Source organism: Lycium ferocissimum, unplaced genomic scaffold (assembly GCF_029784015.1).
Source record: "Lycium ferocissimum isolate CSIRO_LF1 unplaced genomic scaffold, AGI_CSIRO_Lferr_CH_V1 ctg8727, whole genome shotgun sequence".
NCBI lineage: Eukaryota > Viridiplantae > Streptophyta > Magnoliopsida > Solanales > Solanaceae > Lycium > Lycium ferocissimum.
Window position 1 is genome coordinate 20206 of NW_026727397.1, and position 72089 is coordinate 92294.

The 72089-nt window shown below is 40.9% G+C and overlaps 1 protein-coding gene across 1 annotated transcript; it reads right to left on the minus strand.

Moving 5' to 3' along the window:
- Positions 1-5074: 5074 nt before the first annotated feature.
- On the minus strand, positions 5075-20777 carry LOC132045950 (costars family protein). The gene is made up of 2 exons (XM_059436515.1): positions 20642-20777; positions 5075-5346 (listed from the first exon to the last, which is right to left on the minus strand). The coding sequence occupies exons 1-2, from the start codon at positions 20774-20776 to the stop codon at positions 5164-5166; spliced, it is 318 nt and encodes a 105-aa protein (XP_059292498.1). The 5' UTR covers position 20777; the 3' UTR covers positions 5075-5163.
- Between the last annotated feature and the right edge of the window lie 51312 nt (positions 20778-72089).

Sequence of the window (72089 nt, forward strand, 5' to 3'; positions counted from 1 at the left end):
TAGAATGATGATAAAAGTACGATATAATTACGCGACCTACCTGATGTGATGCATAAGTATATTAAGTGGTGCCGGGGGGCTAGCACCGGTGCACTCGTACGCGGTCTTGACAAAAATACGGACAATGTACCTGTAACCACATCCGGGGAGGACTCAAGATCCTGTCGTCCGGCCAAAGCATACAAGCGGGGCTGAGTGGTACCTGAAGTAAATACTCCCCCACGGCCTCTACCTCGGCCTGCTGGAATCTGGGGAGTCTGCCCTAGAATCTTTAGGCTTACACTTATCATTTTCATTATCGTACTCATAGCGTATTTCTTATCTCGTATGACCATTCATGAACATAGGCCTTTAGTCTTTCGGAATGTAGGAAATTCACGAAGAAGGGGGAAAATCATGCATAAGATTCATGCCTTAGGAAGAAGGGTTGAACCTCACATACCTTTGTCGTTTAACTTTTCTATTGCTTGCTCGTTCTCCTTTAATGCACTCGTTTATACCTTCAAGGGAATTCGTATCGACGTTAGCTAAGCAATCATAAAAACGTACTTACTAAAGCTAGAGAAAATTGGACAGCATTTCCTTTGTTTATACTACTTTCCGCCATATTCCATATCAACTCCCAACATTCACAACAACAATCGTCATTCATTTACATTATTCGCATTTCACAATTCCACTCCAATTCTCCATAATCATGACCAAAGTCCATTATCGCGTTCTTTCTCATACAACACTTATTCCATGTTCTAAATATCATTTATAACGTATTTATAATCTCAACATATCCATTTTCATGATTCATTCCAACTACTACTCAACAATAGCACTATTCACCCATTTTTATGGCCCATTTTCTATACTCTTCTACAATCCAAGTGTTTCAACTTATTAACACTTCAAACAACATAGAAAGATTATGAAACTCACCTTAGATGATGGAGGAACAAGCCTTGAATGGTAATACACCTTTTTCACCAAAGCCCTATTTCACCTTTCTTGAGATTTCTTGACTTTGATGACTTTAGTGAGGTTTCCTTCACTTGATTCACTTCAATTCTTGTTGTTAATCTTTGATTTCCTTAGTTTTCTTGTGGATGAAATATGTGGAAGGTTCTAGAGGTCTTGAGAGGTGGTGGAAATGAAATAAATGAAGTGGGCATCACATTTAAAGACTTAGAACATTTCAGTCGTCGGGAGTTCCACGGTCCGTGGAACCTAGTGCTGGCCGTGAAACTAGTCGTGGTTCACGACCAGCCAGCCATCTTCTCTGTGGCCGGTTCACGGACCATCCACCGTCCGTGGAATATTTATGGCCGTGGAACTCACGGTTCCCAAGTTGTTCCCGTCGTTTCGTTTGATCTCCAATCCTTATGGAACCTTCTTAACACTTGTTTATCACTTCATTAGCAATCTGCGGGACGTTATAACTCTCCTCCAAAACATCCTTAAGGCATCATTAACTCAATACTCATAATTTTGCCCGACACACTCAACTTATAACTCGCTTCCTTAACTCGAATGTCTTGGAAATCTTAATTAGGACCACTTAAGACTATTTCTTACTTGTCCAAGCCTCGTATACGTCATGTCCTTCGTGAGTCTATTCACTGTACGCTAAGGAGAAATTTCCAAGGTGTAACACGACAGAAGCTTTTTGAGAATTCAAGAGAAGGTCACGGCGAGACGAGCCGTTTATCATTATGATGGGCAATTTCATAATATCCATTATTCATGTTAGCTATGTGCTAATCAATCAACCAATTCAAGAAAGCAACATATCTACCCCAACATGTCTTCTCACTTGATTGATTTTACGTTACATTTTGAAGAGGGAGATCAATGTCCACAACTAGAGTACTTCTTGATTATGACAGAATAATCAAAACAAATGAGAACAAACATACACCAGGAATATTGTTATAAAGAAGTAATACGTGAAATATGCTTGGGATTATATGTGCGTACATCATAAAATTAAAATAAGTGAAAACATCACATGTATCTAGCTTAATGAACATTGGTTATTTTTCTATGTAGGTTTAGACGAAATCCAATCATTTTTACCTCGAGAGACAAATCACCATATGATAATTTACATAAAACTTATATTTTATCCTAGGATACATGACTCGATATACACGTGCAACGCACGTGCCGGGTAACTAGTCACACAAAATGTGGGTCACTTGGGTCATTACAACAACTATTGATTTTCTCTCAGGAAAAAAGAGTTCACGTTAAAAAGAGCAGGGTTAGCGAAAAGAAGAAATTAGGTAACGAGAGATGTGCTTCAGAACCAAATACGATATCTTAGTCGAAACTTTTTTTGATGAATGATGTACAAAACACCATTGGAGACCTTGAAAAAACTTGAAAAGGTTCAAATGGGTCTCTTTGATTTCGGTGACATATAAAAAATAAAAAATAAAAAATAAAAAATAAAAAAAAAATTGGGGCTTGATCCATTACCATAATTAATTCTCACGAAGTATTATTTCAATTTAATCTCGTTGTCGTTTCAGCATATCAAAATTTTCAAATATATATTTTAGATAAGACAAAAGTAGCTTTCTACTTCTATGTAGTCTTAACAAGATTAAATAGTGGTGTGTAAAGTTTCATCAGCAACTATAGCATTTGATTCTCGATATTTGTGTCAATCACTCTTTCAATTTACCGTGTAACAAATATTAGATTGAAGCACTAGAATAGTAGAGAATTAGTCACGTTATCATCTTTTGTTCTACGTTAGAGCTCAAAACGAAGTATGGATAAAATAGATACTCAAAACTCATTGCTGCTATGCTTAGAGAATTGAAGTTATGATTGAAAAATAAGCAGCATGGTAGCAGGCAAGCGAGAAGCGAGAGTTTGAAACTCTCAATGGATGGATCCAGTTGGTCCAGTACCAAACCTTCCTTTGAGCTCTGCACAACAACATACCCAGTTTAATCCCATAAGTGAGGTCTGCGGAAAGAAAATGTCACCTTGGAAATCTTGCCACTCTGTGGGAAGTAGAGAGCTTGTTTATAGACTGACTCAAAGAACTTTCTTTAAGCTCTAGAACCGCAAATACCTTTTCTTATCTTTTTTCACGCTTCACCTTTTTCTTTATCACTAGTAAACTATGCCCGTGCAATGCACGGGGCCTAACATGATTAATTTGGTTACTCACTTTAGTTAAACTTTATGGTTTGTATATTTTGCAAAGGATACTGCGATTCTTCTTAGTGAGTCTCCATATTTTGTTTCTTTTCCTCTTATTTTCCCCCTTAATTTCTCAATTGTTGTTAAAATTTGTCTTATTTTGGCTATGTCCGCCTCTTTTTATATTTAGTAAATTGACAATTCAAATATCTTACATGTCAAATTTATAATCACAAGATTCAAAAGATATTTTATTATATTATACACATTTTTAATTTAGAATCACAAGATTCAAAAGTCTATTTTTATTTCTTAAACCCCGTGTCTAGTCAAACTTAGACACTTAAATTGAGACAGGGGTGTATATTCCAAATGAATGAAATGAAAGGACAATTGCGACACTGTGTTAGATCTAATTAACAAAGAAATTTGTAGAATAAACTCACGAAAATTAATAGCAAAACTCTAATTTAAACAGGAAAAATTAAAAGAAAATCTCAAATTCAGAGTACCAACTATATGAACCACCAAATAGCCTAGAGAAAAATCAGATCGAGCGAGTGAAGACCGGAGAAGTAGAATAAAGGTACAAGATACCACTGGAATAGTGAAGAAGAAAGCCATTACTCACTTTAGTTAGTCTTTATGGTTTGTATATTTTGCAAGAATAATCGCGATTCTCCTTAGTAGTGATCTCCATATTTTGTTTCTTTTCCTCTTATTTTTCCCCTTAATTTCTCAATTGTTGTTAAAATTTATCTTATTTTGGTTATATCCGCCTCTTTTTATATTTAGTAAGTTGACAATTCAAATAACCTACATGTCAAGTTTATAATCACAAGATTCAAAGGATATTTTATACACGTGGGAACTTAAAAAGTAAACACACAAGAGATAGAATTAATGTTAAACTTCTGAAACGTACACATGTTAATCTCTGCTTAGAATACAATTTCATGACAACGTAAAAGTGGAATACACATGTACAGAGAATAGGTGGCAAACCAAGTGTCCCCTCCGTCCCAAAAAAATTGTCTTAGTTTGACTTGGCACAGAGTTTAAGAAATAAAGGAAGACTTTTGAGCCTTAGATATTTGTGTGAGAATCATCTCATAAAGTTAAATTGTTTCTAACTATAACAAGGTGCAAATCATTTTGGGACAGACTAAAAAGGAAAGGAAGACAATCTTTTTGGGACGGGAGTAGTAGTAGTGCTTGTTAAATGAAATGGACCCACAACTAAAAAAAAAAAAGGAAAGAAACGAAGTACAATTAAAATAAGTCCAAATTTAGTGTAAAAAGCAGACAACTTTTTGTATAATTTGTTGTGGCTGTGTTCGTCCCTCTTGGACACTTATATATATTACAAAAGAAAAATATTCAGCAAAAACGTGAAAAATAAAAAATGAACAAGTAAAAGTTCACGGAGGAAATGAATATGTGTCGGAGAATTAAAATTGAAGTGCATACGTTTATACATGAGGAAAATAAATATTCAGCACTATGACAAATGTCCACGTGGGATAAAAAAGTAGTTGGTTAAAGTATACAATTTATATAACTTTTGGTACAAGCATTTATTGTATGTACAATTTATAAAGCTTTTGGTACAAGCATGTCCCTCTCGGACACTTACATATATAAAAAATAAAAAATATAGTACTATTAGATCTTTCTTCATGCAGATATGCTCGTTCTACAGTTATTGGGATGTTGATTGAACCATACTTGTTACACAGCACAAATGGGAGTGTTAGTTGCAAAACTCCCAACTCTACGATTTGATTAATCACGGTAACATCCAACTACAGAAATTGAAAGAAAATCGAATTTTCTAAAGCTGGAGATGTGAATAATATAGAAGTTAACCTGATGAAGTACATCACACACACACACACACACACACACACACACACACGCCCCATCCCGGGTAAAATAATTTGCCATGTCCAGTAACTTGTACACACTCCCAATCAAAAAGTAGAATAATTAAAAAAGGTACAGAGCATTGCCTTATGAAGTGGTAGCAGCAAGTGGTGGCTTGAGAATGATTTCGACGTTGTCATGAACTCCTTGGAGGAGGAGCTCACCATCGTAAGTTAGGAATTTCCTTTTCTTTGCAGCCCTTAATGTTCCAACTAGCGCCTCAAAGATGTTGGCACATCTGTCATCATTAAACAGGACTCCAAATGTTACCTTCACAACACAAAACAACAATAAACCCGTTAACCCACCAAGTGAGTGTGGAAGCTAATAATTAGGTCCAAAAGAGCATTCGCGTGCCATTTATAATTAACTTATATTATTTCTTATTTGTTCTTTATTCTTTTCTTATTCAATTTTTTTGATTTTCTATTCTTCAAACTCTAGATCTTCTGTTGATAAAAGTAAATCCAGTTGAAACCATACCTTAAAATAAGGCAATACCAAAAATAAAATAATCAAAACATAATAGACTCTGTTACAACTCGTGAATAAGTTTTATTAATATCGGTAAACTCAGCTAAAAGATGTAACCCTAGAATAACGATACTGCCAAAGATTAACGTAAAAGAAACAAGTTGAGCATCAAAACATAGGGGGTTTCGATATAAGCATTATAATTTTGACTGGAGGTTAAATGTTATTTGAATCAAACTTTTCCAACACTAATATTCAAAAATTAACCATTAAAACAAAGACAGAGCCAGCTTCCAATCAAGCAAGGCTAGCTCCTCATATGGGAGAGACTGGCACAAACTCAAATCTGTTTACATTACTTGCACTGTCAAATTGTTTAGTTGATATCACAGTCCTATGCTGCTACCGTTTCTCAAATCACTGACTCACTAATGATAATAGAAATAGCAAACAACTACACCAGGGAATGCCATCCAAAGCTAAGTCAACAAGAAAAGGAAAATATAAATGGTTTTTCGCTCCTGAACAACAAAGCTATTAGATTTCAAGAACAATCGATTAAAAAAGTATGAAATAAGCCTTTCAAAGCGTTTGTGATTTCAAACGATCAGATATTCAGATACAAAACCAGCATTAGGCCGCTTCAATCCTCTACCTTAATCCTCATGATTTGTTTCTTGAGACCATACTGAAACAAAGTACCTAGTAATTTCTCTAAATGTACTGATTTCACCTTGCTCTTTTAATAAAAATTCGGAGTTTAAACCAGTTTTATCTAAGAAATGAAAAGAGGCTACTATACTGTACAAGAAGTGAAAGCGGTAAATACGTCTAGAGAAAGAAGCTTCTACTTCTCTCTAGAAGCTAGGAAGCTAGATGGGATACCCTAAAAGGCGGCACTCGCCTGGCCTGCTCTTGAACTTGGGCGAAGATGCCGGAAGATGGAAAGAGGCTATGAAACAAAGTTTGTGCTATTAGATGAACATGCACAGAGAAGGAAGAGCTTTTTGAAAACTTGCTTGGTTGGGTCTTTTTCAAAATGGGTGGGATCTCCAGAGGCGGTAAGAAACTGGGCTGTTGAAGAGTGGGAAGCAGAAGATGGAATGAAAATCTCTCAACTAGGTGACACTCAATTCCTGTTTCGTTTTGATAATGAGGAGCAGGCCGGAAAAGTTCTACTTCAAGGAAGGAGGTGGCTGGGGGGGGCACTTCTTGAAGTTGGAAAAATGAGCAGAATACACAGGGTGTGCTGATTCTCGTTATCCCGGAGACATTGCGGTGGTTAGTCTTGTGGGACTACCGGCACACTTGTGATGCTCTGATTTGTTTAAGAAAATCGGGGAAATTTGTGGTGGTTTCATTGATGTAGCTAGTAGTTTGCATGACTTGACGAGAGTCAGAATCGTAGTAAGGAAGGGGGGAAGGGTTCCCGTTTCGGTGGTGGTAAGTGATGGGGATATGGAGTTTCAGGTTTGGTTGTTCCCAGAATTCGGCCGAAATTCTGGGGAAGGAGGATAGGAGAGAGGAGGAGGGAGAGAGGACGGGGATTAGAAGAGAAAGTGGGAGCAGAAGAGATGTTAAAGGAGATGGGCCATAGGAAATTATGGAGAAATCGCCGATAATGGCTACAACAGAGGTTGTCAGTGACGGGGGTTTTGAATTGGTAAAGAGTTGTAGTTCAAAGAGGGTGGTGAATGGACAAAATTACTCTTGGTTAAGCGAACCGGGTTGGAGGTCAAGACTCGACCGGTTCACTAAATTATGGGTTCAAGCCAAATTTCTATAGAAAAACCGATGGGAAAAAAGGTGAACCAGCCGGCTTGTTCGAATGTTACGTCACTGACGCATAAATAACGCCGGTAATGCGACGAAACTCGGTTCTGAAGCTTTGCCGAGGTCGCGAACCCAAGGTTATGGTCGCACGACCTTGGGAAAGCCCTCAGAAGGGTGAGAAAGCAGACAGACTCCGTCTGGCAGCACTAATCAGTTTTCTGGTGGGTTTGGTGGCTGGAATTCCATCTCCGTTGATCTCGGGAAAACTTAGCCAGAACATCACAGCACTCTCCTGATAGCTCCGGCGACCCTAGTAGACGAGTTTCTAATTCTAATTGACAAATTTTCAGGGGGAAATAAGGGGAAAGAGGCTCAGAATCATCATGATAAAGGTATGGGGGCTGTGCAAGAGGGAATGGGCCTTCAAATACTTCTGTTTCAGTTCCTGGAACTGGTTCTTCTTCTTCTTATTCTTCTGGGGGGGCCGGGTTTTGTTTCCATGGCGCAAGGCCCTAATTCTGGATCGAGTCGCTGGACGATTATGGAAGGAGAGAGACTAACTGGAAAGTCAGGCCCAACACGCAGGTCTAAGCCCTTGTTCTTGTTCCTTGACTTGCCTATGATTGCTGAATTTTGCAATTCATTCAGGGAATTGCAGACCTGGGAACTTGTTTGAGAAAGTTCCAACTCTTTGTAACTTGATAAAATCCAATCTATTTTATTAATAACGTCAACTCTCTTAAATAGAGTAGGTCCTAACCAACTTAGAATAGCAAAGTCCTAACCAACTTAGAATAGCAAAAGTCCTATAAAACTGAAATAACAAGAATCCTAATCCACACAGGGAAGTTTTATTTGACTAACAAAATAATTCAGAAAACATTAATCATTATCTGTCCTATTAATTCTCTCGTCTGGAATATTGTTTCCCCACAAACGCATCAATAACATTACTCCCTTCCTGGAGAAAAAGCTTGTCCTCAAGCTTGAAGTCTGGAAAGGCAGATTTGAAATGATGCACTGTCTCCCAAGTGGAGTCCTCAACAGATAGGCCGCACCACTGAACCAGAATTTCCCAATTACCACGATTCAGACGCGACCGGAGCACAGAGCATGGGGTGGGAACAACACGTCCTTCTTGAACTGGTGGAAGAGTAGGTGGAGTTGCAGGTGCCTCACCCTTGAATGGCTTAAGAAGTGACACATGAAACACATCATGAAGTTTGCAACCTGCAGGTAGATCAAGTTGATAAGCAACAGATCCAATGCGCTTCAAGACCGCAAAAGGACCATAATATTTTGGTGCAAGCTTGTGATGGACATGACTAGCCAAAGTTTTTTGGCGATAGGGATGTAGACGTAACCAGACATAAGATCCTAGAGAAAATTCCACATCACGATGTCCCTTATCATAAACAGTTTTCATCTTGTGTTGCGCCTGTTGGAGTTTAGCTCGAATATCTTGTAAGGCAACATCTCGGTCTATTAATGCTCGGTCTACCGCATCAACTCGAGATGAACCAGCCATATAGGATTGCAACCGGGGAGGCTCGCGTCCATAAACAACTTGAAATGGAGATGCGTGAAGTGCTGAGTGGTAAGAAGTGTTGTAGCAAAATTCAGCCCAGGGAATCCAATCTACCCATTTCGTAGGACGATCACCCACCAAGCATCGCAAATACATCTCGATCGTGCGATTCACAACCTCAGTTTGACCGTCCGATTGTGGATGATAAGCAGATGAAAAGTTTAATTTAGTCCCACTTAAACGAAACAATTCTTTCCAGAACTTACTAGTGAAGAGGGCATCTCGATCACTGACAATTGATTCTGGTATACCATGCAAACGAACAATATTTTCAAAGAAAAGCCTTGCTATGGAAGATGCGTTATATGGATGAGCAAGAGAAATAAAATGTGCGTATTTAGAGAACCTGTCCACAACCACCAATAACACTGTTTTACCTCCTGATTTTGGCAGGCCATCAATAAAATCCATTGAGATATCTGACCAGATTTGATTAGGCAGTTGTAAAGGTTGTAACAGTCCTGCTGGACTCAAATTATCAGCCTTATTACGTTGGCAAACTGAACAAGCAGCAACGTAATCCTTGATAGTTGTCTTCATAGCTGGCCAATAGAAATCCTTGCGAATACGTTGCATGGTCTTTTGCACACCTTCATGTGTGCTATCATGAATCCCGGACAAGACAGAAGTTACCACTGGTGAGTTTGGCAGGAGATAGACCCTGTCTTTAAAGAATAACAACCCATCTCGAAACACCCAATCAGCATCCATCTCTCCCCGTGCAATTTTAGCTTGAAGTTCCTGAAGAATGGGTGACTGCTTGACTTCTTCCCGAACTTCCTCAAATATCAAAACTTCCGGCTGAGAAATAGCAAATAACATATCTTCAGCCTCTTCTCGCCGCGATAATGCATCTGCAGCAGTATTCAATCGCCCAGCCTTGTATTCCACCCGAAAATCAAACCCCATCAACTTGCTAAGCCAATGTTGTTGAGGAGAAGTAGTAAGACGTTGATCTAGCAAGTATTTAAGGCTGTAGTGATCCGTCCGAATTAGAAAGGCTCGACCCCATAGATAAGGCCTCCAATGTTGAACCGCCTTTGTCAAGCCTATCAATTCCCGTTCATAAGCTGGAAGTTTCAAGCCTCCTTTCCTCTCTTTCGGTCAGCTAGCTTACGACTGAAAAAAGCAATTGGATGTCCTTGCTTTTTGTCTGAAGGATTGCTCCTATTCCAACACCCGAAGCATCACACTCAACAACAAATTCTTCTTTAAAGTTTGGCAACTGTAACACCGGGGCAGAAACTAATGCCTTTTTAAGAGCTTCAAAAGAAGCGAGGGCATCATCGTTCCACTTAAAAGAATGCCGCTGAAGCATACTTGTTAATGGGGCAGCAATCAAACCGTAATTCTGGATGAATTTACGGTAATATCCTGTCAATCCTAAGAAACCACGCAACGCTGTTGTTGATTGTGGTTGAGGCCAATCCACCACGGCCTTGATTTTGCTAGCATCAGCTGACACACCTATGTTTGAGACTACGTGGCCCAGATAAGCTACTTGTTTTTCGCCAAAGGAACATTTGGATTTTTTTAAATAAAGGCGATGAGCTTGGAGCAACTCAAAGATGATTCGCATGTGTGACAAATGATCCTTCCAAGTCTTGCTATACACAAGTATGTCATCAAAAAATACAAGCACAAATTGACGTAGGTACTTCCGGAATACCTCATTCATTAAAGCTTGAAAGGTAGAAGGAGCATTCGTCAATCCGAATGGCATGACAAGGAACTCGAAATGACCATGATGTGTTCTGAAAGCGGTCTTCTCAACATCCATAGAATCCATGCGGACTTGATGATAACCAGAGCGAAGATCAAGCTTGGTGAAAAAGTGTGTCCCGTGCAATTCTTCAAGTAACTCCTCCACTACTGGAATAGGGAATTTGTCTTTTACTGTTTTAGCATTTAGCTCCCTATAATCCACGCAAAAGCGCCATGTTCCATCATGTTTCCGGACTAGTAATACAGGTGATGAGAATGGAGAACGACTTGGTCGAATAATGCCTTGCTGAAGCATTTGCTCACATTGTTTCTCAATCTCATCTTTCTGAAAGTGAGGGTAACGATAGGGCCGAACTACCACTGGATTAGTTCCTGGTACTAAACATATGCGATGGTCGCAGGAACGCATAGGAGGCAGACCTACAGGTTCTTGGAAAAGGTCATGGAAATCGGCTAATACCTTCTCGAGCTCACCTTGCTTGGAATCCAGCGAAAGATGTAGGTGTGGCTGAAATAGTTGTTGTTGTCCATGTAAAATAATCTGCTTGTCCTTTACTTGAAATCTCATGGTCAATAAGGCAAAATCCCACAGAATAGGGCCTAGTGTTTGTAGCCATTTGATACCTAGGACAATATCAAAAGCATCCAAAGGAATCACATATAAATCAACACTGAAGGAATGGTTAGTTACACACAATTGCACTGCTGTGCAAATGCCCAAACTGGAAATCTTCTCGCCATTTGCCACTGATACATAGAGATTTCCTCGATGTTGGATAGGCAAATCTAAGCGCTGGGCTGCCGTTGAGCTAATAAAGTTGTGTGTACTGCCCGAATCCACTAAGCTAAGCAACAACTTCTTATCAATTAAAACTTGCAACTGCATAGTATTTGCATGTTGTTTGCCTGTGATAGCATGGAGTGAGATGGCAGGTTCTCCGCTATCCGTTGTTACGTCCTCAGATTCCCCATCCTCTATTTCCAGCCAGAATAACTTTTTGCACTGATGGCCTGTAACATAAAGATCATCACAGTTGTAGCACAACCCCTTTGCACGTCGGGCAGCCATCTCAGCGCGAGTCAACCTTTTAACAAAAGGATTCGAAGCAGTTACTGTAGCACTCGGAGTCGCTGTTGTAGCGGCCGCTTTTACACTAACGTTTGAGGTTGAACCATAGCCCCTTTGTGTGCTAGAAGCAATTTGTATCTTCCTCTCAAATGCTCTCGCGAGACTCATTGCTTGTACTAAGTTAGATGGGTTGTGCAATTCAACATCAAGACGAATCAAATCAACTAAACCAGCTGTAAACATATCCACTTGCTGGTCTATACGTACAGATGATGCACGAGCCAACATTTTTTGGAAGTTCCTTTGATAATTTTCAACAGAACTAGTTTGTTTCAAGTTGATCAATTCCCCTAGTGGATTACTTTTCATTGGTGGACCAAAACGGAGAGTACAATATTCTTTGAAGACACCCCAAGTTAAATTGGGTTCCTCCTGTTCCAGTTGATAAACCCACAATTGCGCCTCCCCTACCATGTGAAAAGCGGCTAAACCTACTTTTTCTTGGTTGATTGTACGCTGGTTAGCGAAGAACTTCTCACAACGGTGAAGCCAAATAAGAGGATCTTCAGTTCCATCATAAGTAGGAAAGTCTAATTTAGTGTATCTGGGAACTATACCTCTTCCTCCGATGTTGTCATCAGTACCAAAGTTACTGTTGTTGTTTCTTCCTCCGAGACGCACATCTAGCTGTTCACCTACATTATTGGTTCGCTGGACAGAAGCAGCACTGTTGTCTCCAACTTCAACTCCCTTTGCACGCGCCGTGGTGCGGATTAAGGCTTCAATCTGTTGCGATAGTTGCTGGAACTTGGCGTCCATCCTTGCTTCTGAAGCTGCCACTTTTGCTTCGGTTTGAGTTTGGGCTTCCTGTAAAAGACTTCGCAGCTTTGCTTCTACAGTATTTTCGTCCATAGTTACAAGCTCTGATACCAAATTGTTAAGGTCCCTAATTCTGGATCGAGTCGCTGGACGACTAACTGGAAAGTCAGGCCCAACACGCAGGTCTAAGCCCTTGTTCTTGTTCCTTGACTTGCCTATGATTGCTGAATTTTGCAATTCATTCAGGGAATTGCAGACCTGGGAACTTGTTTGAGAAAGTTCCAACTCTTTGTAACTTGATAAAATCCAATCTATTTTATTAATAACGTCAACTCTCTTAAATAGAGGGTTAATAGAAAGTCCTAACCAACTTAGAATAGCAAAAGTCCTAACCAACTTAGAATAGCAAAAGTCCTATAAAACTGAAATAACAAGAATCCTAATCCACACAGGGAAGTTTTATTTGACTAACAAAATAATTCAGAAAACATTAATCATTATCTGTCCTATTAATTCTCTCGTCTGGAATATTGTTTCCCCACAAACGCATCAATAACAAAGTTCTTGGGGGTGTCTATTGAAGGGGTGAAGGAGAAGGTAATTGATTTGTTGAGTAGCAGATCAACAAATGACCCCAAAAAAAGGCCACCTTTAAAAACAGGCTTTAGGGAAATGTGATGTGTATTCAAGAAACTAAAATGGAGGTTTTGACGGATAGTATTATTAGAAGTTTGTGGGAGGGAATGTTACCTGTTTCAAAAAAAAAAAAAAGTGTGTGGGAGGGAAGGTGGGTGAAGTATGATTACATCCCGACCCGGGGAAGTGCAGGAGGAGTTCTCATCCTTTGGGATGAGAGAAAAGTAGAGAGTGTGGAGGTTAATAAAGGAGTTTTCTTGTTCGGAATGCAGTTTAGAAACTGTGATAACGGTTTGGAGGGGGGGTTTAGGGGTATCTATGGGCCTGTAGGGGAAAATTCAAAGGAGATTTTCTAGGAGGAATTAGGTGGTGGCATGGGGAGGTGGGATGTACCTTGGGTGTTTTGGGGGAGAGGGGAGGGGGGGATTTTAATACCATAAGATTCCGGAGGAGAGGTTTGGGTGTAGGGTGGTGTCCGGGGCCACGGAAGAGTTTTTCGAAGTTTATAAATAACCATTGTCTTATTGATTTGCCTTTAACAGGTGCCTATTTCACTTGGTCCAGGTCAGAAGATTCCTCATCTAGATCGAGGTTAGACAGATTTCTAGTGTCTACTTCTTGGGAAGAGTTAGCACCCAATATGATCTAGGTTCTTCTTCCACGGCTGTTATCGGACCATTCACCTATCTTGTTAGATGGTAGTAGAGGAAGGCAGATGAGATCTCCTTTTAGATTTGAGAATATGTGGATTAGTGTGGCGGATTTCGGGGATAGAGTGGAGTAGCTATGCGGTGGAGGGGAGGCCTTCTTTCAGGCTTGCCAAGAAGTTGAAATTGCTTAAAACTAACATAAGGGTGTGGAATAAAGAGGTGTTTGGGAGGTAGAGGTGAAGATGACGGAGATTATGAATGAAGTGGGGGAGTTGGACAGGGTAGAAATGGGGAGGGAGCTAGAAGAAAGGGAAATGGAAAGGAAAGAAGGGTTGAAATGGGAGCTAGCTGATTTGGCCTTGGCACAGGAGGTCAGTTGGAGAAAAAATCAAGAGCGTTATGGTTGAAGGAGCTGGACTCTAATACAAAATTATTTCACAGGGCAGCCGCAACAAATAGGAGGAGGAACTCATAGGGTCAGTGGAGGTCAATGGGGTGAGTTATGTGGGGAAGGAGGAAGTAGAGGGGGCAATTGTTGATTTTTATGAACATATGTTTAAGGAGGAAGCGGAGTGGAGACCTAGTTTTTGGGGGGCTAGGGTTTAATCAAATCGGAGGGGAGGAGTGTGAGTGGCTGGAGAGGGCAATCGAGGAGGAGGAGGTGAAAAAAGCGGTGGACTGTTGCGCGGGGGACAAAGCTCGAGGCCCTAAGGGTTTCTCTTTGGCTTTTTTCCAGCATTGTTGGAATACGGTCAAAACTGATGTGATGGATACTATTGTCAAATTCCAAGATAGAGGTGAATTTGAAAGAAGTATGAATGCTTCGTTCATTGTTATCATACCTAAACGGGAAGAGGCTACGAGCATGAAAACTATAGACCTATTAGCTTAGAGGGAAGCATTTACAAGATCATTTCGAAGGTGCTTTCCATTAGACTTAAGAAGGTGAGTGCTTTTATGTAGGCAGACAGATCTTGGATGCAGCAATGGTGGCTAATGAAGTGGTGGATTCAAGGCGAAAGTAAGCAGTGCCAGGTGTATTGTGTAAGCTTGATTTTGAAAAGGCATATGATCATGTGAATTGGAAATTCCTAGATTCCATTATGGGATTTGGGAGGAAGTGGAGGAAATGGATTTTCTTTTGCATCTTATCAATGATTTTGAAAAGGCATATGATCATGTGATGCTGGCTAATGAAGTGGTCAATGGCAAACCGTGTGGATTCTTTGGAATTTCAAGGGGTTTGAGACAAGGGGACCCTCTATCACCGATGCTATTTATCCTAGTCACGGAAGCTCTGAGCAGGATGAGGGATAGAGCTGCTTTGGGATGTTATTTGAAGGGTTTCGATGAGGCGGTAGGGGGTGCAGGGACAGTATCAATGACCCACATGTTTGCGGATGATACTTTGGTTTTCTGTGATGCAGATGAGACCCAACTGAATTATTTAGGACAAGTTCTGATTTGGTTTCAGGCAGTATCTTGCCTTAAAAATAATTTGAGGAAGTGTAAGATTATTCCTGTTGGGGAGGTGAATAACATTGGATCGCTCGCTCAAGTCTTGAATTGTAGGGTTGGGGCTCTTCCGACTACATATCTTGGAGTGCCATTAGGTGCGTCGAACAAGGATCTTATCTTTGTGGAACCCGGTTATTCAGAGGGTCGAGAAGAGGTTAACAGGGTGGCAAAAAAGATATTTGTCCAAGGGTGGAAAGGAAGTGCTTATCAAGAGTACTTTATCGAGTATCCCCACTTACTATATGATTATCAAGAGTACTTTATCGAGCATCCCCACTTACTATATGTCTTTGTTTCATGCTCCAACTTCGGTTATTGCAAAGTTGGAAAGGTTTCAAAGAGACTTCCTATGGGATGCAGCGGATGGAGCAAAGAAATATCACCTGGTACGGTAGGAGACTGTCACTTCTCCTAAAAATTGGGGAGATCTGGGAGTTAAAGATTTGAAGGTCTTCAATAAAGCTTTATTGGGTAAGAGGCTTTAGAGGTTTGGGGAGGAGGTGCAATCTTTGTGGAGGGAGGTGATAGTTGATAAATACGGGGTTATGGAAGGGGGGTGGAGAACTAAAGATATCAATTTGCCTTTCGGTTATGGTTTGTGGAGGAATATCATAAAGGGATGGGATTATTTTTTGGAAAATATCTCATTCAAGGTCGGAGATGGGAGGAGCGTATGTTTTTCGAGACATAGGTGGTGTGGGGATTTTTTATTCAAAGACGAATTCCAGAGTTTGTATAGAATTTCCGGCCAAAGAGACTTGTCTATTCAGCAAATTAGGGGAACACAAGGTGGAGTACCTTTTTGGGACTTGAGATTTAGAAGAGAATTTCAAGATTGGGAAGTGGCTGAGTTTCAAAGATGGCTAGACTTACTTCATGGGCAAATCAATGCGGTTAATAATTCTGACACCTAGAGGTGGGGTCCGGGAAATAATGGAATGTTCTATGTGAAGTCCTTTAATGAGAAACTCTTGGTTAGGGAGGAGATGGCTTTTCATTATGTAATGCGATATGGATTCCGAGGGTGCCGAAAGGTGTCTTCGGCAGCTGGTACGAGAGGAGTGATCTTGACGGAAAATTTCGAAGCGGAAGGTTGTCGCTGTGTCGGTTGGTGTTACATGTAAGGAAACGGGCGAGCACGTAGATGCTTCTATGACATTGCGAGGCTAACAATGAGGCTTTGATGGGATATGTTTGGGTGGTTTGGTACTCTTGGGTAATGCAAAAAACTATGAAAGATTTGATGTTAGTTAGAAGAAGCGGAAGAAAGAAAGAAGACAAGGGGCTTGGAACATGGTTCCATTTGCTTTAATGTGGGTGCGGGTAGTTTGGAGGGAGAGAAATAGGAGGAAAACTTTTCGGCGTAAAGTCGGAGTTTCTCTCAATTACGGAGTAGTATACATTCCCTTTTTTGCTTTTGATGTGAAAAGAAAGCTCCTTGTTGTATAGATGATTGGGTAGTGTTTGTAAAGAATCATATCCTTTTGTAGATTCTTTACCTTTTGGTATACCCCTTGTATACGGCCAATTTGGCCATGTTTATGAATGAAAATATAAGTACTTTGTCAAAAAACAAAAACAAAAAACTGTACAAGAAAATAACATCATATGCCCGGGAATTTTATAAAAGATACGATGTCGTGCCATCACAACCTTCTGATTCATCTCTATTCTCGTTGGACTTATAAGCATCACTAGTAGAACCTAGAAGTAATATAAGCAATACAGGCCCAGTTTAAGGGTTTCAAGTTTTCCTCTGTTTCTTCGATAAAGTAACTCTAAGGCTTTGCTAAATAAGAGACACTTGGTGGTTCAAGTACATAGTAATAGCCATCTATCCCAATCTTGCATCAAAGTAACATTATGGAATAATTAACTAATAAATGAAATTCAGCTTCCGCTGAGCAAGAAACCTAGTCTAAAAGAGCACATTGAGGTTGGTGCACACTAACGGAGAGTTTCATTTTCTCTACTCAAATAATTCACTTTCAGCTGTTGCAATAAAAGATTCAGAGTTAGCAGTTTGTGCTATCAAATCTCTACAGTGTCACCAACAAATTTCTAACTAACCCGTGAGATTACTAATACACAACATAAAATGATTTTCTGTCACACCGTGTTTAAGATATGAGATTCTTCCACTAACCCTATCAAACAATTCAGCAAGCTGAAGTCTAAGTCTAAAAGCCATTCATATCCCAACTTGTGCATAACCCTACAAGAAATTCATCTTTAAATTACAGCTATTGAAATGTTACTGATAAACACAAAAGTTCTTAGAACATGAATTTGTATAACATAAATAGCTTTATAGGGTTCCTCCACTGCAATGACAACCGATATTTTCATCTGATAGCATCATAATATCTTTTTCTTTATAACCATGGTGTCGGGGCCAGCTTGCACGCACCTCGATTAATTTCACCGGGTACTTGCTACCTCCCGCCAGCACAAGTGCCAGGTAACTCTGTCCACCAAAGCATGAACAGATGGGATGAAATCACCTGCTGTTTTTGCCTCCATTGAGATTTGAACCTGAGACCTCGTGGTTCTGACCACTAGGTAACACCCTTGGATGCATTGCAAAGAATTGTCGCATGGACAATTAAGAAAGTAAATAAGATTTCAAGATCAGAAAATTAGCATCGAATCTACAATTCAAAGACAGTAGGTGCACCACTTATTAATCAAATAATCAAGAGTTAATACCTAAAAAAAGAACCTTAAACTATCCACGTGTTGCTAGGTTAATACGTAAACTATGGAGTGTTGTTATTATCCCTTTGAACTATAACATTTCCTATCTAAAAACCCCTGCAGCGCCAAGTGGCATGGAGAGTGGCTCACTCTCGTAGTAATATGTTGGAGCTAGAAAATAGGCCAAAAAGAGCATATATGTTTCATTTTACGTTCAGTTTCTTTTTTCTTTCTTCTGGTAAACTTAGTTAAAGAGACATAACCAATAACACGGACAACATTTATTTTTAAGTATGTTTTAATATTCAAGCTTTTCAATTAGGTTTATTAGTATTGATTAAATTTTGTTCGAATTTACGATTAGGTTTACTGTTATTGATTAATATTTTTATTTTACTATTATTTTCCAAATATGAGTTTCCAACTAGATTTACTGTTATCAAGAAAAGGTTATTGGATTTTGAAGAAGAAGAAGAAGAAAAGAAAATCGATAAATTCAAATAAGGCAAGAAAAAAAGAAAACAAATAAGAAAATTTTGTTTTATGCTTTAATTTACAATTTTTGGTTTCTTTTTTGTTAATTTTTTTAGTACTACCGTTATTTTAGAGTTATCTTTCTTAACTGAATTTACAGTTATGATAAGATTCAGTTGTGATTTTTAACTAGATTTATTTATTTTGACTATTTTATTTTTATATTACTATTATTTTAAGGTTATGGCTTTCAGCTAATTTGTTATTTGTAGCAAAAAATATAGAGATTAGAAGAAGAAAAAATGAATAAGAAAAGAAGGAAGAAAAATAACAAATAAAAATAATTAATATTAAAAAATAACATAAAATGCCACATGAATGCTCTTTTTTGACCTACTTTCTAGCTCTCACACACTACAAAGAGAGTGAAGTCACTCTCCATGCAACTTGGCACTGTAGGGATTCTAGATAGAAATGTTATAGTTTAGGGGTAACAACAACACCCTATAGTTTAAGTATTAAACTAGTAAAATGTGGATAGCTTTACCTAAACTCTTCTTATTGAAGTACCATTAAAAGAGTACCATTACTTTTTGAGAGGCGAGAGGCGAGGTGCTCGCCTTTTTGAAGTGAGGCACCAATTAATACCAAAAATTTAAAATATTTAATTGCATATATTAATAATCAAAATCTCGATAGCAATAACATATTAGCAAATATTTCAATTCAAAAATTTAAAATAGGTAGTAGATACTAAAAGTCTAGAACTTGAATGACTCAATAATTCACAAGACAAGCAATACTAAGAGTCTATTCTAATTCTTCTTCAAGATTTTCAAGTTCTTGAATTCCTAAGATTCTCAACAGTATATTGCTTCTCATCAAGTCTTCATCAACTAAGGACCGACTTGAACTTGTAGTAGCTATTACTTTGCCCTTGTTATGTGACCTTGAACTTGAAGAACTCCCCCTAAGACCATAGATATTCTCCTCAACTCTAACCGCCCTAGAAACAATACCCCAATCGAGATCACTTCCCACATAAACTAGTTCATCTTCTTGATTTTCGGGCAATCCAACTAGCCATTCATTTGCTTCATCAATATTATCCTAACTCTGCGTTTTATGTTTTAATTCAACCTCTTTTTCTTTTCTTTATTTTAAAAAGGCGACGCCTTTCTTGCCTCATCACCTCGTAGCCTTCTTCTCGCCTCGTCACCTCTTCACTTTTGGTAACTGGTCGCCTTGCCGCAAAAAAGGGATACTCCATCGACTCGCCTCTCGCCTTTAAAATTTTATTGAAGTACCATTAAAAGACTACCATGGAGTAAAAAGAGTATCATAACTAGTTTCATTGATTATTGAGTTACCTAAACCCTAAACTATCCACGTTTAAACTATACATGGAAGTTAAAAGAGTACCCTAAACTTTGAATGAATCCGTAGCAAATTATGCAGGATATGCTTCTGATACACATATCTTTAAAAAATTCACCTATTTGAATGTGGTTGTGAGGTTACTAATTATGAGATTGGACTTTTCTTTAGAGCACTCAAGAATCAAGACACTAGTACAAGCCCATTAAAGCCCGACCCTGTTTATGAACTCGATAAAAAATTTATATAATCGGTATGATGCATTCAAGATGAAACTCGAAGGCCTGAGTTCAAGACTTAAGTTCACTAAGGTCCATCAAATCAGACTTCTTCATACTAAGTGAGGTACACGTCCACAAGGCACCTTGACCTATTGCATTATACAAGGCTGCTTTTGTATTCCTTAAATTCTTGAATCATGTGGGGCTGTTGGGTTATCAAGTGTTGATATTTGTGTGATTGCTAATTCCTAGTCCACATATCCTTTTGAAGGTGTGGTTGGGGTTGATTAATTCATAATCAATAAGTGATCAAGTTGTACTGTTTATATGCTGGATCTGTCTTGGGAGAAACAGATCCGATAACTAACTCAATCTCTCTCCCAATTTTCCACTACGTCAACGTTATATAGTAGTGGCCACTGCTTATATGTAAGAAAGATCCATCTCTCCACAAAATGCATTACAGATCCTAATTGAATTGGGTGACGATGTGTTCTTTTTTCCTTTAGAATGTCAACGTAATGCAAGAAGGAAGGAAGGGTACCTTGTAAGAACCATCATGTTGGGGTACGCCGAGTCGCTTGATCTCTTCTTTAAGTCGTTCAACCTCTTCTTCAACGTTCATCCTTCCTACCACTGTCAATGGAGTTGAAGAGATCCACTTATCTTCTTCTAACATTTACTATTTGCTTTTTATATAGTCACTTCATCCCATCCCTGATTGGATTTAATCACAAAAATGGTCTCTTATCTTTGCTAGTCCCTTCAAAATAATCTCTTAAGTATTAATTGAGTACTTTTGGTCCTTTAAATTTGTTAGAGAGTGAGTAGTTTTGCTCTCCATCCAATATTTGATATTTACCAAACTATGATTCTTAAAGTTAACAAGAAATTTCCATCAAAATTTCAGAAAACCCAACGTAAAAAAAACTAAACCACACACAAAAATAGATTTTTAAAAATACGTAAATTACACCTCAAAAAGTAGCACCTGACTCTTGAAATAGACCAAAATAACGTAAACTATAAAATCTGTACTTTCAAATATGAGTTGTCATTAAATATTTTCTATTTTCAAAGTTCTGATTAAAATTAACAATCGGGATTTGGTAAATATCGTAAGAACACCAAAAGTGCTCACTTTTTATTTTTTGTTTTGTTTGGTAATTAGAAGAATTTTATTACCAAAGTCAAATATTTACGAACAAAACAGAACCCGTAACATAATTGCTCACCCTACACCCTCCCACTCCCATCTTCTAACAGTGTATACATTCTAAGGGCACCAATTCAACAGTTCTAAGCCTCCAGCTAAGTGCATATAGCATGCTCCTCGAACATGAATTTCCTGCACCAGTTGTTTGGACACTTCCACATCAGACCTCTTTTTTCCCTGGAATATCCTCTGGTTCCTCTCTTTCCACAACAAATACACACAACCAGCTAAGGCCATCCTAATTGTGCTCAATTTTGACAAACTTAAAAGACTCAAGCTGCTCAAGCGATACTTAAGCGAGTGTTGAACTTACTATCAAAGATAAGGGGCCATTTTTGTCAACCTCTCCGCCACCCCCCCCCCCCCCCCAAAAAAAAAACTTGATCAGATTATTTATTTCTTTTTAGAAATCGCAACTTCGTACTAATATCAACTAATCCCTCTGTTTCTTTACTTGCCAAATCTGCACAAACATGTTTCTTTTTTTTTTTTCCGTTCACTCAAATGTTTATTCCTTAATCTAATAAGAATTTAACTTATGTATACTTACATTACAGAAAAATATATTATGGGAATGTATAAATTTCCAAACTATTATCTTAATTTGATTTACAACAATAAATAATTTTTTGTGACAAGCGTGATATGATAATCTAGAAAATAAAGTATTCCCTCTGTTCACTTTAAATGTCATGATTGCAGTACGAGAGTCAAATTACCTGCTCTTTTGTGTGAATTCGGGCATAGTATTGGCGTTAGAGATCCAAGAACTTAATTAAGAAATTCTAGAACTTAAAAGAAACACATGTGGAAGCTTAAAGAAAAAAACCAAAATGAAACAGAGCAAGAAAATAAGAATAAATTGAATTCAATAAAGAGTCTCTTGAATTCAAGAATGGTTCAGTTCAAGAATTTGAAGAAATTCAAGAAAGTCTATTCCTTGGGAAACGGTCCTAACAACAATAATTAGTAAAGATTTGGCAGAAAAATAGACAAGAAAGTAGGGGATGGAATTCTTGCTCCCTTAGAGTAACAAAGGACAACAATAAATAATCCTTATCTCCTCTTTTGAAATTTTTTATTTAAGATTGAATAAAATAATTATCTTTCCACCTTAAAGTTGATTCTTGAAGGTCGCAAATAAATCCATAGATAACAACAGACAAAAGTGTTGTAAGGCCTCGTACCTTCAGGCTAAGGTTTGACCCGTAATATGGGGATATAATGGAACCAAGACGGGAGGTGTAGGAAGTGTTTTGAAACCTATAAAAGGTATAAAAAGAGTATTTTGGCAAATAAGAGTTGGAAGTTACACTATGGACCATGTTTTCGAGTGAAATTTTAGAAGGGCTTACTTCAAGAGTCTATAACACCCTTATTAGTTGGTAATTTGGGAAAGATTCCTTGATAAAAGTTGTAGGCCTTTTAAATACCTTTTGTCACGCCCCAATTCCGGAGTGACGTGACAGGCACCCGAACCCAAACCAGGCCCAAGCGAACCACTCTAAATCTGGAACTCTGGGGGACAATCCCCAGGTTACACCGGCAAGGTCTACTACCTGCACACAGACAATACCCACAAGCCACAATCTAGATATATATATACAACTGAGCAAGCCGACGAGGCTGCTAGGATCGTACAAAGCCAACAGTGTCCAAACATACATATACAAGCCGACAAGGCTATCACGCAGACACGCTATGTAGATATATAGGACCCGTCTACAAGCCTCTAGGAAATGTGTGACTGTACCATACAATCGGTAATCAAAAGGAGAGACTCAAAGGACCTGGCAACTCCGAACAAAAGGGAGCTCACCAATCAGCTGATCTCTGATTCTACCTACTCGGGAGGTCGCGTCTCCGTCGATCGCACTGCGCAGAATGAATGCGGCGGCCCCTCTAAAAAGGGACATCGATGCGAAATAATGTACCGAGTACGTAAGGCAACGATAATCGAAATCGAACCGGAAACTATATAATCGGAGGCCAAAGACCGCCCCGAACATCTTTCCTGTGCCGTCTCATATGAAATGGAACATAATACTATCATATATATATCACTGACCAAGTGGCCAGGCAACCATAAAATCTCACTCGCCAAGTAGCCAGGCAATATGTCTCACTGACCCGTCGGCCGGTGCACCGATCTCACCGACCCAGTGCCAGCATATCGTCTAACCCACCGTAGGCAGGCATATCGTCTCAATCGACCAAGTGGCCGGCTAAAAGAAAAAAAAAATATATATATATATATAGTATATATGCGTATCTTTGCCGAAAAACACCGATACCGTAAATACATGTTTTTTCGTCTCTATAACTCAAGGACATAGGGAGGGATGTGGCCCCTCGTAAAGAATAACATAACACTCGAAACTAGACAACAGTATGACAAGCTCTACTTTTACAAATCTCGAGTCAGAAGGTTTATCACGCTCTTACTATATATGGAAACATGCCAAGAAAAGAAGGAACAGCCTTGTCACGACCCAACCCCGTAGGCCGTGACTAGTGCCCGAGCTGGGCACCTAAACGCATTCATCAAATCCGAATCACATACAGATAGCTTATACAGACACAAATATCAAACGCTGTCTCAGATTATATCAAACTGTCTCAGACACATCTCAAACACAACCATATATATATCAGAAGCCGACAAGGCTATCAAATGGCGCAACGGCCCAAAACATATACAAATGCAAGCCGACGAGGCTGCCACGGCGAATGGGATCGCCCAGAACATATAACATACAAACACAACTGTACAAAATGGGCATAACCCACATACACGTCCACAGACCTCTAAACAGACAAACAGAATCATATGACGGGACAGGGCCCCGCCGTACCCCTGAACAAATATATACATATGCAACGGATGAGTGTATACCAAAATGTAGGCTCCAGAACAAAGGGAGCACTCCAAACAACAGAAATGGGTGTCCTAGACTGGCGGATCACCAAACTGTGCGTCTGTACCTGCGGGCATGAAACGCAGCCCGAAGAAAGCGGGGGTCGCATTTAAACATGTACCGAGTATGCAAAGCGAAAAACGTAGTATACAAATCGAGTCGTAATCGAAATAGAGGCACGAAAGTAAATGCATTTCCAAAATATCAAAATGTTTACTTTCAAAATACAAATCATGCATGTGGCTCGAAGAATATGGTCGCCCGCCCGTCGATGGCGCCATAACACAAGATAACACCGTAAAGTTTCAAATCTCCGTATCCCCGTCACACAACATATCACAGCATAACGCCATACACAGCATAACACCAATATAAGCGGAACCCGGCCCTCTAGCTAGGCGCTCGGTGAACCATAAACATAGCATAACACCGGAGTGTATCATAGTGCGCACGACAACGAATCCCGCCCGGACTCGGCGAAAGATACAACAGAATGCACGAACAGAGTCGTGAGTAACCATATGCATAAAACCATTATCATAGACTCAAATGATAAGTAATATGACCATACTTAGAAATCGGAATGATAACCAAATCAAATTCTTTCAAAAGTCGTCAGGATTACAAAAAGAAGAGTCGCGGGACCCACGGACGGGTGTCGACCCGAGCCGGGCCCGCCTATGGAAAACATACTCATCATACACCATACAATCACCTACGAACATATCGGGGCAATCCGAGCTCTTCTCGTGAAAGATACGGTCAGCGTTCGTAGTTACTTTAATTCTTCAAAAACGAAACTTTTTATGCAAAATTTGAAAATCAAATACTCCAAAGACATAAGGGCCAACATTTCATCATATCAAACATACGAATATCAAGAGACAAACAAGAATCATAGACATGCTCGGATTGCGAGAATAGAATTTCCTCGAGGCTCGTGTCATAGCCTATCTGAAACTAAGGCATGCCAAAAGAAGGAAGGTTTTACATACCTCAAATGCTCTCAAAGCTACTCCAAACTCAAGCTAATGCCAACCTACGCCTCGGGCTCCCCAAGGTCTACAAATACGTCATAATATGCCGAACGTTAGCTATAGGCATTTAGGCATTTAATTCCAAACTAACACTTAATTCTACAGAATTTTGGGCAACATCTCCCCTGTAAATAGGCCAACCCCGAGAATTTAACTCGGCCAAATCAACAAAAACAACATCAACAACCATCCTAGCAACATCAATAATCAATCCGAAAGACAATATAGCATTAATAACTCTCTTTTATATCATTCGACAACATTCAATATATTCAATTCAACGGCTTACCTTCAAGCCAACATCAACGCTTATACATTCAAATACTAACCCGAACCCATACCAACAATATTCAAAGACATCTTAAACAAGTCATACAACATTTCCAACAATCCAACAATTGCTCCAATTTACCCGAAAAGGTCCCAAACCCGAGAACCTCACTATAACACACTCCTCATTTTCAAATCATGATTTGCACCAACAATTCACCCTCTAACAATGTCATTCTCATAAATATACAAATTATATCAAATGCGCAATAACCTCCAAATCAGCCCATACAATTACAACATCAATCTCGAGTCATTAAACTCTCATTTCCAACATAGAATTCATAACGACAACATTCAAAATTCCAAATAGAATTAATCCATTCTTGTCATATAATATGACCTATATTCGGCCACACTACACATATACATATATTGATGATTCTCATTCTTTTCTTCACACTACACAACTAAACATGCTACATAAAATCAATTCATCATCTCAATACAAACCACACACCTACACGGCCAAATCTCATACACACGGCCTCAACTCCCACCTATTATATTTCATGATTTTCATCCATTTTAACATACTACAACATGCATACAACCTTTATAACACATAAAACATAATTAATTCTTACCTTTCTTCTTCAACTTCACAAATAGGCTAGGGTTTGCTAGGATGAAAACTAGCGGGTTGATCGCTCCAACAACACTTCCACGCTACTTAGGACCTCCAATTAAAGGGGTTTGCACCAAGGAAATATTTTTGGGATGGCTAGAATTGAACTTAGTTTTGGGGGTTCTTGGCCGAGAGCCTTGTTGCTCTTCAACTTCTTGGTTCTTTTTTCTAAGTGTTAGAAATGATGAAAGATGACTACTTGATCATCTTCTAAGCTTATATGTGTATATGGCACAAGTGTCCTTGGCCCACACATGTGTTGGACCAATTAAATTTGGGCACAAAATGTGTGGACCATTCCCAATAGCCACACGGCCAAGGGCCTTATTTTTGCATGATTTCCAACTTCCAATTATATCACTTTTGGTCCCAAATTTTCCTAAGTGTTCCATGCCAACAAATTCATGAACAAATTATATCTCAAAACAAAATCAAAGGTCAAAAGTCCCTACTTTGTATCCCGGAATGGTTTTGACTCTAACTTATCATAGTTAAACCGGATTGTCCCAATGTACAAAATACGGGATATAACATCCTCCCCCCTTTAGAACATTCGTCCTCGAATGTTAGATTAACCTTACGGGATCTTATAAGCACTCGGGGGAGTTTCTTTTACATCTAACACAACAATTCATTCATCAAACAACATAGTCAAGTAAAGAATTTAGATTACCTGTAGGCACTGGAAATAAGTGAGGATACTTCTTCTTCATCTGCTCCTCAGCTTCCTAGGTCATTTCTTCCCGATTATTATTCCGCCATAATACTTTAGCAGAAGCCACATCTTTATTCCGCAACCTTCTTACCTGACGATCCAATATGGCTATAGGCTGCTCTTCATAAGATAGCTCCTCTCAGACACGGATGTCATCTATGTGAAATACTCGGGAGGGGTCACCAATACATTTACGAAGCATAGAGACGTGGAATACCGGATGTATCGAAGCCCCAACCGACTGCGTATCTAACTCGTAGGCAACCTTGCCTATTTTACGAATGATCCGATAAGGCCCAATATATCTCTTGACCGAGCTTCCCTTTCTTGCCGAATCTCATAACACCTTTCATAGGTGACACTTTAAGGAATACCCAATCACCAATCTGAAACTCTAAATGTCGACGGCGATTATCTGCATATGATTTCTGTCGACTCTGGGCCGCTAACAACCGCTCCCGAATGAGTTTCACCTTATCAACTGCCTGCTGGATCACATCTGGGCCAATCAACTCAGTCTCGCCAACATCGAACCAACCAATCGGTGACCTGCATTTCCTGCCATACAAAGCCTCATATGGTGCCATCTGAATACTGGAGTGGTAGCTGTTATTATAAGCAAATTCAACAAGCGGCAAATGATCATCCCAGCTACCCCTGAAATCAATAACACAGGCCGCAACATATCTTCCGCCGTCCGAATAGTGCGCTCGACCCGTCCGTCGACCGAGGATGGAATGTCGTACCGAGACTCACCTGGGTCCCCAATCCTTCTTGAAATGACCTCTAGAAATTAATCAGAACTGGGCACCTCTATCGGAGATAATAGATATGGGAACTCCGTGAAGTCTCACAATCTCCTTAATATATAACCTGGCATAATCCTCAGCTGAGTACGTAGTCCGGACTGGGAGAAAATGGGCTGATTTTGTCAGCCTATCAACAATAACCCAAATGGAGTCATACTTCCGGGGAGTGCGAGGTAAGCCTGTAATGAAATCCATATTAATTATCTCCCACTTCCACGTCGGAATCTCCATCTCCTGCAATAATCCACCGGGCTTCTGATGCTCAATCTTCACCTGCTGACAATTTGGGCACTGAGCGACGAACTCTGCTATGTCCCTTTTCATACCATCCCACCAGTATAAGCACCTGAGATCATGATACATCTTCGTCGACCCTGGGTGAACAGAATAACGGGCATAATGTGCCTCGCCCATAACCTGTCGCCGCAGCCCTGCAACATCAGGTACACATAATCTACCCCTGTGTAATAATACTCCATCGGATGTAATCTCGAATGGAGTCTTCTCCTTTGCCGAGGCTGTATCTCTGTACTGTGCCAGAATATCAGATCCTCATACCGACGCCGCTAATCTCTTCGTAATAGAGGATTAAGAATACCGAACGAAAACCCCAATACCTCCAGAATCAACCAAGCGAACTCCAAGACTAGCCAACTGATGGATCTCGCGAACCATTTCTTTCCCCTCTGATGGCACGTCCGCTAGGCTGCCCATAGACTTACGGCTGAGTGCATCTGCCACAACATTAGCCTTCCCCGGATGGTAGAGAATATCAACATCATAATCTTTCAAAGAATCCCTAACCACCTCCTCTCGCCGCAAGTTCGCCTCCTTCGCTAAAGATGTACCGGAGGCTCTTATGGTCCGTATAAATATCAACGTGAACACCATATAAATAATGTCTCCACATCTTCAAAGCATGAATCACCGCGGCTAGCTCCAAATCGTGAGTAGGATAATTTCTCTCGTGCTTTCGAGCCGGCCGGAAGCATAAGTTATCACCCCGCCGTGCCGCATCAACACACACCCCAATCCAATACCAAGAGGCATCACAATAAATCACATAGCCTTCCTGGGTCCCTCGGGAAGAGTCGAACCGGAGCCGTAGTCAACTTCTCTTTTCAAGAATCGGAAGCCGCGTTCACAAGCATCGTCCACCGGAACTTAGCTCCCTTTCCGAGTCGCCCTTGTCAAAGGGGTCGAAATCGAAGCAAATTTCTCTACAAATCTCCGTAATAACCGGCCAATCCCAGAAAGCTACGCACCTCGTCGGCGTCGTAGGCCTAGGCCAATTCTTTACGGCCTCAATCTTCTGGGTATCCACCCGGATGCCATCAGCCCCAATAATATGCCCCAGAAATGCCACTGAAGTGGCCGAATTCACATTTAGAAAATTTAGCATATAATTTCGGTGCCGAAGCGTGCCAAGTACCGTCCTCAAAATGATCCGCATGTTCGCCGATCGGACGAAATAAACCAATGATGTCATCAATGAACAAATTAGAACATATCTAAGAACGATCCGATCGTGTCCATAAATACCGCCGGGCATTTGTCGGCCCAAAAAGACATCAATGCCCTACCTAGGCACAAACAAACTTACGGACCAAATTGTCGTATTAGGACATATCCGCACTCAACCGACATTATTCGTACCGATAGATACGTACGTCATACAAATGCGTAAACGAATGCCGTTCCCAGCGGTCGCCGCTAATCACCAAATCAAAATCGAAATCGCGGAATGCACATCGCCCGACACACACATACATACAAACATATGGGCCATACCGGCCATAATAGCATACGGGCCGCCGTAAGGACGCAAAACATAATCACATACGAACGAACCGGACCCATGACCCACAAATATGACTACAAGTGCCTACATAACGTACGAACGACGGGTGGCCCCCTGCATTCGAACAAATACAAATGTACAAATGTGCATAGCAAAACATATATACCAAATATGGGCTCGTCGAGGGGAGCACTCAAAGCAGCGTAACGGGAAGCCTAAACCGGGGATCACCCAACCGAGTGCTCGTACCGCGGCACGAAACGCGCCCCGAAAGAAAGGGGGTCGTACGGGAAAAAGTCGAGTATGTAAGCAAGTAGTACAAAAGAATCGAAACCATAACCGGGAGTCGAAGAAATGTAAACAAATACGAGCAATGTATCAAACCCGTGCGGAATGCAAATGTTCGTAAATGCAAATAAAATCATGCATAAGGCTCGAGAACGTGGTCACCCCCCCGACGCCGGTGGTAGTTTTCAAATCTCCGTACATCTCCGAACACATCATAATATCACACACATCAAATCATCGAACGGACCGTATGCCATATCACATCATAACACCATAAACGGTAACCGGCCCTATGGCGAGGTCCGAAACCGTAACACATCATACCGCCGAACGTGTCATAAAGCGCACGATCACAAAACCGGCCCGGCACCGCGAACGAAGTCATAATAGTCGGCACGAAAGCAGTAGTAGCGTGTAAATCTATGCATATCAAAAATAAATTCAGTAACTCGACACATAATTTCTATGTACATATACATTAGCGTCGAAGCTGAAAAATAGGTATCGAGTCAATCAGAATTAATATACAAAAGTCGCGGACTTTTAAGTTATCAATTTTTCGAAAAATACATCATAGGTTGTTCTCGGAAAAATTTAGTATCGTTCGTAGTGGGGAACATCCAAATAACATTATAGGACATTTCTTTAGAGTCATAGGCGAACGTTTTCCTTTTCATATCATACGAAACGAACCAAACAAATCAAATAAGGGAAGTCTCGGGACTTGCGGGCCCACCTCGGTTAAGTCGAGGCGAACATAAATTGCAAACATTGGGATCCATAAAGTCATTTGTGAGAGTTTCAAAGCGATTCGGATACATTTGCGGAAATTATGGAGGTTTAAGCGTTCTTTCAACCAAATGCGGAGATTGTAGTTCAAATGCGCTGAATGAATAGTACCCAAAGTCAAACTCGAATTTCCAGGAGCAGAATAAATCCCGAGGTTCCGTTCTCAACCTAGTAAGTCTAGGACATGCCAAGTGAAGAAAAGGTTGGCTTTACATACCTTACGGACGTCTTGTGCTTGCTTTATCTCCAATCGTTTCTAGAATCGCAAATGGTCACATTTACCTGTTACTATTCATGAGACTTTAACTTTCCATCTTAGTTTAATAACCGTCTACCAAAATTTTGGCAAAGACTCCTCCCTATACGTATAGCATCCCCGAGACGTAGCTCGGCTCAATATACCAACAACAACAATCCTACAACACCATTAACAACACAACAACACCAATAATCGCTACAAACATATATTAGCATAAATAGTCTTTCTTTTTACACAAGGCATTAACTATCATTCCAACTTCACGCTTTCCATCCAATATCAACATTTCCATATTCATTTACTAATTCAAGGCCGTTCAAATGCAATTCGGACACATTTCTCATTATTCCACAAAATATGCAAAATTTCCATCAACCTCTAAACCATGCCAAACTTCTACAAATGCAACCAAACTACAAAATTATATTGTCTTCCTCCAAGTTCATTAACAACAACATTAATTCACATTCTAAACCTTACTTTCATAATTATATAAAAACTATATGAAAATCATGTAATTCCCCATAATATCTCACAACCATTCTCAACACCAACTTGATTCATTAAACCTTTCTTTACATCACAAACATCACAACAACACAACTAACAACTAAATAAAATTAATTCGCTTCCTTCACCACACATGGCTCACGCCGTGCATGCACTACTTCACACACACACACGGTTATGCACACACACATCACAATTCCATACTTCCCATCCAATTCTAATCATTATAACATGCATACTTATTCCATAACACAAAAGATTAGAATTTCTTACCTCTTTCTTGAAATTTCAAATTTTCAAACGTGGTTCTTTCGCCAAACTAATTATACCTTTACCGTCGGAGTCCAAATTTGAGCTTGCTACTAATTCAAGAAGAACAAGATTTTTGAATCAAGATCAAGCTCCAAGAATTTTTTTCTTTTCACACCTCACTTTTTTTTTTTTTTTTTTGTTTTTGCTTTGTTTTCTTAAATCTTCCAAAGGACGAACACATATATATACATGTCATCCTCTCCAAAAAGTCACATGATCCTCACATGACATGGCTTGGGCCATTTTTTCAAGGCCTTCCGGCCACCCTTAAAAGTTTCACATCAATTTTTTTTTTTTTTTTTTTAGCCCAATTACTTATGGATCATCCTTTGCAAATCCCGAAATAAATTTCCAAGATTCCAATTTTGCCCTTGGCCTTCCTCCGTATTTCCACACCACTATTTTTCATGAACAACACACACATACCTTGATCCCAATCAACATATGACCTTATTCTTTACAAATCACACTTATGTCCAAATTTCCCGAACGTGCAAAAACATGGGATATAACAAGACATCACTCTGAATTCATAATGCCCATATCGGGTCCTGAATGCTGTCTTAGGAATATCACCTCTCGTACCGTGATGATAGCCTCGACCGTAGGTCTATCTTCGAGAAACACCGGCGGTTCGCAACCGATCAAATAAATCATCAATCTCGGGGAGGGGGTATTTATTCTTGATGGTTACCTTATTCGGACCGCTCGTAATCAATGCACATCCACAAGTAAAGCCGATCCATCCTTCTTTCTCACAAACAATACGGGTGGCGCTCCCCAGCGGGCGATGTGCGGGCCTAATAAAGCCCTTCTCTAATAAGTCTCTCACCGCTCTTTCAATTCCTTCAACCCCGCAAAGCCATTCCGTACGGAGGAACGGATATACGGCGCATAATCGGATCAATAGCAAACTCTATCTCCCGCTCGGGGGGAAGACCTGGAAGCTCATCTGGGAACACATCTAGAAATTCATTAACCACGACCGACCGAAGAATCGGTGCGTCTGCTTCTAAATCATGAACACGAACCGATGATAAATATAACCCTTTTCGATCATTTTTCTCGCCTCGAGGTATGAAATAAACTTCCGCCCCTGGGCGATCGCCTCGTATTACCCGCCCACTCTATTGCGGTTCCCCCCGCCAAAACGGACATCTTCTTTTGACAATCAACATTAGCATAACAAGAAGCTAGCCAATCCATACCCATAATCACATCGAATACATGTCGATATATCCTACCAAATCGGCCACAAAGATAATCACCGAACAATCTCATCCCTGTGCCTCTCGGCACGGAGTAGCTACCTCAAAAGGCTCTACATTCTATCCCAATTTTATTAGCAACGGTCGGGGGAGAAATATATGATAAAGTAGAGCTGTGGATCAATCTGCGTACACGTCTCGAGGCAAAACATAACATTGTGTCGAAGAATAACACGTAACAACGATCTGGGCGACGCCTAACATCCGGTCCTGTACCGGCCAATGCATAGATGCGGTTCGAAGGACGCTAGAACCGGAACTCCGCCACGACCTCCGCCCGATCCGACCCCGCCCCGAGGCGGCGAAGCTAGTGCCACATTGGCCCCTAAGACGAACCATCATAGAGCTTATGCGGACACAAATATCAAACGCCTCGGATTATGTCAAGCGCCGCATCATATCAAACACAACCCATTATATATATCCCCCGCGCCCAAAACATATAAATGCTGGCACGAAAACGATCTCCCCGGCCGATCTCCCACAAAGGGGGAACACAAGCGTACGGAATGGGCGTAACCCACGTACACGTCGACCGCCGGACAAACCTCGTGACGGGGATGGGGGCCCGCGGCTCGAATATACATCGACGGACGAGGTGTGTAAAATGTGGCTCCCCAAGGGAGCACTCCCGAATATCCCCGCATCACCAAGCGATCTCCTGCGCCGCGACCCCGAAAGGGGTCGATGCGAAAATATCACCCGTATGCAAAAGCGAGAAAATGGTATACAAATCGCCGTAATCGAAATAGAGGTCGTAAATGCGTTTCCGAAAATCCCCGTAATACAAATCATGCGTAAGGGCTCGAGAGAATATGGTCGCCCGCCGTCGGGCCGCCATAACACTATCATAATCTCTATCGGCCGACACCGGTCCGGTCCTCCATGCCCCGGGGGTGTGCCCGGACACGGGCAATATCCATACTCGTCGCACGACAACGGCCGCCGGCACCAAACAACTATCGACCATATGGGGCCGATCTAGCCCCATCACATACCGTGCATCCGGTCGGCCATATGACCGTACCACATAATGATAACGCATATCCGGCCAACGAGTCAAACTCCAAACGCGGACCCCGGACGGTCTCGCCCCGCCGCCAATGGAAGACAGGACATCTCATCTACCATACGATCACTCGCCGTACTCTCCGGGAGGCGCATTTAAAAAACAGAAAGATACGGGCGTTCGTAAAGGCCTCGGTAAACTCGCCCCAAAATTTACGGCCGGGACATAAGGGCACCCTCGCCTGCGGACAATACCCGGGACTCATACCAATTTGCGGCTACATCCCGCAATCGGTACGATGCCATCCGACGTACTCGATAGGAAGGTCGCCTTAATCAACCGTAATGTACGCATCCGTCCGATAAACTCAGCGAGGGTCCTCTCCGCGGGATTCGACCCGAAAACTAGCTATGGATTACATTCGAAACTCACGGCCCTCGAACCTGTCACGCCGGAATTTAACTCGATCACCCCTACTCAACAACCCGACGGGCCTCACCGCCCGCTACCAATCAATCCGAAAGACAATATAGCATAATAACTCTCGCGCGTAGCCCCCATCCGATTGTCGGGGGCAAATCGGAGGCTCGGCACTCGACCCCCTCGGGAGCCAGCGTACACATAATTTTTTTTTCTTTCGGAGCCGAATAATCATGAAATACATAATAAAGCTTTCAAACGCTCCAAGCCCCTAACGGTAACGCGGTGGTGTAGCCGAACCGAGCCATACCCGGTCGGGGGCACAATATCCGGAAAACAGATCATAACGGCGACGGCCCTAGTAAAATGGCCCTTGCCGGTCTCACCAACGCTCACCGTAGACTTGCCCTTCCGGGGCACCGTGGCCTTCCTCGGAGGCATCGCCGAAAACATAACATCGTGTCGAGGAAGAGTCATCCCGATAACATACGGCTATCGAGTACATACATACTATCGCACGATCTAAGATCGAAGGAAGATAACATCCTAAATGTCGTAGCCTCCTCGTTTATAGACGTGGTGCACAACACACCGATAAACAAGACTCACTAGACACGGTCGTAGACATTCCGAGGACGAACCGCTCGATAGCCACTAGATCGTACGTCACGACCCAACCCCCGTAAAAACGTGACTAGGTGCCCGAGCCGTGCACCCAAACGCATTCATCAAATCCGAATCACATACCGGATAGCTTATACGTACACAAATATCAAACGTCGTCTCGCATTATATCAAACCGTCGAATAGGATCATGTACACAGAATCAAACACAACCATATATATACGTGTCCCGACAAGGCTATCAAATGGCGCAACGGCCCAAAACATATACAAATGCAAGCCGACGAGGCTTTCACGGCGAATGGGATCCCGTAACATATAACATACAAACACGGCCCGCGTACGAATCGGGCATAACCCACATACACGTCCACGGACCTCTAAACGTGACGTAACGTACGCACGAATCATATGACAAGATAAAGGGCCGCCGCCGTGAAATCGAACAATATATATACATATGCAACGGACGAGCGTATACCAAAACGTAGGCTCCGAAAAACGAACAGGAGGGAGCACTCAAAGGCGTAAGAAATGGGTGTCCTAGATCGGCGGATCACCAACCGTGCTTCCGTACCTTGCGGGCATGAAACGCAGCCCCCGAAGAAAGCGGGGTCGACGAATATTTAATATGTATTTTCACAGTATGCAAAGCAGAAAACGTAGTATACAACCGAGTCGTAATCGCTCAAAACAGTTACGTAAATAATTATCGTGCGAAAATGCATTTCCAAAATATCAAAATGTTTACTTTCAAATCGGGTAAAAATACAAATCATGCATGGGCTCGAGAGAATATGGTCGCCCGCCCGTCGATGGCGCCATAACACAAGATAACACCGTAAAAGTTTCAAATCTCCGTATCCCCGTCACACATCATATCACAAAGATAACGCCATACATCTAGGCGACATAACAAGGAAATATAAGCGGAACCCGATCCTCTAGCGAGGCGCTCGGTGAACCATAAACACAAACATAACACCGGAGTGTATCATAGTGCGCACGTAAATACAACATCCCGTAATATGGCTCGGACCCGGCGAAAGATACAACCCGTAATGCAACTCGGCCAAAGTCGTGAGTAACCATATGCATAAAAACCATTATCATAGACTCAAATGATAAGTAATATGACCATACTTAGAAATCGAATGATAACCAAATCAAATTCTTTCAAAAGTCGTCATATGGATTACAAAAAGAAAGTCGCGGGACCCACGGACTAATACACGACCCGGAACATATTCGGGCCCGCCTATGGAAAACATACTCATCATACACCATACAATCACCTACGAACATATCGGGGCAATCCGAGCCTTTCTGTGAAAGATACGGGCGTTCGTAGTTACGGAATTCTTCAAAAACGAAACTTTTTATGCAAAATTTGAAAATCAAATACTCCAAAGACATAAGGGCCAACATTTCATCATATCAAACATACGAATATCAAGAGACAAACAAGAATCATAAAAATTCTCGGATTAAGGGAATAGAATTTCCTCGAGGCTCGTGTCATAGCCTATCTCGAAACTAAGGCATGCCAAAAAGGAAGGTGAAGCTTTACATAGATAAACGCTCTCAAAGCTACTCCAAACTCAAGCTAATGCCAACCTACTTCCCTCGGGTTCCCAAAGGTCTACAAATACGTCATAATATGCCGAACATTAGCTATAGGCATTTAATTCCAAACTAACACTTAATTCTACATAATTTCTGGGCAACATCTCTTTTTTTATTCGTAAATAGGCCAACCCCGAGAATTTAACTCGGCCAAATCAACAACAACAACATCAACAACCATCCTAGCAACATCAATAATCAATCCGAAAGACAATATAGCATTAATAACTCTCTTTTATATCATTCGACAACATTCAATATATTCAATTCAACCTTAATTCTTACCTTCAAGCCAACATCAACGCTTATACATTCAAATACTAACCCGAACCCATACCAACAATATTCAAAGACATCTTAAACAAGTCATACAACATTTCCAACAATCCAACAATTGCTCCAATTTACCCGAAAACAGTCCCCAAACCCGAGAACCTCACTATAACACACTCCTCATTTTCAAATCATGATTTGCACCAACAATTCACCCTCTAACAATGTCATTCTCATAAATATACAAATTATATCAAATGCGCAATAACCTCCAAATCAGCCCATACAATTACAACATCAATCTTGAGTCATTAAACTCTCATTTCCAACATAGAATTCATAACGACAACATTCAAAATTCCAAATAGAATTAATCCATTCTTGTCATATAATATGACCTATATTCGCCACACTACACATATACATATATTGATGATTCTCATTCTTTTCTTCACACTACACAACTAAACATGCTACATAAAATCAATTCATCATCTCAATACAAACCACACACCTACACGGCCAAATCTCATACACACGGCCTCAACTCCCACCTATTATATTTCATGATTTTCATCCATTTTAACATACTACAACATGCATACAACCTTTATAACACATAAAACATAATTAATTCTTACCTTTCTTCTTCAACTTCACAAATAGGCTAGGGTTTGCTAGGTGAAAACTAGCGGGTTGATCGCTCCAACAACACTTCCACGCTACTTAGGGACCTCCAATTAGTGGGTTTGCACCAAGGAAATATTTTTGGGATGGCTAGAATTGAACTTAGTTTTTGGGGGTTCTTGGCCGAGAGCCTTGTTGCTCTTCAACTTCTTGGTTCTTTTTTTTCTAAGTGTTAGAAATGATGAAAGATGACTACTTGATCATCTTCTAAGCTTATATGTATATGGCACAAGTGTCCTTGGCCCACACATGTGTTGGACCAATTAAATTTGGGCACAAAATGTGTGGGCCATTCCTAATAGCCACACGGCCAAGGGCCTTATTTTTGCATGATTTCCAACTTCCAATTATATCACTTTTGGTCCCAAATTTTCCTAAGTGTTCCATGCCAACAAATTCATGAACAAATTATATCTCAAAACAAAATCAAAGGTCAAAAGTCCCGACTTTGTATCCCGGAATGGTTTTGACTCTAACTTATCATAGTTAAACCGGATTGTCCCAATGTACAAAATACGGGATATAACAATTTTTAGGTAAGGGTTCATTTAAAAAGGTTAAATTTAAAAAAAATCCTAATCTAACCAAAGTATAGGTAAGGGTTCTGGTGATCCCTCGGGGAAGGTGTTAGGCACCCCGGTATTAAGGATCCGTAAAATACGGTTGACCTACGGGTTCTAATAGTATGCCTTTGTAGATATAAATTGCTTGTGATAAAAACAGTCTTTTTTTTCTTTCATATTTCTGCAAATAGAAATTAGTCATTCATGCCAAAAACACTCATTTTCAAAAAGCGAAAATGGTAGAGTTTTGCCCAAAATTGGGCATTTTCGAATTTCGAACTAGAACACCTAGGTAAAACCCGAAGGCGTCAACCCAAGTAGAACACTACGTAAGCCCACCCGAGTTTAGAAAAAGGGTTCTTAGAAAAAAAAATATTTTTAAGTATAGAAAATAGTTTTTATAGGCATACTAATATACTCCATAGGTTAGCCATATTTTTAGAACTTTTATCCAATTCTTGGTTTTAATCTTTACAAAAAGTCTCAAAGTTAACCCATTAGCTTTTTTAATAGTCAAAACAGTTCACCCAAAAAGATAATCCAAGTTTATAAAACATCTTTTCCAACTCAAGCTTCAAATCAATCATAGCAGTCCTAAAGTTTGCCTATAAGTTCAAAATCTTATCAAAGGTATCCAAAATCCTCAAAATCATCTACAATCCTAAATTTACCTAAATGGTTTTTTTTTTTTTTTTTTTGAAAATCAATTTTAGCAACTCTTAGGCGTGATAATCTCATTCAGGGTTCCAATTTATATACAAGCATACATATATATAATCAAGTAAATAATATAAAGAGTAGGGAATTGGACAGACCAAGCCCAATAGAAAAATACATAAATAAATATTTTCACTCCAAATTATGCTCCAATACCTTAGTCCTTTCATGATAGCGGTTGACTCGATCTAGAAATGTTAGTGGGCCTCGAAAGACCCACCAACAAATTGGGAAGGTCACAAAAGATAGGTGTACAAAACATTGGTAATAGGCCGAGGTCAATTATATAATTTACAAAATCAAAAAAAAAAAAAAGAATTACAATACTTTTAAACCTAGCCCATAATTATCATACTTATAAATAAAAGGACAATTTATGCAAAGGCCCAATATTTGCTATGAATTAGTAACAAACTCACAAGAACTAAGGTTTTTTTTATTACATATATATCAAAAGCTAACAAGAATGAATAAATCATACTAAACCTATCAACACAATGTCAAAAATTCTAACTTAAGCTACTATTTTTCTTATTTTATCAATTTAATTAACCTAAAATCACTTAATATTGTCTAAATCAAACTTCTAATTTATTCTCATTTTTCCAAATAGTAATAAATTCACATAATATCCACTTAATCATCAAACAAGACTAAGCTAGTAAAGAATTATTTTTTACTAACACAAGTATCATAATAAATATATAATCATAACTAGGAATGAAATAAAAGATGGATTTTTTTAAATATTTTTTATCAATTTAACTAACCTAAAATCACTTAACATTGTCTAAATCAAACTTCTACTTTCTTTTCATTTTTTTCAAATGGTATCAAATTCACATAAGATCCACTTAATCATCAAACAAGACTAAGCTAGCAAATAATTATTTTTCACTAACACAAGTATCATAATAAATATATAATCATAACTAGAAATGAAATAAATGATGGATTTGTTTATATATTTTTTATCAATTTAACTAACCTAAAATCACTTAACATTATCTAAATCAAATTTCTAATTTATTTTCATTTTTTCAAATGGTATCAAATTCACATAAGATCCACTTAATCATCAAACAAGACTAAGCTAGCAAAAAATTATTTTTGACTAACACAAGTATCATAATAAATATATAATCATAATTAGCAATGAAATAAAGGATGGATTTTTTTCTTCCTATTTTTATCAATTTAACTAACCTAAAATCACTTAACATTGTCTAAATCAAACTTCTAATTTATTTTTATTTTTTCAAATGGTATCAAATTCACATAATATCCACTTAATCATCAAACAAGACTAAGCTAGCAAAAATTATTTTTAACTAACACAAATATCATAATAAATATATAATCATAACTAGAAATGAAATAAAGGATAGAATGAGAGGTTACCTTTTGATGGGGCAACCTAAAGATCAAAATGAGGATCGGTTCAATCTACTTCAAACACCAAACACTTCACAAATCTTTAAACCCCTTTTTCTTTTCAATTTTTCCTATTTTTCTATATGTATATCTTAAATTTGTATCTTTTGTTGCTAAGCTTTGAATATATAAATCAAACTTTATCTTTTTAGGATGCCAAATTTGAACTCTTCTTTCTTTTTTGTTTCTTGTTTCCTCTCTTGTATGTGGTTTCACTAATGGGTTTTTAGATGGTGAAATTAGTGAAGGTCAAGTGGGGTGGTGGTTCTTGTTGAATAAAATGAAGAAGAAATTGATTCTTCTTTCTTTTTTCTGCCAGTCTCTCTCTCCCTTTTTCTATCTCTGTCCGTGTCTCTCTCTATCTATATCTATGTGTTCTCTTGTATATGGTGCGTGTGAGTGTATTTATATTTTCCTCTTTTTACATTGGGTAGCCAAAAAGTATCCTCCCCCTTTTCCTTTTCTGTTTTGTACGTCCCTCTCCGATTTTCCCCCTTTTTCCTTATTCAAATTTCAAAAATCATCCAACTAAGCATTTAAAATTCTATGGACCAAAATATGCCACTTGGCCGTACTTCCCCCCCCCCCCCCCCCCCAAAAAAAAAAAAAAAAAGACCTTATCCAAATAGTACCAACAAAGGTACAAATGGATAAAATCCCCCTCTTTTTTTTTTTTTTAATAAAAATGTAGCATAGTTTTAGGTAAATTAGTCTAATACGCCCCTCGTAAAATAATATTTTGACGAAATAAAAATTATAATAAGTCATTTTAAAATATGATCTTCAAAACGAGCCCAATATTGATATACTTCCAAGCAATATTTAAAAAAAATGTGAAAAAATGCGGTCAAAATGAGCCGTAATTCATACGACGTTTTAATTAAAAAAAAAAATTCGAGTTAGATGGAGTGGGATATGTATCTTCTTTTCAAATCATGTTTGTGAAAGTCAATAACTCGTAATTTCTTATAATCGTTAATTTTTATGAAATAATAATTATACGTCAACTTTTGCAATTTTCTTGGGATTTTCAAAATTAATTAATTTTTTTAAAGGGCATCCTTACTCCGTTTTGGACTCGGGAAATTTAAAAATTAAAATACGCGTTTTATGAGGTGAAAATTAGGTTTCAACACGGAATATCTTCCTCCTTCACCCTAACCTGATGATATCCCGATCTCAAATCTATCTTCGAGAAAACCTGACACCCTGTAGCTGGTCAAATAAATCATCAATCCTGGGAAGAGGATACTTATTCTTTACAGTCACTTTATTCAATTGCCGATAATCAATACACATTCGCAAAGATCCATCCTTCTTTCTTACAAACAATATCGGCGCTCCCCACGGAGATATGCTGGGTCTGATAAAGACTTTCTCGAGGAAATCCCCCAATTGCTCCTTCAATTCTTTCAACTCTGCAGGTGCCATTCTATAGGGAGGAAAAGATATGAGTTGAGTATCTGGCAATAGATCGATAGTAAAATCAATCTCCCGTTCCGACGGAATGCCTGGAAGCTCATCTGGAAACACTTCTGGGAATTCATTGACCACAGGGATAGACTGAATATTCGGCTACTCTGCTTGCACATTCTGAACCCGAACTAGATGATGAATATAACCTTTTCTAATCATTCTCCCTGCCTTAAGGTACGAAATAAACATACCCCTCGGCAAAGCAGCATTACCCTTCCACTCCAAGACTGGCTCATCGGGAAACTGGAATCGAACTATCTTCTGCAATCCAGATTAGCATAGCAGGAAGCCAACTAATCCATGCCCATAATAACATCAAAATCAATCATGTCTAACTCGATCAAATCTCATTAGGGTATGATGATTGCAAACTATAACAACACAACCTCGATATACTCGCCTGGCTATAATTGGATTGCCAAATGGCGTAGACACCTCAAACGGTTTGATCGTGTCACGACCCGACTACGGGCCATGACGGGTATCCGGGGCTAACCACCCAACACCGCTCACCCTGTTACTCCTCTGCTCTCATTCATAATATTTATTCATAATAATAGAAAACTATCATCATTTGAAACATATTTACTTTTATAAACATAAGCCCTTCGGCTATCAAATAACATATGTACATGCATATACATGAAGACTATGGGACCATACTACCCACACTGCGTATCTATGAGCCTCTACTAGAGTACTAGACATATGGACGGGACAGGACCCCGTCGTGCCCAAATCATGAATATATACATATATGTACCAAAAGACTAATCAATGTCACCTGTGGAAAATGGAGTGCTCTCAAATCAGCTACTAGCTCCTACGGATCTGCACCGTCTCCCTGCCTACCTGTGGGCATGAACACAGCGTCCAAAGAAAAGGACGTCAGTACGAACATTGTACTGAGTATATGAGGCATAAACAATAATGAAACATCAATAAAATGAGGAGCAATCTGTAACTGACTGAATCATAAGAGAAATAGTGCATGCTGGCTTACTATCATAATCATCATCATGTCATGTATGCATAAATATATAAGCTGCCCGACCATATAGGTACGGTGTGATAATCAATAACATTAGCCCGCGTCTGTGCCCCCGCATCCGCGGTACCATCTCATGCCGCCCACTAGTGCTGTCTGCCCATGCCATCTGGCCATGGTGTATAGCTGCCCGCCTTAGCGGTGACTGCCCGGCCACATAGGCGCGATGTAATATCATCATATGCTCATCATAATATGCTCATCATAATATACTTATTATAACTCATCATAATGCATGCATAGAGACTCATAGGTAATCATACTCTATCGGGGTGACATAAGGTCGTGGACTCCCGATTTCATTATGGATCATTTATAAGCATTCTGCCTCACCTTGAAGGAACAAGCATAAGGTGAGTTTATATAATGATCAACATCAATAGATTATAAATAGCATCATTAGCTCTATAGGAACATCATGTCATGGCTCTAGGGTCTTTAGACTTTAGCTTATCATCATCATTATCGTACTCATATCGTATCTCTTGTCTCATATAGCTATTCATGGACGAGGACTCTTAACTTTCTTGAAGATAGGAAGTGCATAAAAAAAGAGGAAATTCATGCTATAAGATTCATGCCTTAGAAAGAAAGGATTAGCCTCACATACCTTTGTCGTTTAACTATTCTATTGCTTGCTCGTTCTTCTTTAATGCACTCGTTTATACCTTCAAGGGAATTCGTATCGACATTAGTTAAACAATCATAAGAACGTACTTACTAAAGCTAGAGAAAATTGGGCAGCATTTCCTTTGTTTATACTACTTTCCCTCATATTCCATATCAACTCCCAACATTCATAATATCAATCACAATATCATAGTAACAATCGTCATTCATTTACATTATTCGCATTTCACAATTTCACTCCAAATCCTCCATAGTCATGACCAAAGTCCATTATTGCGTTCTTTCTCATACAATACTTATTCCATGTTCTAAATGTCATTTATAACATATTTATAATCTCAACATATCCATTTTCATGATTCATTCCAACTATTACTCAACAATGATACTATTCACCCATTTATGACCCATTTTCTATACTTTTCTACAATCCATGTGTTTCAACTTATTAATACTTCAAACAACATATAAAGATCATGAAAATCACCTTAGATGATGGAGGAATAAGTCTTGAACGGTAATACACCTCTTGCACCAAAACCCTATTTCACCTTTCTTGGGATTTCTTGGTTTGGATGACTTTAATGAGGTTTCCTTCACTTGATTCACTCCAATTCTTGTTATTGATCTTTGATTTCCTTGTTTTTCTTGTGGATGAAATGTGTGGAAGGTTCTAGAGGTCTTGAGAGATGGAAGAAGTTGGTGGAAATGAAATAAACAAAGTGGGAATCACATTTAAAGACTTGGAACATTTCAGTCGTCAGGAGTTCCACGGACTATTCCACAGTCCGTGGAACCTTGTGTTGGCCATGGAACTGGTCGTGCTTCACAACCAGCCAGCCACCATTTCTGCTGGCAGTTCCACGGACTCATCCACGGTCCGTGGACCATGGTGCTGTCCGTGGAACATGGTCGTGGAACTCACAGTTCCTCCGAAGTTGTTCCCATCGTCTCGTTTGATCTCCAATCCTTATGGAACCTTCTTAACACTTGTTTATCACTTCATTAGAAATCTAAGGAACATTATAACTCTTCTCCAAAACATTATTAAGACATCATTAGCTTTATGCTCGTAATTCGCTCGACACCCGACTTATAACTCGCTTTCCTTAACAACTTTCTTTCCTTAACTCGAATGTCTTTGGAAATCTTAATTAGGACCATCAAATACTACTTCTTACTTATCCAAGCCTCGTATACGTCATGTCCTTCGTTAGTCTATTCACTGTACGCTAAGGGGAATTTTCCGAGGTGTAACATTCTTCCCCCCTTTTGGAACATTCGTCCTCGAATATTAAGTCATCGGGGATTCTAGAAAAATTTCGGCAGAGTTTCCCCTATAATATGGCACTGCCATCCTGTCACAACAACCCATAATATCATTGCCTCACAGGGCCACAACACAATATCAATATAAATTGGCCACACATGACCCATATGCATAAAAGAAAACATACGTACCTCATAGTCTCGATGTTTCATCATATATTTCTTCCGGGGGCTGAAATAAATGCGGATATGTGGATTTCATCTTCTCTTCCGCTTCCCAAGTCATCTCTTCTCGGTTGTTATTTCGCCATAGGACTTTAATTGAAGCTACTTCCTTGCTCCGAAGTTTCCGTACTTGCCTGTCTAGTATGACAATAGGCACTTCTTCATAGGCTAACTTTTCTGTGATCTGAACATCATCGACTGGCACAATCTTTGCGGGATCTCCAATACATTTGCGGAGCATTGAGACATAGAATACTGGATGAACTAATTCAAGCTCTGAAGGAAAGTCCAATTCGTAAGCTACTCGACCCACCTTGCGGGTAATCTTATAGGGTCCAATGTATCGAGGACTTAACTTTCCTTTCTTGCCAAATCTCATCACCCCTTTCATTGGCGACACCTTCAGAAATACCCAATCATTGATTTGAAATTCTAAATCTCACCGGCGGTTGTCTGCATAAGATTTTTGGCGACTTTGGGCTGTAACAATCGGTCTCGGATCACCTTGACTTTCTCTACAGCTTGTTAGATCAACTCAGGGCCTATTAGCTGCACCTCTCCTATTTCAAACCATCCAATTGGAGATATGCACTTTCTTCCATACAAAGCTTCATAAGGAGCCATTTGGATACTGGAATGATAGCTATTATTATAGGCAAATTCGATTAGGGGTAAGTGGTCATCCCAACTACCTCCAAAATCTAAAACACATGCCCTTAGCATATCCTCCAAAGTCTGAATAGTTCGTTCGGCTTGTCCATCAGTTTGCAGATGAAATGCCGTGCTGAGCCTTACTTGAGTACCTAGACCTTCTTGAAAGGATCTCCAGAACTTGGCTGTAAACTGTGCTCCTCTATCTGTAATAATGGATAATGGGATACCATGGAGTCTCACAATCTCCTTGATATACAACCTCGCATAGTCTTCTGCTGAGTAGGTAGTTCTGACTAGAAAGAAACGAGCTGCCTTTGTCAATCTATCCACAATCACCCATATGGAATCATACTTGCCTCGGGAACGGGGCAATCCTACAATAAAATCCATGTTAATCACTTCCCATTTCCACGTAGGAATTTCCATCGCTTGCAATAATCCCCCTGGCTTTTGATGTTCTATTTTCACTTGCTGGCAATTTGGACATTGGGCTACAAATTCTGCTATGTCTCTTTTCATGCCATCCCACTAGTATATCAACTTAAGATCATGATACATCTTCGTTTCTCCTGGATGAATAGAATACTGAGAGTAATGAGCTTTTTCTAAGATTCGGCGGCGTAATTCCGCAACATTCGGAACGCATAGCCTGCCTCGGTATCTAAGGACTCCTTCTATAGAGGTTTCAAATGGGGACTTCTCTTTTGCATGACATATATCTCTATAATGGCTCAATTGAGGATCTTCATATTGCCGCTCTTTTACTTCCATGTCCAAGGACGAAACTGCGGGATCATGAATGCCAATCCCTGCATCACCTGAATCAATTAGACGTACTCCAAGATTAGCTAGTTGGTGGAGTTCATGAATCATTTCTTTCTTCTCAGAGGGAACTTCACATAAGCTACCCATTGATCGGCGGCTAAGCGCATCTGCTACTACATTTGCTTTCCCGGGGTGGTAGAAAATATTTACATCATAATCCTTCAATAGTTCTAACCACCGCCTTTGCCGCAGATTCAACTCCTTTTGTTTGAGAATATATTGGAGACTCTTGTGATCCGTATAGATATCAACGTGCACGCCATACAAGTAATGTCTCCACATTTTTAGTGCATGAATAACTGCAGCCAATTCAAGATCATGAGTTGGGTAGTTCTTTTCATGTTTGCGCAGCTGTCTCAAAGCGTAAGCAGTGACTTTTCCATGCTGCATTAAGACACACCCTAGCCCAACACCGGAAGTATCACAATATACAACATAGCCATCTGGCCCTTCTGGGAGTGTTAAGACTAGAGCTGAGGTTAATTTATCCTTCAGCTCTTGGAAGCTACGCTCACAAGTGTCATTCCACTGAAATTTTGCTGACTTCTGGGTTAGCTTCGTCAATGGGGCTGAAATGGATGAAAAGCCCTATACGAATCTTCTATAATAACCTGCCAATCCCAAAAAACTATGAACTTCTGTAGGCGTCGTAGGCCTTGGCCACGTCTTCACAGCTTCAATTTTCTGAGTGTCAACTCGAATGCCATCGTCTGAAATAACATGACCCAAGAATGTCACAGAATTTAGCCAGAACTCGCACTTTGAAAATTTTGCATACAGTTCTCGAGTTCGAAGGATTCCAAGAACAATACGTACATGATCGGCATGTTCTGATTCCGTGCGAGAGTACACCAGAATATCGTCAATGAATACTATTACGAACAGATCCAAGAGAGGCCTGAATACATTATTCATCAGATTCATGAACACTGCCGGAGCATTAGTTAGCCCAAACGACATCACTCGGAATTCATAATGGCCATATCTCGTTCTGAACGCTGTCTTGGGAATATCTTCTTCTCTGACTCTCACTTGATGATAACCCGATCTCAAATCTATTTTGGAAAACCACTTGGCACCCTGTAGTTGATCAAATAAATCATCAATCCTCGGAAGAAGATACTTTTTCTTTATCGTCACTTTATTCAGATGTCTATAATCAATGCACATTCGTAAGGAGCTATCTTTCTTTCTCACAAATAAGACTGGTGCTCCCCACGGTGATGAACTGGGTCTAATAAAGCCCTTCTCAAGCAAATCTTTCAACTGTGCCTTTAACTATTTCAATTCTGCCGGAGCCATTCGGTAAGGAGGGATAGAAATAGGCTTAGTGTTCGGCAACACATCAATGGCGAAATCAATTTCTCTTTCTGGAGGAAGGCCTGGGAGTTCATCTGGAAATACATCCGGGAATTCATTCACTACCGGAACAGATTGGAAAGTTGGTGACTTTGCCTCGGTATCATGAACTCGTACTAAGTGATAAATGTAGCCCTTAGCTATCATCTTCCTTGCCTTAAGGTAGGAAATAAACCTACCTCTTGGAGTTACCGTATTACCTTTCCACTCAAGCACGGGCTCTCCCGGAAATTGAAATCGAACTAATTTCATCCGGCAATCAACATTAGCATAACATGAAGCCAACCAATCCATACCCATAATAACATCAAAGTCTAACATTTCCAGCTCAACTAAATCAGTTTTGGTTTGGCGATCGCATATCACAATTATACAATCTTTATACACTTGTTTAGCTATCACGGGATCACCAACCGGAGTAGACACCTCGAAAGGTTTGATTGGCTCGGATTTCACCCCAATACGATTAGTAACATATGGAGTAATATAAGATAACGTAGATCCCGGATCTATCAATGCATACACATCATGGGAAAATACTGATGATGTACTTGTAACCACATCCGGGGATGACTCGAGATCCGTCGTCCGGCTAAAGCATACAAGCGGGCCGAGTAGCACCGGCGAGTAGATGCTCCCCCGGCCTACATCGGGAATACGGGGGAGTCCGCCTACCGGACGCACCGATGAAGAACCATCCGCTGATCCAGTGGCCGGACCCCAACTCTGCCGCTCATCGACGGGCAATCTCTCATCATATGCCCTACCCGACCACAAGCGTAACAAGCATCCGAACCCCCGCGGCACTTTCTGAATGTAATCTACCGCACCGGCCGCGTCGCGCATCGGAGGTCTCTCTCGACTATAATCTCCCCCAAACTGAGAACTTGGGGCCCTCGAACTTTGACCCTGTCCTGAACGGAAAGAGCAATTAAATCTTCGGCCTGTAAATCGGGGAGGTGCACTCGTCACTGATTGGCCTGAGTACCTAGAATATGTCTGCCTTGGTCCCCCTTTATAATCATTGCCTGTACCCATAGATCTTGTCACGACCCAACCCCGTAGGCCGTGACTAGTGCCCGAGCTGGGCACCCATACGCGCTCTTTAACCAGATTCGGCATACAAACGACTCATACATATATAAATGTCAAACGTGGCTCCAAACGGACGCATACAAACACATACACTGCACAAAAGCTGGTAAGGCTGTCATAATACACGAAACATGTCAAAGCATACATACACGCAGCCGACAAGGCTGCCACCGCGGATGGGCCGCCCAAACACAACTCACACGTCGCATACGTACAAAACTGTACATAACCCACATCTCTGTCTACAGACCTCTAATACCGAACAACCGAATCAGATGACGGGACAGGGCCCCGCCGTACCCTGAACAAACATAAACATATACATCGAAAGAGTATATACCCAAAATATTGGCTCCAGAACAAAGGGAGCACTCTGAACAGCAGAATAGAAATCCTACGCCGGTGGATCACCAAAACGCGTATCTGTACCTGCGGGCATGAAACGCAGCCCCCGAAGGAAGGGGGTCAGTACGGAATATGTACTGAGTATGCAAAGCAGAAAGTGCAGAAACGAAATCATAACCGAAGTAAAGCGTACAGAATGTGAGTATAATAACCCAAGCACCAAAGTACTTATATCCAAAATACAAATCATACATAAGCAGTGCGGAAGACAGATATAACCATCAGAATGTCCAAAATGCTTAGCTTTATTTTGAAAAAAGACATTTCTATCTCACATATACAGAAAACAGAACATACCATATAAACTGACATTAACCGAATGCCGAGGAACGTACGGCCCGATCCATCTATCAGATAACAATCCTATATCACATCATATCATCGTATATCATATCATATCAGATTATCATATCATCAAATCATCGCATACCATATCACATAACACATACGGTCCACAACGGACCCGGCGGACAGAACATAGTCGCCCCTCCTGTATCGGGCGCCATAGCACATCCTCCTCCAGAAGATTTTATGTCTCCGAAACCTGACATCCCGCGGTCAAATGTCCAGCGGTCAATGTCGCAGCCCGCGATCAAATGTCCAGCGAGCAATATCACATATCACAGTCAAAAGTCCAGCGGTCAATATCGCATATCACATCATACTTCGGAATCACCTCATACTTCGATTGTGCGCACGATAATAACGCCCCGACTCGGCGAAGGAAGTAACAACAATGTGCACGAGCAGAATCGTAGATCTAAATGCAACTCACAACCTTTATATAGACTTAACGGAGAATAATCACACAAGTTATCATTTCCAAGTCAATGGCATTAATCAAATCAAATCTCTTCCGGATATTACTCGGAAACATATCAAATAAAACTCTATCAATCATAATTACATATTCAAATCATATGCATACAAATTCTCATTTCGCACATTTACACAGATTCCATAAAGCAATCCAAACATGTTATTATTTAAAAGTCAAGCCACTAGTCATGATCAAGTCCAGATTTCTCCGAATATTTCTAGAACACATTTAAATAGATTTTTTTTGCCATCATGGTTACGTATCAATATCATATACATACTCATCCTCATTACGACTTAACAGCTTAAGTAAGTGATCATACTGTGGGTCGGGGTGATAGTCATTTTTAAGCTCTTTTTCCCAAAAACCGTCGAACCTTTTCAAGGGAAAGTCGCGGGACCCACGGACGGCGTTAACCCAATCCGAGCCCGCCTATGGACATTATAGTCCTAACACACTACGTAACCTTCTACGAGCTTATCGAGGCGATCCGAGCCTTTTGGTGAAAGTTACGGTTGTTCGTAGTTTCTAAACCTTTTAAGCACAAAAAAATTCTTTAGGCGACCTTCATTTCCAAGCATACAAAAGACATAAGGACCATAATTTTTACTACCTTAAAATTGTCAACATTAAGAGGCAAATAAGAATCACGGACATGCTCGGATCGTAGGAGTAGGATTACCTCGGGGATCATATCATAGCCTATTTACACTAAGACATGCCAAAGAAAGAAAGGTGAGCTTTACATACCTCGATCGCTTTCAACGCTAATCCAACTCAAGCTAGTCCAACTCAAACTTATGTCTCGGGCTGCCCAAAGTCTACATAACAAGTCATAATATGCCAAGCATTAGCTAGAGATATTTAGGCATTTAATTCCAATTTAGCCCTTAATTCTACAGAAATTTGGGCAGCATTTCCCCTGGAAATAGGCCACCCCGAGAATTTAACTCGGCCAAAATCGACAACAACAACAACAACAACAACCAACCTAGCAACATCAATAATCAATCCGAAAGGCAATATAACATTAATAAGCCCCTTTTTCATCATTCAACAACATTCATAATATTCGATTCAACGGCTTATCTTCAAGCCAACATTAACGCTTATACATTCAAATACCAATCCGAATTCATACTAACAACATTCGAGAACATTTCAAACAATTCATACAATATTTCCAACAATCCAACAAGGCTCCAATTTGCCCAAAAACTGTCCCAAATCCGAGAGCCTCACTATAACCCATTCCTCACTTCCAAATCATGATTTGCACCAACAATTCACATTCTAACAATGCTATTCTCATCAATATACAAATTACATTAAATGTACAATAGCCTCCAAATCAGCCCATACAATTACAACATCAAACTTGAATCATTAAACGCTCATTTCCAACCTAGAATTCATAACGACAACAACTAAAACATTAAGCGACATTAATGCGTTCTTTGTCATATAACATGACCCATTTTCGGCCAACACACCAACATGCACATATGGATAATTCTCATTCATTTCTTCACACTACAACCATCAACATACTATTTAGGCATTAATTCATGGCTTCAACACAACACAACACACACACACTTCACACGGCCATATACTACATACACAACCTTCATTCCAACATACCATATTTCATGATTTTCATCCATTTTAGCATACTACAACATGCATACAACCTTTATAACACATAAAACATGATTGATTCTTACCTTTCTTCTTCCACCTCACAAGTAGTCTAGGGTTTGCAATAATGAAAACTAGCGGGTTGATCGCTCCAACAACACTTCCACGCTACTTAGGGGCCTCAACTTAGTGGATTTGCATCAACAAAATATTTTTAGAAGGGCTTGAATGAAAGTTGGAATTTCCAAGGGTTGGCCGAGAGCCTCCCTTTCTTGCTCTTCAACTTCTATTTTTTTGGCTAAGTGTGGGAATGAATTAGGATGACTTAGAAGTCATCTTTTGAGCTTATATGGATATGGCACAAGTGTCCTTGGCCCACACCATGTGTTGGAGCAATGAAAATTGAACACAAAATGGGTGGGACCAACCAACAAACCACACGGCCACAACAAGCAAAATGCATGATTTTCAACTTCCATAAATTCCAATTTTGGTCCCAAATTTTCCTAATTGTTCCATGCCAAAAAATTCATGCACAACTTATGACTCAAAATCAAATCGAAGGTCAAAAGTCCCGACTTTGTATTCCGGAATGGTTTTGTCTCCAACCTATCATAATGTGCAAAAATGCGGGACATAACAGATCTGGCCTTCTTGCTTCGCCCTCCATCACTATCACGATCACTCCTTTGCGGAGGTTGTTGTCCTTCAAGATTTTGAGCTTGGGCTTGAATGCGGGAAATATCCATCCCATCTTGCAATGAAGCCGTCAGGCAATCTTTAAACAAATGTGGCCCTAAGCCACTCACAAATCTATGCACCCTATCGCCCATGTCGGCCACCATCGTCGGGGCATATCTAGCCAAAGAATTAAATTGAAGGCTATACTCCCGAGTGCTCATACTCCCTTGCTTCAAATTTAGGAATCTATCCGCCCTAGCTCGGCGGACCTCAGGTGGCAAGTAGTGACGAAGGAAGGCATCTACAAATTCTTGCCATACGGGAGGAGGCGCATTCTCTTGCCTTGATGCTATCCAATTATTATACCATAAAACCGCCACATCCCGGAGTCTATATGATGCCAACTCCACTGATTCGGTCTCGGAAGCATGAATAATCCGCAATGTTCTCAACATCTCATCAATAAAACCTTGTGGGTCTTTATCTGGCTTTGACCCAAAGAATTTCGGAGGATTAAACTCATAAAGTCACGGGCTCTAGTACTAGCTGAACGATCACTTGGGCTTGCATTTTGCCGTTGGGCCTGGGTGGCAACCAACTATGTCAATAAATGAATAGCTTCGGTCACTTGTTGGCCCGAGGTAGCCGGTGGAGGAACCGGAGGCACAGGAGCTGGAGCTGAAGCCCCTTCTTGCTCTTCCGTAATAGGCGGAGTAGTGGAGGCATTAGACGGAGCCTCATGGTGTGATTCACCCTCATCTACATTCATAGGCGGCTCTCTTTCTGCCCGCCTTTTCGTCGTAGTCTTGCCCTTCTGGGCGGCTTTAGCTTTCCCTTTTGGCGGCATTTCTGAAATCACAACACACTATTAGGGAGGATAAAAGCTTATGCACGGCTCTATCGCACGATCTCATAAGAAGAAAGGTGGTCATTTTTTTTCCTAAATGCCCTGTAGCCACTTGTTTATTAGCGTGGCGCGCAACACACCATAAACAAAACTCTACTAGACACGGTTCGTAGACATTTCCTAGGACTGAACTACTCTGATACCACTTTTGTCACGACCCGACTACGGGCCATGATGGGTATCCGGGGCTAACCATCGAACACCGCTCACCCTATTACTCCTCTGCTCTCAATCATAATATTTATTCATAATCATAGAAAACTATCATCATTTGAAACATATTTACTTTTATAAACATAAGCTATTCGGCTATCAAAATAACATATGTACATGCATATACATGAATACTATGGGACCATACTACCCACATTGCGTATCTACGAGCCTCTACTAGAGTACTAGACATATGGATGGGACAGGACCCCGTCGTGCCCAAATCATGAATATATACATATATGTACCAAAAGACTAATCAATGGCACCTCCGGAAAATGGAGTGCTCTCAAATCGCCTACTAGCTCCTACGGACCGCACCGTCTCCCCGCCCACCCGTGGGCATGAACACGGCGTCCAAAGAAAAGGACGTCGCACGAACATTGTACCGAGTATACGAGGCATAAACAATAATGAAACATCAATAAAATGAGGAGCAATCCGTGACTGATTGAATCATAAGAGAAATAGTGCATGCTGGCTTACTATCATAATCATCATCATGTCATGTATGCATAAATATATAAGCTGCCCGACCATATAGGTACGGTGTGATAATCAATAACATTAGCCCGCGTCCAGGCCTCCCGCATCCGCAGTACCATCTCATGCCGCCCACTAGTCGTCGTCGCCCATGCCATCCGGCCATGTGTATAGCTGCCCGCCTTAGCGGTGACTGCCCGGCCATATAGGCGCTGTGTAATATCATCATATGCTCATCATAATATGCTCATCATAATATACTTATCGTAACTCTTCATAATGCATGCATAGAGACTCATAGGTAATCATACTCTATCGGGGTGACATAAGGCCGTGGGCCCCCGATTTCATTATGGAGCATTCATAAGCATTCTGCCTCACCTTGAAGGAACAAGCATAAGGTGAGTGTATATAATGATCAACATCAATAGATTATAAATAGCATCATTAGCTCTATAGGAACATCATGTCATGGCTCTAGGGTCTTTAGACTTTAGCTTATCATCATCATTATCGTACTCTTATCGTATCTCTTGTCTCATATAGCTATTCATGGACGAGGACTCTTAACTTTCTTGAAGATAGGAAGTGTATAAGGAAAGAGGAAATTCATGCTATAAGATTCATGCCTTAGAAAGAAAGGATTAGCCTCACATACCTTTGTCTTTTAGCTATTCTATTGCTTGCTCGTTCTTCTTTAATGCACTCGTTTATACCTTCAAGGGAATTCGTATCGACATTAGTTAAACAATCATAAGAACGTACTTACTAAAGCTAGAGAAAATTGGGCAGCATTTCCTTTGTTTATACTACTTTCCCTCATATTCCATATCAACTCCCAACATTCATAATATCAATCACAATATCATAGTAACAATCGTCATTCATTTACATTATTCGCATTTCACAATTTCACTCCAAATCCTCCATAGTCATGACCAAAGTCCATTATTGCGTTCTTTCTCATACAATACTTATTCCATGTTCTAAATGTCATTTATAACATATTTATAATCTCAACATATCCATTTTAATGATTCATTCCAACTATTACTCAACAATGATACTATTCACCCATTTATGACCCATTTTCTATACTCTTCTACAATCCATGTGTTTCAACTTATTAATACTTCAAACAACATAGAAAGATCATGAAACTCACCTTAGATAATGGAGGAATAAGTCTTGAATGGTAATACACCTCTTGCACCAAAACCCTATTTCACCTTTCTTGGGATTTTTTGGTTTGGATGACTTTAATGAGGTTTCCTTCACTTGATTTACTCCAATTCTTGTTATTGATCTTTGATTTCCTTGGTTTTCTTGTGGATGAAATGTGTGGAAGGTTCTAGAGGTCTTGAGAGATGGAAGAAGTTGGTGGAAATGAAATAAATGAAGTGGGAATCACATTTAAAGACTTGGAACATTTCAGTCGTCAGGAGTTCCACGGACTATTCCACAGTCCGTGGAATCTTGTGTTGGCCGTGGAACTGGTCGTGGTTCACGACCAGCCAGCGACCATTTCTGTTGGCAGTTCCACAGACTCATCCACGGTCCGTGGACCATGGTGCTGTCCGTGGAACATGGTCGTGGAACTCACAGTTCCTCCGAAGTTGTTCCCGTCGTCTCGTTTGATCTCCAATCCTTATGGAACCTTTTTAACACTTGTTTATCACTTCATTAGCAATCTAAGGAACATTATAACTCTTCTCCAAAACATTATTAAGACATCATTAGCTTGATGCTCGTAATTCGCTCGACACCCGACTTATAACTCGCTTTCCTTAACAACTTTCTTTCCTTAACTCGAATGTCTTTAAAAATCTTAATTAGGACCATCAAATACTATTTCTTACTTATCCAAGCCTTATGTACGTCATTTCCTTTGTTAGTCTATTCACTGTACGCTAAGGGGAATTTTTCGAGGTGTAACAGAACGATTCGGGCTCTATCCCAAACTTACCAGCAACAAACGGTTTAACATATGATAAGGTAGAACCTGGATCAATCAGTGCATATACATCATGGGAGGAAACCGATAGTATACCTGTGACCATATCAGGAGACGACTCACGATCCTGTCTACCCGCTAATGCATAGACACGGTGCTGAGGCCCTCTCGAGCTAGATGCTCCACTCCTTCCTTTGCCACGTCCTGCTGGAGTCTGAGAAACTTGCCCTGAAGGGGGTACTGATGAAGAAGAACCAGCTATGGACCCCGTAGGCTGAAAAATGCCTGCACCACTCCTCATCAGGCACTCCCTCATCTTGTGGCCTAGCTAACCACAAGCATAACAAGCGTCTGATCCCAGTCGACACTGTCCAGTGTGTAACTTACCACACTGGCACACCGGGGCAAAGGAGGTCTCACCTGGCCTGACTCTAGTCTGTACTGAGAACCTGATGCTCTAGAACTCTGGCCCGTTCCGAAATAAGAAGATCGATCAAGCCTCTGACCTGAGAACCACGGAGGTGCACTCCCTGCTGAATGAAATGAATACCGGGAATGCTACTATCTCTGTCCTCCCCTGAACTCACCAACCATATCTAAAGATCTAGCCCTCTTACCATGGCCTCGGTCACGCTCACGCTCTGTCCTCCGCTGTGCTTACGATCCTCCAAATTCTGTGCATATGCTTGTATATAGGAGATATCCATGCCCGGCTGTAAGGCAGCAGTCGTACACTCATCTATCAGATGTGGCCCTAGACCAGCCATGAAATGGTGAACTCTGCCCTTCATCTCAGCCACCATGGCTGGGGCATATCTAGCCAAAGAATCAAAGTGTATACAATACTCTTGAACACTCATACAATCAAAGTGTATACAATACTCTTGAACACTCATACTGCCCTGCTCAATACGCAGGAACCTATCTGCCCGGGTCCATCGAACTTTTGGTGGTAAGTAATGGCGAATAAAAGCATCTGAAAACTCTCGCCAAACAGCTGGAGGGGCATTCTCTCCCCTAGAAAACTCCTATGCCTGATACCACTGCACCGCAACATCACGAAGTCTATATGAAACCAACTCCATTGACTCGACCTCATCCGCGTGCATAACCCTCAAAGTCCTTTGTATACTACCAATAAAGTCCTGAGGATCCATATTTTGCTTCAACACAGAAAACTCTGGAGGGTCTAACCCAAGAAAAGTCTTAACCCTCGCACTGCCCGCTCGGTCTGCCTGATCAACACCAACTCCCTGACGCTGCGCCTGAGCGGCTACCAATCTAGTCAATAGCTATATGGCATCCCACATATCCTGGCCCGGTGCATCAGGCTGAGAAACTAGGGCACTGTGGCAGGTGCTAGAGGCGAGGTATGTGAAGTCTGCGATGGGCTCTCATTTTGAGACTTGCCCCGAGCTCTGGTAGTCCGCTGAGTACGGCTAATGGCCTCACCAGCCACTCCCTTTCCCTTCTAGGCAGCTGTAGCTTTCTGGCGAGGCATCGCTGAAATCAGAACAAATTATTAGAAAGCGAACTCTTAATACATGACTTTATCACACGATCTAAGAGAGAAAGAATGACACTTGCCTAAATGTCCTGCAGCCTCCTGTTTATAAGTGTGGTGCACGACACACCCATAAATAGGACTCTACTAGACACGGTCTGTAGACAACCCTAGGATGGAACTGCTCTGATACCACTTCTGTCACGACCCAAACCGATGAGTCATGATGAGTGCCTGATCTCTAGTGACCAAACACCCCTATACTTGTACCTGGGTAACACTGAGTAACAATGGCCCATAAATAACTCAATTTGAACTATAATGACTTATACCGTAATATCATTAAGAGATATGCATCAAGAACTATCAACCAACTGTATGTATATATATACCAAAAAGAACAGTGCAAGCCGACTAGGCTGCTATATGGACTGTACACAAAAGAATGGGAGCCGACAAGGTTACATCACAAGTCATCTATACATAACTGTCTACAGACCTCTAATGGAATAAAAGCTGTAGAAAGGATGGGACAGGGCCCCGCCATACCCATATGCACATGTACATCTCAAAATAACATACCAAAATAGACCGCAGCTCCGGATCAAGTGAAGCGCACCGAATACAACTGAGGGAAAATCCTATTGAGCTGGATCATCTCTCTGTCTACCTGAACCTGTGGGCATGTGTCACGACCCGAATTATGGGCCATGACGGGTATCCGGGGCTAATCACCGAACACCGCTCATTCTGTTCTTATCTACTCTCATTCATAATATATATTCATAATCATAGAAAACTGTCATCATTCGAAACACATTTACTTTTATAGACATAAGCCCTTCGGCTATATCGAATAATAATATATATACACATATATATGAGGGCTATGGGACCATATTACCCACACTGCGTATCTACGAGCCTCTACTAGAGTACTAAACATATGGACGGGACAGGACCCCGTCGTGCCCAAATCATAGATATATATACATATATGTACCAAAAGAATAAACAATGGCACCTCCGGGAAATGGAGTGCTCACAAATCAGCTACTAGCTCCTATGGATCCGCACCGTCTCCTTGTCTACCTGTGGGCATGAACACAGCGTCCAAAGAAAACGGACGTCAGTACGAACATTGTACTGAGTATGTAAGGCAGGAATGAAGTAAGCATAATAAGGAAATCATAAGCCAAGAGATGAGGATACAACCTGTTTACTCTTGTAAGTATAGATACATTTCATATACATTCATCATTCATAAGCATATCATGTACATTATCATAGTGTATACTCTACTATGTCACATATACATCGTCATACCATACATGCATCATTCTATCAATCATATGTCATCATGTCGTAAACCCGCATCCGGGTAACCATCATATGCCGCCCACTAGTGGTGTCATGCCCGGCCCTCTAGGCACGGTGTAACATAGCAGCCCGCCTTAGCGGTGACATGCCCGGCCAATTAGGCGCGGTGGAATCACATTATTACACACATCATGCATTTGTCATCGCACATCATACATCATCATAGATTCATCACTATCATTCATTTCATGGACATATCATGGTTCTATCATAAGTTAACATCATTATACATATATCATCGATTTATACCTTAGGACTTGAAAGCAACTATATTGTGTCGGGGTGACGTAAGGTCGTGAACCCCCGACTACGTTATGGAGTAGTCGTAGTCATTATGTATCACCTTGGAGGGACTACATCTTAAGGTGAGTGTACGTGAGGAAGACATTAATGGTTCATCGTCAACATCATTAGCTTCATAGATACATTATATCGTAGTCTCTAGACTTAAGCTTAGCATTATCGTCGTCGTATTCATACCGCATTTCTTGTCTCGTATGACCATTCATGAGCATAGGCCTTTAGTCTTTTTGGAGTGTAGGAAATTCATGAAGAGGAAGGAAAATAATGCATATGATTCATGCCTTAGAAAGAAGGGTTAAACCTCACATACCTTTGTCGCTTAACTATTTTATCGCTTGCTCGCTCTCCTTTAATGCTTGCGTCTTTACCTTCAAGAGAATTCGTATTATCGTTAGCTAGGCAATTTCAAGAACGTGCTTCTTAAGGCTAAAGAAAATTGGGCAGCGTTTCCTTTGTTTATACTACTTTCTGCCACATTCCATATCAACTCCCAACATTCATAACAACAATCACATTATCATAAACAATAAGCATCATCTCACTACATTTCCCACAATTCATAATTTCACTACAATTCTCCATAATCATGACCAAAGTCTATCATCACGTACTTTCACATACAATACTTATTTCATGTTTTAAATGTCATTTATAACGCATTTATAATCTCAACGTAACCATTTTCATGATTCACCCCAACTACTATTCCACAATGACATTATTCACCCATTTGTAACCCATCTTCTATACTCTTCTACCATCCATGTGTTTCAACTTATTAATACTTCAAATAACATAGAAAGATCATAAAACTTACCTTAAATGATAGAGGAATAAGCCTTGGACGATAATTCATCTTTTCCACCAAAACCCTATTTTTCTTGAGATTTCTTGAGTTGGATGACTTTAATGAAGTTTCCTTCACTTGATTCACTTGATTTCTTGTTGTTGATCCTTGATTCCCTTTGTTTTCTTATGGATGAAATGTAGAGAAGGTTCTAGAGGTCTTGAGAGATGAAGAAGGTTGATGGAAATGAAATAAATGAAGTGGGTTCTCATTTAAAGACTTGGGACAAGTTCAGTCCCACGGACTGTTCCACGGTCCGTGAAACCCAGTGTTGGCCGTGGAACTGGTCGTGGTCATGACCAGCCGTGACATCTTCTTCCGTTGGCTGTTCCACGGACACATCCACGGTCCGTGGATCATGATGCTGTCCGTGGAACTCACGGAACTCACAGTTCCACCGGAATGATTCCCGTCGTTTCGTTTGATCTCCAATCCTTATGGAACCTTCTTGACACTTATTTATCACTTCATTATTGATCTAGGGGACGTTATAACTCTTCTCCAAAACATCCTTAAAGCACCATTAACTTAATACTCATAATTTTGCCCGACACACTCAACTTATAACTCGCTTTCTTAACAACTTTCTTTCTTCAATTCTAATGTCTTTGGAAATCTTAGTTAGGACTATCAATTGCTATTTCTTGCTTATCCAAACCTCTTATTCATCATGCCCCTTCGTGAGTCTATTCACTTATACGCTAAGGGAAAATTTCCAAGGTGTAACATTCTTCCCCCCTTTTGGAACATTCGTCCTCGAATGTTAAGTCATTAGGAATTCTAGAAAATTTTGCTAGAGTTTCCCCTGCAATATGGCGTTACCATCCTGTCACAACAACCCATAATATCATTGCCTCACAGGGCCACAACATAATAACGATACAAATTGGCCACGCACGACCCATATACATAAAAGTAAAGCATACATACCTTATCATCTCGATGTTTCATCATAGATCTCTTCTGGGGACTGAAATAAATGAGGATATGTGGATTTCATCTTCTCTTCCACTTCCCAAGTCATCTCTTCCCGATTGTTATTTCGCCATAAGACTTTAACTGAAGCTATTTCCTTACTCCGAAGCCTTCGTATTTGCCTGTCTAATATTGCAATGGGTACTTCTTCATAGGCTAGCTTTTCTGTGATCTGAACATCATCTACTGGCACAATCTTTGTGGGATCTCCTACACATTTGCGGAGCATTGAAACATGGAATACTGGATGAACTAATTCAAGCTCTGAAGACAAATCTAATTCATACGCTACTTGACCCACCTTGCGGATGATCTTATAGGGTCCAATATATCGAGGACTTAACTTTCCTTTCTTACCAAATCTCATCACCCCTTTCATTGGTGACACTTTTAAGAACACCCAATCGTTGACTTGAAATTCTAAATCTCGCCGGCGGTTGTCCGCATAAGACTTTTGGCGACTTTGGGTTGTTAATAGTCGATCTCGGATCACCTTGACTTTTTCTACCGCTTGTTGAATCAGCTCGGGGCCTATTAATTGTACTTCTCCGACATCAAACCATCCAATCGGAGATCTGCACTTCCTTCCATATAACGCTTCATACGGAGCCATTTGGATGCTGGAATGATAGCTATTATTATAGGAAAATTCGATTAGGGGTAAGTGGTCATCCCAACTACCGCTAAATCTAAAACACATGCCCTTAGCATATCCTCCAAGGTCTGTATAGTACGCTCGGCTTGCCCGTCAGTCTGCGGGTGAAATGCCGTGCTGAGCTTCACTTGAGTACCTAGACCCTCTTGAAAGGATTTCCAAAACTTGGCTGTAAACTGTGCTCCTCTGTCTGTAATAATAGATATCAGAATACTATGAAGTCTCACAATTTTCTTGATGTACAACCTCGCATAATCTTCTGCTGAGTATGTAGTTGTGACTGGGAGAAAATGAGCTGCTTTTGTGAGTCTGTCCACGATCACCCATATAGAATCATACTTACCTCGAGAACGAGGTAGTCCTACAATAAAGTCCATATTGATCACTTCCCATTTCCATGTAGGAATTTCTATTGCTTGCAATAATCCCCCTGGCTTTTGATGTTCTACCTTCACTTGTTGGCAATTTGGACATTGAGCTACAAACTCTGCTATGTCTCTTTTCATGCCATCCCACCAATACATCAATTTAAGATCATGATACATTTTTGTGGCTCCTGGATGAATAGAATACCGTGAATAGTGAGCTTCTTCTAAGATTCGGCGGCGTAATTCCGCAACCTTTGGAACACATAACCTATTCTGGTACCTGAGAACCCCGTCTGCTGAGACTTCAAATGGTGACTTTTCTTTTGGGAACTGCACACCTTTATAATACTTCAATTTGGGATCCTCGTATTGGCGCTCTTTTATTTTCGTGTCCAAAGATGAAACTGTGGGATCGTTAACACTAACTCCAGCATCACCTGAATCAATTATGCGTACTCCAAGATTTGCTAATTAGTGTAGTTCATGAGTAATCTCTTTTGTTATATCCCGTATTTTGTACATTTGGACAATCCGATCTCACCATGATAAGTTAAGGACAAGACTATTCCGGGATACGAGGTAGAGACTTTTATTTGTTTTAAGGCATAAGTTGCTTATGATTTTATTGGTATGGAATATTAAGGAAAATTTGGGGTTAAAAGTGAATTAAGGAAAGTTATTAATTCATGAAACCAAAGGGCCAAGTGGCCGTGCAATATGGGGTGTGGGCCATGGTCCACATGGATGCATAATATATGTAGTTAAAAGATGACTATTAATTATATTCATCATCTTCACCCCTTAGAAGCTTAGAGAACCTTGGAGAAAAACAAGAGAAGCCATTCGGCCATGGCAATAGCCGAACAAGGTCCATGAAAAATTGATCAAAAAATAATTTTCTTGTAGCAATTCAACCAAGTGGAAGGTCCTTATTAATGTGGAGTAGTTGTTGGAGTCAACAAACCATTTGTTTGTGCCATTTACAACCCTAGCCAACTTGTGGAGTTAAGTGGAAAAGGTAAGGTTTAATCTTCTTTTTCATATGCTATGAATGATTTCTACATGTTGTAGTGTGTAGGAATGGATGGGAATCATGAAATTTGTGTGTGGTGGTTGTTATATCCCGCATTTTTGTACATTGGAATAATCCGGATTAATTATGATAAGTTAAGGACAAAACTATTTTGGGGTACAAAGTCGGGATTTTTGACCTTTGATTTTACTTTGAGACATAAGTTGTTCATGAATTTGATGGTATGGAACAATTAGGAAAATTTGGGACCAAAATTGGAATTTATGGAACTTGCAAATCATGCATTTTCCATGCATTTGGCCGTGTAGTTATTGGGATTGGCCCACCCATTTTGTGTTCATTTTTAATTGATCCAACACATGGAGTGGGCCATGAACACATGTGCAAGTCTTGTGAAGGCTTAAAAGATGACTACCAACTCATTTCATCATCTAACACTTAGAAAATTTTCAAGAAGTTGAAGAACAAACAACAACAACTCTCGGCCAAGAGAGCAAGAAAACCAACTTCATTTCTAGCCTTGCCAAAATTATTTCTTTGATGCAAACCCACTATTTTGAGGTCCCTAAGTAGCGTGGAAGTGTCGTTGGAGCGATCAACCCGCTAGTTTTCATTATCGCAAACCCTAGCCTCTTGTGAAGTGGAAGGAAAAAGGTAAGAATTTATCATGTTTTATGTGTTATAAAGGTTGTATGCATGTTGTAGTATGTTAAAATGGATGAAAATCATGAAATATGGCATGTTGGAAGTGAGTTGTGTGTATGGTGTGCTAGCCGTGCAAGTGGGTGTGTGTTGTGTTGTGTTGAAGCTATGAATTAAAGCTTAGTTAGCATGTTATGATCATGGTAGGGTGAAGAATGAATGAGAATCATCAATATGTATATATGTTATGTTGGCCGAAAATGGGTCATGGAATATGACAAAGAACGCATTAATGTCGCTTAGTGTTTTAGTCGTCGTCGTTATGAATTCTATGTTAGAAATGAATGTTTAGTGACTCAAATTGATGTTGTGATTGTTGCGGACTGATTTGGAGGATATTGTATATTTGATGTAATTTGTATATTGATGAGAATAGCATTGTTAGAATGTGAATTGTGGATGCAAATCATGATTTGAAAATGAGGAATGTGTTAAAGTGAGGTTCTCGGGTTTGGGGGCTGTTTTCGGGTAGATTGGAGCAATTGTTGGAAATATTGTATGAATTGCTTAGAATGTCTTTAAATATTGTTGGTATGGGTTCGGGTTAGTATTTGAATGTATAAGCGTCGATGTTGGCTTGAAGGTAAGCCGTTGAATTGAATTTATGAATGTTGCTAGATGATGAAAAAGAGAGCTATTAATGTTGTATTGCCTTTCGGATTAGTTATTGATGTTGCTAGGTTGGTTGTTGTTGTTGTTGTTGATTGATTTGGCCGAGTTAAATTCTCGGGGTGGCCTATTTACAGGGGAAATGCTGCCCAAATTTCTGTAGAATTAAGGGCTAAATTGGAATTAATTGTTACACTCCATAATAATCTGTGCTACTTGAATTAAGACGAGAAAGAATGAGTTAAGAAGGTTCAAGGAAAGTTAATCGAATAGTAAGAATATCGTTGCCTTAAGTATCCCGAGGTGACATGGTAACCTAAAGGATTTGAAATAGCGTTATGAGTATGTATATGAGGTAATGTGAGTGACCTTTTAAAAGTATTTGAGATTATTAGTAATGATATAGAGAAGATGGACAAAAGATATGAATATATTTGCGATTGGAGTTTGCTTTCTTCGTAAGTTCTCTAGTTACGTTTAAGGTTATTGTGATTCTCGGACCCTTCGAGATGTGTATGGATTGTTATGTATGTATATGATTATGTATATGAATGTATAAGAGGTTACATGAGGGTTGGAAAAGGATTATAAGTTAAACGAATCGAACGAAATGAATCGGAACAACTTCGGAAAAAATCTCGGACAGATTTTTAGCCCATATTGTTGGAGGCATACCTCCTAGTATATGAGGAGTTTTAAGGTGTTTCAAAAGCCTAAAATGAAGTTCATCGAGTCTAGTTTTCAACGCAACAAACCGCTCGTCAAAATGATATCGGAATAAGGAGATATGGACGATGCAAGTTGGGTGGCGGGGCAGTGAACCGGAGACCCGATCCAAACACTCATATTTCGGCCCATGAGGCCCATTAAACTTAATATATAAGTCACCACTTCTCCCTATATCACCTAACACGGTAAAAACAGATCCAAGTGTCACGACCCAACCCCGTGGCCGTGACTAGTGCCTGATCCGGGCTAAACGCATCTATCGAACGCTATCGAAATTATATCAAACACGCCCCAAGTATCCAACCGGGCGGCGAGCAAGGCTATATTTCAAATTTAGATAATTTTTCGGAAAAAATTTGCGGGGAGTTCCCTTTGTTTTACGGACTACCCAGAATAACCCTGCACGCAGAAAATACCAACAGAGGCCACACAGGGCCAATAACACAACTTATATACATACGCGGACCGGCCGCCGCGGCGAATAGGATCGCCCAAACACTATATACACACGCGTACGCGAGCGCGACCACTAACCCACAAATATGTCCACGGACCTCTAAACGGACGGACGGATTCATATGACGGGACGGGGCCCCGCCGTGCCCCCGAATAAATACATACATATGTAACGAAAGTGTATATACCAAAATATATGAGCTCACGGAAGAAGAGTACTCCCGGAAAGGAACGGATTGGCCTAGGCGGGGGGATCCTCAAGGCGGCGGCGATACTGCGGGCGTGAACGAGACCCCGAAGAAAGGGGGGTCGCACGGAATATGTACTGAGTATGTAAAGCACAGAACACAGTAAGTAGGAACATAACTGAACTAGACTGTATCGCAATAAGTATAGAACTTAGGAAATCAAAACTTACCTGTGAATCGTATATCATGTATATCCATATCATATCATCAAGTCATTATGCACATATAACGTACCCGGCCCTCCAAGGAGGGGCTCGGTGAATAAGTCATGTAAACGTCATGTACAGTAATCATGTAAGTATGTAATCATATGCATATGCGTGCCGACCCTCTGAGTGGGGACTCGGTGGTAGGATTATCAAATGCCATCACCGTACGCCATCCCCGTACCATCACATCATCAAATCATCATATATATATATATATATATATGGCGTGCCGGCCCTCTAGTGAGGGACTCGGTGAACAATGCAATGAGGCCTGTGCACGATTACATACCCGGCCGGGACTCGGTGAAAGACGTATTAAGCTTGCACGAGCGAGTAGTGAGAATACCATAAGCAATATAAAGCATACAACCATCTTACCGTGACTCGAAGGCGTAATACAGATGACAGATCTTATAGCGGACCTTTAATAATAGTCAGAGCATAAGTCTTTCGGATGTCGAAATGTTTCATATCAGAATAATCTTTCTGGAGTAATTGCAAATTCCAAAGTAGATCATAGGACTCGAATAAATAAATATAATAGTTATTCTGTAGAAATTAGAAAGGTAGTTAAACTTTCCTTAGTCTTTATTTTCAAGTAATTCAAGCGGAATAATAGGGAAAAATCCGGACAAAGTGGGCTGACCTCGGACAATTGAGGTGGCGTGCAAATTACACATGTCAAACTTCATAACGTCATTTATGAGTATTTGAAGACAATCGGATTTCATTTGCACAAGTTTTAGAGGATAAAACAATTTTTCTAACTATTTGCACAACAAACCATTCAATTCTGCGAATGAAAGTGGGGCATTTCTAGACGTAGATTCCGAGTGGAGTTGTCCCCAAGGTCAATTTCAAGCCTAGTACATCTAAGACATGCCAAGAGAAGAAATGGGAGAGCTTTACATACCTTTTATGCCCCTTACGCCTTTCTCCAAATTCACTTCTCCCGTTTCGCTGTAAAATGGTCACATTGACCGGTTACTATTCATGAGACTTACAATTTCCAAACTTAACCAATATTGTTCTATAAGAATTTGGGTACCTCCTTATACATATAACATCCCCGAGATTCAACTCGCTCAAAATACAACCAACCAACCCAACCAAGCGATTCCAACAACATCAACGAGCACTACAGTCACGTTTCAACATAAATAGTTCTTTCTACATGACTCCTACAACATACATAGTATCCAACAACATTCATAATATACTCGTTTCAATCATTACGTTCAAACTAATATCAACGTTTGCATATTCGATTACCAATCCAAACCCATTCAAGCCATATACAAGATCACTTTAAGCAATCCATACAATATTTCCAACAACCCAAATATTATTCCATCTTACTAAAATTGTCTCCAAACCCGATAACGACACTAAATACATTCTTTCCTTCCAAATTCATAATTCACAACATTAATCTACACCCTAGCAATGCAATATTTATAAATGTAAAAATTACATAAAATTCATAAATTCTCAAGTCATCCCATAATCAACATAACATCATTCTAAGTCGTCCAACTTGCATTTTTTCTATAAAATCCATAACGACGACACGAAAACACTAACGACGATTTGTTCGTTAAGACTACCACCAGGGGGGCCGTTACCAACACCAATACATACAAAAAATGATTTTCAATCTTTTTCTTCACTCCACAACCATCAAAACATGCTAACTAACATTAATTCATCATTTATACTTGATACACTTACACATGGCCAAGACTACTATGCACGGCCAACTTCAACTTTGCTCCCGGCTTGAATTTCTTCCATTTTAGCATACAACAACACATATACACCATCTATAACACAAGAAAATAAGATTAAAGCTCACCTTTCTTCTTTACTTCTTAACTTGACCAAAGTTGGTCGTTAGAGAAAACGAACGGATTATTCTCCCGAAAACAACGCCACGTTATTTAGCACCCTTTGGATTAGCAACTTTGCTTGAAGAGATAATTTTTTTGATGGCCAAATCTTGGTCCTCCTTTTTCTCCTCACTTGTGGCCGTGGCTCTCCTTCTTCTTTCTTCTTGAATTTTCTTTAAGTTTCTTGAAAATTCTCCAAGTGTATAATGACTTCTAAGATGACTAAGTCATCTTATATAATTCACACATGTTCCATGTGTCCATGCCCTACATGAGGTGGCCGGCCACACTTGCCTACATATATATATTTTTTTTTTTTTGACTTTTCAACTTTCCCAAAATAGCTCACTTACTAATTGTGGAAAATTCCTCCAAGTGCCTCTTTAACATGTCCAAGACATTAAAATCGTACAATTCAAGCCTTTAAAACAAACGGATCTCTCGGGATTGCCTTGTCTAACTTCATAATCTACACAAGTTGTCTAGTTGTTCAAAATACGGGATATAACATCCTCCCCCCTTTAGAACGTCTACGTCCTCGAATGTTCAATTAATCTTATGGAGTCTGCATAAGGGTCTCGGGGTTTCCCTTGTCACCATAACATACGGTTCCATCTATTGATTATATTTCTCTTCCGATGTCACTATACACGATACTTCTCAAGTCCGCTCGATTGCAGCAATATCAAATTACCTTATGACACTCGTACCATTCATGTTTTTTCCTTTCACTCGCACTCTTTGTTGATACCGTCATCCCTCCATCAATGCCTCACGTACCTTGCCAGATTAATCAGGAATATATTCGCCTTTACTAACATAGTCGTGCACGGAGTATTACACGGCGTTCGGTACACATATATAACTATCGATTATCTCACTCGTAAATTTCCCCCAATGCCGCTCCAAGGCGGCCACCCCCAACTTTCTGGTCTTGGTAAGAGCACAACGCACTATTTTAACACCGTCTCACCGTCCTTTCCGGCCTACGCGACCTTTTAAGATTTCCTACTCGGGATATTCTAGATCCCTTTGAACTATCCGGCTTTTTCCATTGCTTCTTATAACTAAAGTTGTGATACTTTCGAAACTTCCCGGGGTGCCGTCACAGGAATTTTCACTTACTACAGCGCTTAACCGGAACTACCAGAAATACGATTGCTCTAACGTTAGCATAATCGCGTTCGGTGACTACGGGGCAACCTTCGTCACGCACTTGGGAGTAAAATAAAGTCTTGACGGATTTAGGACGCCCTCGTAGCACAATTACCGTTTGCCCCTCTCTACTTTTACCTATTCACGGTCCTAATGGTGTGCACCTTTCCATCTAGACTCCGGGTCTAATAACAATAAACACGCACCTTAACTACCGTTGTTTGTTAATACTAGGTTACTAACCCGGGTTTTCCATCTACCGCTATTACGCAACAACTATATCGCAGACACATACTTGTATAAGAACATAAATTCTAGTAAGGGTTCATGTACTGTGCTTGGCCAGGTGGTGCCTCACGATCTGCGCCTCGCCGTCGAGCAAATACGCGGTTCGAAGGACGTGGAACTCGGGACTCGCCGCGGCCTCTACCACTGACCCATTGGTGCCGGTGTGCCACCCGCCGTGGCGCGTAGGGGTTTCGGGGGGGGACGAACCGGCCCCCCGACCCCCTGGGGACCACATCCCCCGGCCCTTTTTCGGGGACTCCCTCGTTTGGCCCACGGGCGAAACGGGCACCCCGGGGCCGGGGGACGGCCTTCCCCAAAATGAGGTCTCCACGGGAAAACTTGGGGGGAATGGGGGGCCCCGTGCCCGGGGGAATCTCTATCCGTGCGGACGAAGCTGCGGGCTCCCACCGGCTCCCGAATACCGGGGGCGATCCTCTCCCCCCAGGAAGCGGGGGGGGCGCCTTCTGGCCGGGGGGTCCGGGGCCAAATGCGGCTTTTGGGGGGGTCGCCTCGAAGTTTCCCCCCCAAAATCCCGCCGGGGGTAGCCCCCTTTTGGGGGGCCCCCTGTCGTGATCCCCTCGGGCGGCCCCTCCCACTGTGCTTCTTTGCCCCGGGGATATGCACGCCCCGTGCGATGTCCGGGGGGGTACAGGGGGCCCGCCGCTATTTGTCAATCAAATAATCTCCCCGGCCCAATATCTTGGGGTGCCTTTTCTCCCTATTCGCCACCCAAAATGAGGGGCGTGTCGGGTAAAGGTCAAACTCCGGTACAACTTTGGGGCGCTCCCCTTTCCCCCAAAAGTTCTCTGTGTCCCGGGTCTCCCATCTCGGGGTAGAAAATGTCAAAAAAGCTTCTGGGAAAACCGTCCCTACGGTGGGGAAACGCCCCGCACGGGACCCGGGTCCCCGGGGCTCGTACCCCATTGGGTTTTTATGTCGTGCGGCCGGGGCACGGAACTCGGCCGGGACTGGGGCTCGGAAAACACGACGAGTCGCGGCGTCGCCCCTCTCTCCAAAAAAACTCGAGGGGTCCCCGCCGACTTTGACCGGGAAAAAAACCCGGGGGATTCTTGGGAAATACAGGCCCCCCGGCGCGTCTGTCCCCCGGCATAATCATCTCCCGGTCCTTTTCGGACTGTTTCTTCTGGTGCGAGTCGGCGGTGGAAGGGGGTCCCCCGGCCCCTTTTCCCGGGCCCGGGGGGGCCGGAGGCTCGGGCCCTCAACCTCGGGGGGGGGGGCGGTGGGGGGGTCCTTTTGCAGGGCCCCCCCTTTCCCCCTCTGTGTTCCCCCCGGAAGGGATGGGGTGGCAGAAAAAGGCCCAAAGGCCCAAAACTCGGCCCCCGGGGGCCCGGGGGCCCCTAACTCTGGGGGCCGGGCCCTTTTTCTGTGTGTCTTTGCCCTAAAAGGGAATTTGCCTTTTTCGGTGGGATCGGCGAAAACATTTGATTTATTAGAACGGGGGTCATCCTAATAATACTTTTTTCCCGATCTAAGATCGGAAAGGGGATTATCCAAAAAGTCCCCGTACCCCCTTGCTTAAAGTGTGGTGCCGGCCGAGTAAAGGGGGGTTTTTAGACACGGTCGTGGCATTGAGGGCTAACCGCTCGATACATTTTTGTCGACCCGACCCGTGTGCGTCGTTGACTGATGCACGATCACAGAACCGACGCGTGTCCCGACATTATCGAAATTATATCAAACACCCCCGAAGTATCCGGCCAAGGCTGAGCAAAGCTATGTTCAAATTTAGATAATTTTTCGAAAAAAATTTCGGCGAGTTCCCTTTGTTTTACGGACTACCCGGAAGGAATAACCCTGCGCGCGAGAAAATACCAACGAGAGGGCCGCGCGGGGCCCAATATACAACTATATATACATACGCGGACCGGCGCGCGGCCCGTCCGGATGTGGCTCCTGGCATATACACCCATCTGTCTGTGCGTACCCCCAACCACAAATATGTCCACGGACCTCTAAACGGACAGGGCCGGATTCATATGACGGGACGGGGGCCCGCGTACCCCCGAATAAATACATACGTATATGACGAGAAAGTGTATATACCAAAATATATGAACTCACGGAAGAAGGAACACTCCCAGGAAAAGCGAGCAGGATGGCCCTGAAAGCGAGGGGATCCTCGGGCGAGGGCGGCGGTGCACAACGGGCATGGCAACGACCCCGAAGAAAGGGGGTCGATGCGGAATATGTGCGAGTATGTAAAGCCTGAGAACACGATGGTATGAGACAACCCAAGACAGAGCGTATGTGCAAATGAGAGAGTATAGAACTTAGGAAATCAAACTTGCGTAGATAAGTATATCATGTATATCCATATCATATCGTCAAGTCATTATGCACATATAACGTGCCGAAGCCTCGAGGAGGGGCTCGGTGAATAAGTCATGTAATCATGTACGATTAATCATGTAAGTATGTAATCATATGCATATGCCGTACCCCCTACAGTGAGGGACTCGGTGAGTAAGGATTATCAAATGCCATCCGCGCCATCCCCGTACACGTGCGTACGTGGTATCATCGTATATGTATACATATATATATATATGGCGTGCACGGCATCACGATGTAGGACTCGGTGAATATGCATGAGGTGTGCACGATTACATACCGGCCGGGACTCGGTGAAAGACGTGTTAACACACGAGAGAACGAGTAGTGAGAATACCATAAGCAATATAAAGCACTGACATCTTCACAGTG

Bases quoted from the DNA above. Each gene is read 5' to 3' on its own strand.
- LOC132045950 (XM_059436515.1), bottom strand. From the start codon at position 20,776: ATGTTAGAAGAAGATAAGTGGATCTCTTCAACTCCATTGACAGTGGTA. The intron at 5,347-20,641 runs GTACCCTTCCTT...TGTGTTGTGAAG, and splicing joins AACATGATGGTTCTTACAAG to GTAACATTTGGAGTCCTGTT.